The 51,977-nt window shown below is 33.1% G+C and overlaps 4 protein-coding genes across 4 annotated transcripts; 3 read left to right on the top strand and 1 right to left on the bottom strand.

Moving 5' to 3' along the window:
• Positions 1 to 4,914: 4,914 nt before the first annotated feature.
• Positions 4,915 to 9,355, top strand: LOC107936830 (uncharacterized). The gene is made up of 3 exons (XM_041109234.1): positions 4,915 to 5,375; positions 5,662 to 7,593; positions 8,685 to 9,355. Exons 2-3 carry the CDS (start codon positions 6,559 to 6,561, stop codon positions 9,069 to 9,071), a joined length of 1,422 nt encoding a protein of 473 aa, XP_040965168.1. The 5' UTR covers positions 4,915 to 5,375; positions 5,662 to 6,558; the 3' UTR covers positions 9,072 to 9,355.
• A 502-nt stretch (positions 9,356 to 9,857) lies between these two features.
• On the bottom strand, positions 9,858 to 12,812 carry LOC107922350 (uncharacterized). The gene is made up of 4 exons (XM_016852348.1): positions 12,330 to 12,812; positions 11,697 to 11,795; positions 10,518 to 11,459; positions 9,858 to 9,998 (listed from the first exon to the last, which is right to left on the bottom strand). Exons 1-4 carry the CDS (start codon positions 12,810 to 12,812, stop codon positions 9,858 to 9,860), a joined length of 1,665 nt encoding a protein of 554 aa, XP_016707837.1.
• A 14,209-nt stretch (positions 12,813 to 27,021) lies between these two features.
• Positions 27,022 to 29,948, top strand: LOC107936840 (uncharacterized). Its single transcript, XM_016869611.2, has 2 exons — positions 27,022 to 27,460; positions 27,925 to 29,948. The coding sequence occupies exons 1-2, from the start codon at positions 27,343 to 27,345 to the stop codon at positions 29,514 to 29,516; spliced, it is 1,710 nt and encodes a 569-aa protein (XP_016725100.1). The 5' UTR covers positions 27,022 to 27,342; the 3' UTR covers positions 29,517 to 29,948.
• Positions 29,949 to 30,604: 656 nt separating this feature from the next.
• Positions 30,605 to 34,109, top strand: LOC107936849 (inositol phosphorylceramide glucuronosyltransferase 1). The gene is made up of 9 exons (XM_016869621.2): positions 30,605 to 31,017; positions 31,241 to 31,361; positions 31,685 to 32,034; positions 32,440 to 32,547; positions 32,654 to 32,791; positions 32,881 to 33,009; positions 33,120 to 33,396; positions 33,512 to 33,632; positions 33,752 to 34,109. The coding sequence occupies exons 1-9, from the start codon at positions 30,775 to 30,777 to the stop codon at positions 33,891 to 33,893; spliced, it is 1,629 nt and encodes a 542-aa protein (XP_016725110.1). The 5' UTR covers positions 30,605 to 30,774; the 3' UTR covers positions 33,894 to 34,109.
• The last annotated feature ends 17,868 nt before the right edge of the window (positions 34,110 to 51,977 follow it).

The following is a 51,977-nucleotide window of genomic DNA, read 5'->3' as shown; positions in this document are numbered from 1 at the left end:
TGGATGAAATAATACCTTTTTAACATGGGAATTTCTTTTCCTTTTTTCAATATAAGAACTAAAGTGGAAGGTGTTTATCACTTCCTCTCAAATAAATTAGTAAGGTTTCAGTTTGCATATGTTTCGCGTTGGGTTAATTATTTATTTTTAAATAGAGTAAAAATTTAAAGGTTATAATATCCTCAAAGTTTTTGTAGTTTTCGTATATTTGAATTTAATCTCCATATTTTTTATTTTCAGGAATTTAATCTCTTTACTTTTTGAATTTATAAATTTAGGTCATTTGTTAACATTGTTATAATTCTTTTGTTAAATTGACTAACATAACATTTTGAAATTAAAAGGATACTCACTTGTTATCTATATAATAATAAAAAAAAGACACTGCAATAGACTTGAATTTAATGGAGAATTTTAACGGTGTTAACAATCCCTAAAAATTCACATTAGTATTTTAATCAAAATAAAGTATTTAGACTAACTAATGACATTATAAGAATTGAAGTCCCAAGTTATGTCAAAATTAAAGTATAAATTTTCATTTTTAAATTTGAATGAAATATAGAGATTAAAATTAAAGTTTAACTATTCTTATATATCTCAAAAAAGTAAAAGGATTAAAGATAAATTTGACCATAACCTTTTTAGGTAAAAGAAAAAATAAAGATAGTTGTGGCCAGTTTAGTTAAGATTTTAGTTTATTTTAAAAATGTTTTGTAGTATTAAAATTTTTAAAATGAAAATTTCAAAAGTAAAAGTAGAATCCAAGCATATTTCTTGTGATGCAATTGCAATAGAATCACATACAATTTTAAATTTAGAAATGTTTTACATTAAAATACTATTACATATTGATTTGTTTATAATGTGCTCAAATTTAATTTATAAAATTTTGGGTAAATTACATAAATAGTCACTCGACTATAAAAAGTTATAAATTGATCATTCAAGTTATCATTTTTATTTTTTTAATTTAAAATTATTAAAACACTAATAGTTTGCTGACATGCTGTTAAGTTGAGTTTTCATAATTAAATTTGGTTAAGGTTAAAATTATTCTCCATCATCTTTTGGGATTTCTTTGTTGCTGCCGCCGCCATTGCCGGCCATCACCTAAGCTTCCTCCAGCAAATCCTCCAACAACCCATCGTCGTTGATTTGGTTCAAATGGAAATTCGTATTCAGCAGGTTAAAATAACCCAAAGTCCAGATGTGGATGATGATGAAGAAATGACGTCCTCAATGATGAAGCAAGATCAAGTGTGACTCGATTTGAATAGTGCTGCATTGGCGAAAACGGTAACGTAAAGCTCAAGCCGGTAGTATCAAGATGATTGTTATTGTAATTGTTGCTTTGAGTTCCATCATGCTAGAATTGCTTGTTGCTATGGAAGAGATCGTTGTCGGTGGCGGTGTTAATGATTGTGGTGATGTCGAGGTTGAATTCCAGCTTAGGAGAGGCGACGGCAGCGTTGTTACGGCCACTAATTTAAATAATGTATTTTTTAAATTCGAGATAAATTAAAATTATACGAGTAGACCTTACATTAAATATAATCTTGATCATTAAAATTAATATAAAAAATCAAATAAGTTAAATGTTAAATTTATATTAAATATTGTAATTATTTAAGTATTAATTATTTTATTACTTATCAAATTAAATTAAAAATATAATAAATTTTATAAAAAAAATTAAATTAAAAGAAACTTTGAAAAACTTTGAAGGGCCAAACACAAGTTTATTTTATTTTTAAGCATTAATTAAAAGATCAAAATTAAAACTTTTACAACTTAAAAAGGGGGCTGAAATAAAATTTTATAAAATTTAAGGGGGCCAGGCCCTGCCATCCCCCTTAAATTCTCAGTTTCGTGGTGGTGGCCTATGAGAGATGTGAAAAAAAAAATATTTAAACCTTCATTGTCCGTCCACTGTTTTTGCTTGCCTTCTTTTCTTCAACTTTTCCCCTTTCTCTACAATGGAAGAATAATGAAAGAATATCAAATTGAAGCTTCAACCTTTTAGGGTTTTAAAGCACCCAAAGCAGTAAGTTTTGGGTTTAAATTTTTTTTATAATTTATGTAGTCTAAAATGACATGGATATCATATGTAAAAAATTTAATAATAAAAATTACGTGTCATTGACTTAATAAATCGTTACTGTTTTAATGGTTTTGAACTAAAAAAAATAAAAATGATAACTTGAGTATTCATTTTGTAATATTTTAAAATTGGGTGACCTAACAAGAAATTTATTAATATTTAGATGACTTAACAAGAAACTTACTAATTGTCGAGTGATCATATACGTAATTTACTCTAATTTTTTTAAAATTTTATCTAAAAACTAATCTGTAAAAATTAGATTTGTTCATGGGCTGAACCATCCGCCCAGGTCCGAGGCCCGCCCAAAATTTGAGAGGGTTTGGATAAAAATATTAGACCCGGGAAATAGGTTTGAAAAAAAACTTATGCCCATTTAAAATATGGGTAGGGCTCAACATTCAAGGCCCACCTTGCCCCGGCCCGACCCGTTTTAAGTTTATAATACTTCATATTATGTTATTTTTATATATTATGTAATTTAGAACACATTAAAAAAATAAACTTATACTAAATATATAATATTACTCTAACGTAAACATTAAAATAATGTTAAAATGAATATATAAAAAATTTCAATAAATAAAAAATATATACAATTATTAAATATTAAAATAAAATAAATATATATTTTTTAAAAAATTAAAAACTAATATTGGCATGGCTAAGATAGGTTTGGGTTAGTTTTTTACAAAGATGGGCGAGTTTGGACAAAATCTTAAGTCTAAATTTCGAGTCGAGTCGGGTTAGGCTTCGACAAACATAAAATATAATAATATAATGCTTAAACTCGACCTAGATCTGATTCAACCCAACCCATGTGCACCCCTAATATGGAAGTAAATTACCATCCTACCCTCCAACAAGATTTTCACTTCATTGCCTTTTAAAACGAAGGATATTATCTCCTTCAAAATTCACTTTCCACTCAACATTTTAACAACTTTGGGTTGAATTGTATCATATAAAGCCTTTTATTAACTACTTTGGATTGAATTGTATCATTGGGTGTAATTTCAGCTACTAAAGTGAAAATAAAAAATTGAAGTACAAAAAGAAGTATAATTTTGTAGCTGAATGAATAAAAAGAATGAACAAATTGATCTTTTATATGTTAGATGAAAGAGTAAAATAGTCTCCTTCAAATGTTTATTTTTGGCCTTTTATATATAAGGCACAATAAAAATAATTAGCCTTGACCTTTGTACATTTATTCAATTTGACCCTTATTCTTATATGTAAACCAAATTGGCTCTCAATTTTTCATTATTGACATGAAAGTATTTCCAGCTATATAAGTTAACTTTTTCGAACAATCTTATTATAGTTTTTAACATATCTACTATTTTGACATAATATCTAGAATTACCCATAGTCTCTTCTCAACTCATATATAGAAGGATAATGCGCTTCAGCGCACTCAAATCTATGTCCTCCTACATTGGCAACAATGCCTATGCCAGTCGAGTTAAGACTCAATTGGAACATAAATTGACATTTTCAAACATAAATGGCCATTATTCATTTAAATCATTTAAATACTTAAAAATTCCCTTTCACTTAAGATTCTTATGGTGTTAAGCCCTTTACGCTATGATTTTGTACAATTAAAACTTGCTCCATTATTCATTTAAATACTTAAAATTTATTTAACATTGATATATCTCATAATGATAAAAATTTATCCAATAGAAACTAAAATTCATCTCTTATTAACTGAATTAGTTAATATGGCTAACTAACTTGAAAGATTAAAGAGTTTTGAATAATTGTTTCAATAATTGGTTTATTTTGTCCAAATCCTCCTATTTTTAGATAGATTTTTGAGCTTAGACAGATAATTCGACCCATGAGCAGGTATAGTGGCGACTAGCTTGTGAAGGAATATTAAGGGGTGGTTACACAATTGTCATTGGAAAGGGCCGGTGGTTTTAAGTGTTGCCGCTGCAGTTGCCACCATAGCTTCATCGCTTGCACAGCCTTTTTGAGGCTTTAATTAATTTTGTATATTATTAATTTTTTTGTGCTTTCAAGTTTGGTTAATATTGGTAGATTGCTTGAGATTTACTTTCAAAGCAATATTTGATGTCTAAAGACATTGCAACACTCACAAGAGTATATCATCAACATCATCATCGATCAACTCACGTAACTGTCCAAATCTGACCAATTATGAGGTCATGCAGGCAACCAACAACGAAGTCATGTGGATAATCCACGATGTGTAATTAATTTTAATCTTAATATTTTTTATAATTTTTTTAAAATTTTAAAATTCTTTTGCATTCCTAAAAAAAATAAAAAAATTCTTAAAACATTTTATTTCAAATTTGGAATTTTCTTATAATTCTTTTTGAATTTTTAGAAAACTTTTTATGTTTATTTTTTAAAAATTTTTGATGTGCATTTTCCATTGTTTTTGGAATTATAATTTTCTGAAATTTTAATTTTTTTTAGTTTTTTTTATAAAATTTAAATTATTTATTAATATGATATATAACATAAAATAGTGTCATATCAGTAACAAAAAATTAGGGTCAAATTACTTGAAATAGGAAAATTAGGGTCAATTTGAATAAAAATGTAAAGATTAAGAGCTAAGTTTATTATTATGTCTTATATCCATATGGTCAACATAAATACCAAAAGTCTATTTTGCTCATTTATCTAAGTATAAGAATTAATTTATTATTTTTCAATAGATAAATTAAAATGCAATCTGAAATATAATACAAGGACTGCTACGATAATTTTACCCAAAATGACAAGTTTCTTTTAATAGAATTACTGCTGTCGATGGTAGAGCTGGTAATTCCGCACCAAAATGAGGGGCATTTAACGTTTCAAAACAGCAAGTGGAAAAAAAAGGAAAAAATGAGAGGAGAAAATAGTTAAAGTCAGTCGACCTGAAAATTTGCAGAGATGAATGAAACAGATGGATAGATAGAAAACCAAACTGATTACATTTCTAGAGAGAGAAGATACTTCATTCAAAGAGAGAGAGGAGAGATCCGAGTCAAGTAACGAGTTGGGAGGAAGGTTGAGTCGACTCATGGTGTGGATGCGATTCACTGTTTCAAAGATTAAGATCGTGACCCGTCGGATCGGGTATCTTGAAATTGACGTTAACCGTTCGATTTACCCCCCCCTCTCGCTCTTTAAAGTTCCAACTTTTAACTGTCTTTTTAAGTGAAATTGAAAGAGAAAGAAAGACCTAATCGATCGGGTCGGCTTGCTTATCTTTGTTTGGATGCTGCTTCTGCTTCCTCAGGTTGGTTTTTGTGTTTCTTTTTGTTTTTTGTTTTAATTGTGTTTATTTTGTGGTTTGTCTGCTTAGAGAATGAACGAAAATAATTGGAGAAGAAAGGAAAAACGAATGAATATTGTCGTATTGTTTTGGAAAAAATTTGAAAAAAAAAATTTAAAATAGTGAAAACGTTGATTTCATTTTTTTAATTTAATAATTGTTTGTTGTTGGAAGGAAAGCGCAAACTTTTCATTGTTTGATGTAAAATTTTACTTATCGGAGATCATTATTCTGGGGATTACATTTACAGATTTCATCTCTGTGGAAGCTTTAACTCGTCCAAATGGAAATAAGGATAGCAAAATGGAAGGATTTTGGGCAATGGCTAAGACGTTAAAGATTGCCGATGTTGTCAGTAGCTTCGATTTGATTTCGCAGTAGTTAGTTTTGAAGTTGGATGGTGAAGCTTAAAAGCCCTAAACTTGGCAGTTTTTGAAACCTTGGGGGAGAAAAAGGAATCTCTTAAAAGATATTATTTTGGGAAATTTGAGATGGAGGTGTTTTGTTAGTTTTTATGTTTTTAGTATTAGGGTTATTAAAGATGGAGGTAATCATAGCTTAGGGATAGAAACTGAAAGAGTATAGTACAATGGAGGATTTTTCCAAGTATGCCCATAGTCCTGCCCATTTAGCTGTTGCCCGACGAGACCATGCTGGGCTTAGGCGCATTTTCTCGACTCTCCCTCGGCTTGCCAAGGCTGGCGAGGTTAATACTGAAGCTGAATCTCTTGAGGCTGAGCTCCAGGCTGATGCTGTCTCAGCTGTCATAGACCGTCGTGATGTCCCAGGTAGGGAAACTCCGCTGCATTTAGCAGTGCGGTTTCGAGATCCAATCTCGGCAGAGATTTTGATGGCAGCTGGAGCTGACTGGAGTCTTCAGAATGAGCATGGATGGAGTGCTTTGCAAGAAGCGGTATGCACAAGGGAAGAAGCAATTGCTATGATCATTGCACGACATTACCAGCCACTTGCCTGGGCAAAATGGTGTCGTAGGCTTCCCAGGATTGTTGCCTCAACATCTCGTATCCGTGACTTCTACATGGAGATTACTTTTCATTTTGAAAGTTCTGTCATTCCATTTATTGGTCGCATTGCGCCATCAGATACTTACCGCATTTGGAAGTGAGGTTCAAATCTCCGTGCTGATATGACACTTGCTGGATTTGATGGGTTCCGTATTCAAAGGTCAGACCAGACATTTCTGTTTCTAGGGGAAGGCTACACTTCTGAGGATGAGAATCTTTCTCTTCCTCCAGGCTCTTTGGTTGTTCTATCTCACAAGGAAAAAGAAGTTACAAATGCTCTGGAGGGGGCTGGTCAACAACCAACAGAATCAGAAGTTGCTCATGAAGTAGCATTGATGTCTCAAACTAACATGTATAGGCCTGGTATCGATGTTACTCAGGCTGAGCTTGTTCCTCATTTGAACTGGAGGCGACAAGAGAGAAGTGAGATGGTTGGGAACTGGAAGGCTAAAGTTTATGATATGCTTCATGTGACAGTGAGTGTGAAGTCAAGAAGTGTTCCTGGTGCAATGACTGATGAAGAGCTTTTTTCTGTGGATGATGAAGAAAGGATGGCAAAAGGTGGTGATAATGATGAGTATGATGATGTATTAACAGCTGAGGAACGGATGCAGCTGGATTCGGCACTTTGTTTGGGAAATTCAGATGGTCTTTGTGATGATGATGAGCATGGTGTCATTGAGTGCAAAGAAAATGGTTCGGGAGCTTCCTATGAAAATTGTGAATCAAATGGTGTTGCTAAGGATAAGAAGGGTTGGTTTGGCTGGAATAAGAAAGGTTCAAAGAATAGTGATGATCCTGAGGATTCAAAGATTTTGAAGAAGTTCTCAAAATTGGCCCCTGAAGGTAGCAATCAGAGACATGCTGATAGCCACAAATCATCTTCTGAAATTTCAAAGGAAGATGCTGTGGATGGCAAGAAGAGTAAAGATAAAGGCAGCAAAAAGAAGAAGAAGAAGGGGGCCCCTAGTGATGCTAAACATGAGAGTGAGTACAAAAAGGGCTTAAGACCTGTTTTGTGGTTAACACCTGATTTCCCTTTAAAGACAGAGGAACTCTTGCCTTTACTTGACATATTAGCCAACAAGGTCAAGGCTATAAGAAGACTAAGAGAGCTTTTGACAACTAAACTGCCATTGGGTACATTTCCAGTCAAGGTAATTTAAGATATATACTTTAAGTAATTAAAAATCCAGTTTAGTTTTTAATTGTATGCATAAAGCATTCTATTATTATTATTATTATTATGTCAAAACAATATTTTGCTTCTTAAAAGAAATTATTTGGGCTTTTCATGGTTGGAACAGAAAGTGATAATAAAGAATACTAAAGTTGAATTGAGGTTTCATAGTTGACTAAGAGTCCTAGTCATGTCTTAAAATGGAAAAGAAATAATAATGGTTTGATATGTCTATCTGGTTGGAAATCTTATGAGTAGTGTGGCTGTTGCCCTCCTGAATCTGTGTTGTTAGTGACTTTATTCCTTTTTTCATGATGATAGAAGCTGAGATGGTTTTTTTGCTTGGGTGGTGAAGAAATTAATGTTTACTTGTGAGGGGAACATGCACTATGACCCTCTTTATTTCTGTTGGATTTACAACATTCCTGCCACCATCGAAATGCATTAGTGCTGATGTTTGCAGACCCTAGCACAAGTTACTAGGTGAAGCTTTGGGTTTAAAATAGGGTATTTAAGAGAGTCTCTTTGTGTTTTGTATTTGAGGATGACTGGATGCTTGGAAGTTGGAACTATAAACTAACCTTGAATGTGAAGGTGAATAATGTTTAAGCTTTGGAAGTTTAAGTTATGTTGGACATATGACTATCTGAAGGGTAACCCGCTTTTTAAATCTATACTTAGGTTTGCCGTGTTGCTAGAATCTGCCTTGAAAATTTATGGTAAATTACATATATATGATGTGGACGTGACAAAGCATGGGGTTTTGGGTACTATTTGCATGTCTTTTTTTGTATTTCTAGTTTAGGAGGCCACCGTGTTGGATGGTAAGGCAGCAAAAATACTTCTCATTTTCTTCTTGTCAGTTTCTGTTTGTCTCACTTTCAGCACTGGCATAAGATCTTCATTTGAATGTTCAAGTACTACAGAAATTAGTGATTTTATGAGCGATAATATTAATACCATAAAACATTCCTCCACCTCTGATTCATGCTTTCTGAACATTTTTTTTATCAGCCAATTTGCTGCAAAATATCTTTATCAACATTGATCTCATTTTTCCTGTTTCAGGTTGCCATCCCGATTGTCCCAACTATTCGGGTCCTTGTCACTTTCACGAAATTTGAGGAGCTTCAACCTGTGGAGGAATTCTCAACACCTCTTTCCAGCCCAGCCCATTTCCAGGATTCCAAGTCAAAAGAGCCAGAGGGATCAACATCATGGATTTCATGGATGAGAGGGACACGTGGAGGCCAGCCAAGTGATGGCGAGAGTCATCGGTATAAGGATGAGGTTGATCCTTTCCACATACCCTCCCACTATACTTGGGTCGATGCCAATGAGAAAAAACGTCGTATAAAAGCCAAAAAAGCAAAAAGCAAGAAGCACAAAAGGCAGACAACAGCGACCAAAGGTGGGGACGGAGGCCAGCAGGTGAATGAAGAGGTGGAAGAGTAATTTTACACGGTCCATTTTATTTCACCCCTTCAATGGCATCTGATGGAGAAAAAGGTAAGGCACCTCCCTGTACCCATTCCTGAATTGCATTTTGGGAATTTGATGTGCAGAATGATTATGAAGAGCTTTGTCTTCTTGTGTTGTTGTATTTTTATGTGATGTGGAATTGGAGAGGGGCAAGATCTGCCCATTTGATTTCTTTAAATAGCTTGTTTCAAATTCTAAATTTTCTTGGACATAAAAAATCTTTGTATCTAAGTCATTGATCATCAAGTTTTCATTTACTTTTCCTTTTGTTATGTGATTTTTATTATTTTTCATGTCATTGTTAGTTCTTCACAATTCAAGTTTCCCTTTGCTTCGTTTCCCCCCAGATTTGTGGTGTAGGCAATGGCCAATGTAACGAGATTAGAGTAGAGGTGAGGAAATTTTATTTGCATATTTATTTAATTTTAATATGATGAATAACCAAAAAGATGATCTATTATAGATAGGTCAGATTGAAATGGTTTCCCCACATTAGTGCTTGAATCTCTGCATTCTACCCAAAACGTTGAAGTAAACCAAGATTAATTAATGTTTCAACAATGGTTGGATTCCCATCCTGGAAACTAAATTCTCTGCTTTTACTGCACTGACTCAATTTCATCAAATAACTGCATCAAGGGTAAAATGAGTTGATGGCCAATTCGCAATAGCTATTCAAGCTTGCACTAAATGTAATATGCACGTATATAAAGTATGCAATTTCATTCAAGTGATAACAGCTTCCTCGATGAAATTATTCTACTCTGAATATTCATCAATGCTAATTTGATCATCTTCCTCCGATTCATCAATGGACACACACTCTCTCTCAGCCCAGCCTGAGGTGCTTGGAAAGTCCAATGCCATATTTGAGGATCCTTCTGCTGTAATTTCTTCTTCCTGGTAAAGCATTTGGTGTTAGATTTCATTAAACTTATTACTTTCACAGAAAATAAATTGCAAATTTTAAAGTAATGGTCTTCAATATATTCACTCATTCCCAGATTTTTATTATTATCCTTTTCTAGTGATTGTTTTTTTATTTTTTTCATTAATTAGAGTGTAGTTAAAGAATTAAAACAAATCAGCTTAATGGAGTAAAATGTTTTAAATAAAATAATTTAATAATTTTTTTTAATAAAGTATTTAACTATCTGTGATCCATCATAGTGATTACTAGGATTTTGTATGTCAAAAGTAACAAAAAGAAAAAGAGAATGCTACTAAATTAAAATAATAAGTGAGTAGAATACTATTTTTTTCAATAAAATTTGAAATTATGATTGTGTGAAATTTTGTATATATTTACATGTTTATTTAAGAAATAATAACAATCTCGTAGTGACATTGTTCTCGGTTCAAGAGAACGGGAGTTCGAGCGCGTTAAAACGCATTTATACATTCTGTGCAATAATAGACATGATCTTCTGGATCTCTTTCTTCTTCACAAATGTCACAGTAATTTTGTCCTGAATCTAAAACCAGGCTTAAGAGTGCAAGGATGGAGGTTGGATTTGAGTGAAGGTGGCAAAGCACATTCAACATGCAACTTGGTATCATATTCCATACAGAAACAGAGAGGATTGGAACGTAACATTTTTCTGGATTTTCCACATTTTTGCATCTCGTATTTAAAGCCCTCGGCCTCAATATTTGGTCCAAAATAATAAAATTATGAATGTGAGACGTGGATTTCAGAACCCGCTTCAAGGATTTAGCACAAGAAGCATGAAGGTGGAGATCACATTGCACACAACTATAGCAGATATCATACCAGATCTCTCTTTTGCAGAGATGACAAATTTTGCTACTGTTGTCGAGAAGCGAGTGAAATGGGTGTAGTGGATGAAACTGGAGTTTCATCTCTCGTGGAAACCCAAGACAACTTTCATGAAGAAAAACATCACAATCGCTGCAACTATAGGCCGGACCCTTCACATATCTTTGGCAAAAACTGCAACATTCGTCGAAGATTGCTTTGATATTGAAGAAGGATAATTGATAAGCTTTGTTAAAAAGGCATGACTTGGGTCGTCTCTCCTCCATCTCTTTTAGCCTTTGAGTCTCAATTTTAGGCACCCGTAAAAGAGCACATTTCACATCAAGCATGAAACCGCACATAGAGCAAGCGTAAGCAAACCCTGCAGTAACGTCTCTACATCCATCGCATGAGAAAACCTTTCCTCTAACTTCAGACAAGAGCTTGAGAGAATGGTGGGGGTGAAGAGGATGTAGCACCTCCCAGGGCAAATTGGTGCATGTTTTGTGCATGTAGTATTTACAACTTTTACAAGCATAGGCTTCATCTGAGATTTCCAGAAAACAAGCTTTGCAAATAGCACTTCCATTTTGTTCAGCAACCTTCTTAAAGCATAGGGGATGTTCATGATCAAAATATTCAATCAGCATTGAAAGAGTAATAACAAGTTATGAATAAATTTTACCACCAAGTGGCATAACATAAATCATAGTCAATCTAATCATTTATTGTAATCCAAAACCCTAAGAACTGGGAAACAATTGAAGCTTGATAGCAGCCTCTATTAATAAATTTCATTTATTTTACCTCTATTAATGAATTAATAGATTGAAACCAACCTTGGATTCTGCATTTCTCTCATCTTGCTCCATTAGTTTCCCTATTGAAGTACCTTTGCCACCCACCAAGCTAGAAGCTGAACCGTGATAATCTTTAATCTGGGATATGGGAAATATTACATCAAAATTTATTCACACAAATTAAAAAGAGTTAAGGTTTTATCTACTACTTACCTCGGTGAGTGCGCATCCAATATGAGCAACAAATCTAGATTTTTTACAACAATAAACAGGATGTTGTGGTACTCTTTCTTGTTCACAAATATCACAATAATATTGGTCAGAAAAGTCTTCGACAAAGAAATCAGTCAGAATAAGTTCATGTCGATGATATTCGTGTTTAGCACTAGACTCATGTATTAAACAACGAAAATGAAAACTGGAATCACATTCTAAACATCGATAGAAAAGCTTAATTTCATCAAGTGGGTTAAGATAAATCGAGATGTCGCATTTCTTACATGGTTCGTTGATGCGATGAGATTTTATTATTGGAAAAAGAGTAAGATGATGCTGATGCAACTCATGTTTTAGACTAGGTTTGAGATTAGTACAATGAACACAAAAGTGGAATCTGCACTTTTTACAAGAATATATCATCGTGTGATAAGAAGTACAAGCAAAGCATCTAACAGATTCGGAAGAAGCGATTATGTACAGCGGGTGGGATGGATGGAAAGGATGTTCTGTGATCACGGTGGGCATATTAATCAAACAGCTTTCATGAATGCAGAGCCTTAATGAGTCACATTGTAAACAAACATAGCAGATTCCTGACAAAAGCTTCACACACCAAAAACAACTAGGGTGATATTTGCTCACTTTACGATAGTTGAATTGGGTCAATGTATGATGATGGCAGAAATGGTTAATCTCTTTATCTATCGGAGTTGGAATAGTAGTTGAAGAAGCACAACTGAGATCAAGGTTGAAATCACAACGTTGACACCGATATAACCAGTTTCGACTAAGACCAGAACATCCATTACAACAGCAATGCTTATCTTCGTAGATCAGTTGAAGAGGGTGTTGAGAATGAGAAGGATGTGAAATCAGAGCACACTCAGGATGTAGCCAAAACTTGCAGATTTCACAAGTAAAGGCCCGATCATACATGTGCTTATTGCATTTATCACAAAGTGCCTCTTGTTCTTACTCTCAGATATTATTATGTTGGAAAAAAAGGCTTACGTGATTCTAGTTGGGCATTCCATTATTATTGAAACCTCTTTGGTAATAAGTGGTACCATTTGTCGATAATCATTTTTTCTTCCTCAAATTTATATATATTTTTTAGCTCCAACAATAATGTAGGTTGTTACAGTTGGAATTTGTGTATTCTGTACGAACAAGAGATAATAAAAGTCCAAAGCAAAACATGCATAAATACAACCTTTTGCTGGTTTCATTAATTACGAACTTTTTGTAGATGTGATCAGTCATTGATGCAACACCCAATGGAGTTTGGCGAATCTAGTAAGATGTCATTTATTTGTTCTCATAATTTCTGCACACAAAACATTCTTACGCTGAAAAAAAAAAGCTTACATGATTCTAGTTGGACATTACGCTATTATTGAAACCTCTTTGGTAAGAGGTAGTGCCATTTGTCGATAATCATTTTTTCTTTCTTAAATTTGTATATCCTTTTTTAGTTCCAACAATAATGCAGGTTGTTACCGTTGGAACTTATGTATTCTGTACGAATAAGAGATAATAAAAGTCCAAAGCGAAACATGCATAAATACATAGAATAATAATCATCAACTATGACCAATTGAATGGTATTGTAGATCTTAGTGCACTTTATGCTATTATTGAGATATCTTTGACAAGGGTTGCGATTGGTCAGTTAATATCACTTCAATATTTTGTGACATTCTGTGGACGTCATTAATTACGAACTTTTTTGTGGATGTCACAAATCACTAATGCAACGCCCAATAAAGTTTGGTGAAGCTGGTAGGTTGACTTTTTCTCATTTGTTCCCGTAGTCCCGACATCCAGAGCACGTGAGTTATTGTTCTGTTTGAATTAAACAATAAACAAAATTATGTGTTTCCAACTTAGAAAACAGGGTAAATTACAAATTTAGCCACTTATTTATGGTTTAACATGGAGGGAAGGTGCAAGGTTCATACTCTCAGATACAAAAGGAAAGATGGACAAATACAGATTAGAGAAATAGAGATAAAATGAGGAGGTCCGAATATATATACAATTAACACATAAAAAGAATATATGCATCTATTATTATGAATACGTTTAAGTAACCTAATCACATTGCAAATATTTTGTAATTAGTTTTGAAGAAAAACATTTTATCAAAAGTAAATAGCGAAATCAAATTATTATTGATATAATGCTTAGAATTTTTCATAGTCTCTCCCCAACCCATAAATAGGAGGATAATTTGTTTCAACGCACTTGAATCCACATCCTACGATATTAACAACAATACTCATGCAAATCGAACTAAGACTCAACTAACAACTACCATATTTAATATTTGTCTATATTGAACAAAATAAATCCTTTAATGTTGAACATAAATTTAACAATAAAAACAACTTTAAAATATGCTTGAAGTGTGTACTTTGACTATATTTGGAATTTATTCCATTATTTTTTAAGGATTTTAGTCTCCCTAATTTTCAGATTTAATAATTCAGATCTAATTATTAACATCATTAAAATTCTTTTATTAAATCATTGGCTTGACATTTTGAAATAAAAAATTAATTGTTAGGCATGTAATAAAAATAATGACATTATACTGTACTTAAATTTAACAGAAGATTTCTAATGGTGTTAGCAATTAAACTTGTACTTTTATATTTGAAAAATAAAATACTAAATTTTTAGAAATAAAAATAGGACTAATTTCTAAATTTTATAAAATGATAGGAATTTAGAGCATATTTTAGCCTAAAAACAAAAATTGATTATGCAATGATTAAAATCGGTGCTTAAGAGGTAAACATATAATTTTATTGGCCGGGATCCACATACACAAGTATAAAATTAGAATGGTTTTACATATTTTTGAAACTTTTTATACTATTAATATTGTAATGATCTAACTGTTGAATTTACCGATATAATTATACTTGTCATGTATAAAAAATCTTGAACCGATCTGATATTTCTATCATATCAATATTAAAAAGTGTATATGTTAATACTTGTCAAACGGTTGAAAGTTTTTTTTACCTAAAAAAATTGTTAGAAATTTTTAATTTACAGCAAACTTGGCATATATGATCTATACGAATGGAACATGAAATATAACAATTGAATTGTTAAAATATTAATTGTATAAAATATTACGAAATTATATAAAACCACTTTAATTTTACACATATGTAAGTGGATCATTTTCCTAATTTTATTGCTTTCAGATATTTTGAATTATTTTAAATGGGTGAATATACAGTATCACTCTTTGTAACTTGACAAAATTTCATATTTAGTCTTGATTTAAAAATCTCAGTTCAATCATTAAAATGGTAAGCATTTTTTTTATCAAAATTTGTCAATTTGGCATGTTGATTAGGTTTAGGGGTGAATCTAGGGGGCTGGCAGGGGCCCTAGCCCCCATGGAAAATTTTTCATTTTGTCCCTTTGAATTTTTTAAAATTTTAAATTAGTAAAGGTAAAATTGCACTTTGGCTCTCCCTAAAAATAATAAAATTTTGATTTAATCCTTTAAAAATTGTATTTTTACTATAGTAAAAATTACTATTATTATCCTTTTCTAGTGACGGTTTTTTATTTTTTACATTAATTAGAGTATAATTAAAGAATTAAAACAAATCAACTTAATGGAGTAAAATGTTTTAAATAAAATAATTTAATAAATTTTTTTAATAAAATTTTTAACTATCTGTGATCCATCATAGTGATTACTAGGATTTTGTATGTCAAAATTAACAAAAAGAAAAAGAAAAAGAGAATGCTACTAAATTAAAATAATTCTAAGTGGGTAGAATACTATTTTTTTCAATAAAATTTGAAATTATGATTGTGTGAAATTTTGTGTATATTTACATGTTTATTTAAGAAATAATAACATTTTGGTAGTGGCATTGTTCTCGGTTCAAGAGGACGTGAGTTCGGATGCGTTAAAACGCATTTATACCTTCTATGCAATAATAGATATGATCTTCTGAATCTCTTTCTTCTTCACAAATGTCACAGTAATTTTGTCCTGAATCATCTTCCAAAATTTGTCAATTTGGCATGTTGATTAGGTTTAGGGGTGAATCTAGGGGGCTAGCAGGGGCCCTAGCCCCTATGGAAAATTTCCCATTTTGTCCCTTTGAATTTTTTAAAATATTAAATTAGTAAAGGTAAAATTGCACTTTGACTCCCCCTAATAATAATAAAATTTTGATTTAATCTTTTAAAAATTGTATTTTTACTATAGGAAAAATTACTATTATTATCCTTTTCTAGTGACGGTTTTTTATTTTTTTCATTAATTAGAGTATAGTTAAAGAATTAAAACAAATCAACTTAATGGAGTAAAATGTTTTAAATAAAATAATTTAATAAATTTTTTTAATAAAATTTTTAACTATCTGTGATCCATCATAGTGATTACTAGGATTTTGTATGTCAAAAGTAATAAAAAGAAAAAGAAAATGCTACTAAATTAAAATAATTCTAAGTGGGTAGAATACTATTTTTTTCAATAAAATTTGAAATTATGATTGTGTGAAATTTTGTGTATATTTACATGTTTATTTAAGAAATAATAACATTTTGGTAGTGGCATTGTTCTCGGTTCAAGAGGACGTGAGTTCGGATGCGTTAAAACGCATTTATACCTTCTATGCAATAATAGATATGATCTTCTGAATCTCTTTCTTCTTCACAAATGTCACAGTAATTTTGTCCTGAATCATCTTCCAAAATTTGTCAATTTGGCATGTTGATTAGGTTTAGGGGTGAATCTAGGGGGCTAGCAGGGGTCCTAGCCCCCATGGAAAATTTCCCATTTTGTCCCTTTGAATTTTTTAAAATATTAAATTAGTAAAGGTAAAATTGCACTTTGGCTCCCCCTAATAATAATAAAATTTTGATTTAATCTTTTAAAAATTGTATTTTTACTATAGTAAAAATTACTATTATTATCCTTTTCTAGTGACGGTTTTTTATTTTTTCATTAATTAGAGTATATTTAAAGAATTAAAACAAATCAGCGTAATGGAGTAAAATGTTTTAAATAAAATAATTTAATAAATTTTTTTAATAAAGTATTTAACTAGCTGTGATCCATCATAGTGATTACTAGGATTTTGTATGTCAAAAGTAACAAAAAGAAAAAGAAAAAGAGAATGCTACTAAATTAAAATAATTCTAAGTGGGTAGAATACTATTTTTTTCAATAAAATTTGAAATTATGATTGTGTGAAATTTTGTGTATATTTACATGTTTATTTAAGAAATAATAACAATTTGGTAGTGGCATTGTTCTCGGTTCAAGAGGACATGATTTCGGATGCGTTAAAACGCATTTATACCTTCTATGCAATAATAGATATGATCTTCTGAATCTCTTTCTTCTTCACAAATGTAACAGTAATTTTGTCCTGAATCATCTTCCAAAATTTATCAATTTGGCATGTTGATTAGGTTTAGGGATGAATCTAGGGGGCTGGTAGGGGCCCTAGCCCCCATGGAAAATTTCCCATTTTGTCCCTTTGAATTTTTTAAAATATTAAATTAGTAAAGGTAAAATTGCACTTTGACTCCCCCTAAAAATGATAAAATTTTGATTTAATCCTTTAAAAATTGTATTTTGACTATAGTAAAAATTACAATTTAATTTGGGCCCCTTAATAAAATTTTCTGGCTTCGCCTGTAATGCCCCAAAAATTTGAGTATTTAAGTGTTGGGTTCTAGTGTAATTAAATCTCTGTATCTATGGTTTTATGCCCTGGTTATGTTTTTTAGGTCGGGAGTTCGAGTCGCAACTTTAGAAGTTTTGTTAATTCAATTTTTAACTAATCTCTGCTCTTGAATCGTTGACTTAAATCTAATTTTGTGTAAATCTATGATAAAAATAAGCTTATTGGTTCATTGGTTAAGTTCTTGTATTTTGTTTGGTCCTGTGTTTGAGTCCCGGAGTATGCGATAGGAATATGATTGGTAAATTAAGATTTAATGGTAGTCATCTCTTCTATTTTTCCTCTATTGTGTAATTTTCTGATAATTAGTCGTTTGGTTTCCCTATTAGGTGCAGATATCAAGAGTAGTGGACCTCAAAACGTCAATTAAAGTAATCGTTGTTAATTTTCTGTAAGTGTTGGTTTTGTTGAAGGTTTCATGTTATCGATATAATTTGTTGATTGAGTTATTGGGTGATCGTTTTAGGCTTCGGAAGTCTTCTACATTGCTCTGACTTTCGAAATTACTTCAGGTGCATACCGAAAACCCAAGTTTGTGTGAATTTTAGACGCCGAAAAACATGATTGTCGACGCCACACGGCTGTGTGACAGGCTATGTAACACACTATTTACCAAATACAAGCCACACGGACAAGGGACATGGGCGTACGTCCAGGCCATGTATGGGCATGTTAGTGCAAGGTTCACATGGGCGTGTGTCTAGGTCATGTGACCCATTGTAGCTATTAGAGACTACACGGGCCAAAAATACGTGCATGTGTCCAGGTCGTGTGACTCACTGTTTGTGATTTGGAACCGCACTGGCAAACAACACGGGCGTGTGTCAGGCCGTGTGAGACACACAGTTGGGCACATAGGCATGTGCTAAGTCATGTTGAGCCACATGGGCGTATGGGTCAGATTTGGAATTCATCTCTAAGGGCGTAAGCGTTGTTTAACGCGAACGAAGTCCACCCATGATGTACTTATGATCTGAATTAGACCGTTTGAATGCTATCTGATAATATGAAACTGAGATATTGAATGTACAAGTGTATACTGATTGTGATGACTGTAGATGATGTTGATCTATACTACCTAACTATGAACTAAATCTAAATAATTGTGTGTACATTTTTGACATCTGAAATCTACATTTGCATGGGGCAGGAATTGTGTAAAGAAGAAAGTAATCTATTCTGATTCAATAGCTAAGTCACGACTTATATGTGAATCTGGCGTTTTATCACAATTTGATCTGGCAACTAGTCTACATCTCATTGAACGTGTCGGACTGACATTATATGATGTGTAGCGATGGATGGGTATTAAATTCCCTTAATGGTGTGTTGGGATGGTCAGAGATGGTGTGTAGCGGATGGGGGTAGGAATGATTACATCTGTTTCTGGTCTGTTCTATCTCTGAGCTAAAATTGTTCTGCCATATAATTGATACGTTAAATTTATATTGGATATTCTCTGATTCTGTTGGGAGCTTGAGATTTAAGAATTCATTATTATAATTGTGCTTCTAGTTGAATCTATTCCGGTTATATACGTTAAGCATCTGTCTGTATTCTGTCTAGTTCTAAGTTCGAATCTCATCGTATACGTTAGGAAATATATTTTTTTGCAAATGCCGGAATGGGTGGTGGTGAATTTAAAACCTTCAAAGGAAATGTTATTGTTCTTTTCTTTTCTTAAAAACTTTTAAGTTCTTTGTTTTTGTTGTTGTTCTTTTTATTTTCTTCTTTTTTACAATTGATTTTATGGAATTGGGAAGACTTGTTACCTGTAAGGTCAATATTGTGTAAGTTCTGTTGTGATTTTCTTTCGTTTGTGATTTTCGTTGTGTTAGCACTTTTCTGTCGAAACGGGATTTTGCTCGTTTACTTGACGTTCTGTTAAACACCCGATTCGTTACTTTGTTTAGGCGAAGATATAGTAAGAGATGTTAATCCATCGTGTTAGTCTAATTTCTCCTGTTTCTTTTGAGGTGAGTGTACGAATTGAGTTGGAATTACGTCGAATCTTTCGACATAATCTTAGCGGTGGGTTGATTTTGCTAAATACTGAAATTGATGGTGTGATTGGTTGTTGAATGATTAATTAGGTTTCGAGTAGTCTCCGTGTTGTTTTCCCGTCAAAATAAAATCAGGTGCGTATCGAAACCTTTAATTTTACAAGTTTCAAATTGCTGGAAATGGTGGCTGTCGACGCCACACGGCCAGGTACACAGGCGTGTGACTAGGCTGTGTGGGCCATACGAGTGTGTGACATGCTGTGTGAACGACCGTGTAACTCACTGTTTAATGAATTGGGGTCATACAGGCAACCACACGGGCGTGTGTCTAGGCCGTGTGTGGCCATGGTAATGCAGGGTTCACACAGGCAACGAACACGAGCGTGTGTCTGGGCCATATAACTCATTGTTTGTGACACAAAAGCCACACGGGCAGGCGAACGGGCGTGTACCCAGGCCGTGTGTGTCACACGGATAAGGACACGAGCATGTGTCTAGGCCGTGTAACTCACTGTTTATGCTTAAAAACCACACGACCAAGGCATATAGGCGTGTGACTAGGCCATGTGGCAAGTTATCGGGCCTGAAAACTGTCTTTTGAGGCTGAGAATGTTACTTAACCTTGATATTGGTTTCCTCAACGTACGAATAATTGAATTTGATTATGTGAGAACTGTCTGATACACTTGGACTGATCCGTGAGTAACAATATTATATGTGCACTGTGATATCTACTCTATTTTGGAACTATCTTAGTTAACTGTATAATGAGTTAGAATGACTGATCATATGTTACGGGTATTTGTGTTCTGCATTGGCATGTGTTGAGAGGTTATGAAGAATGAAGGAGTCTGTATTGAAAGTGTAGCTATGCTATAATGAGTATTACTCTGATTTTGGCGCTTGTCGCATATTAATCTAGCAGCTAAGCAACATTTCTGTGAAAGTATCATTGAACACTCTAAAGGTGTGCAGGGATGGATGGGCATTAATTGTCCATAGTGGTGTGTTAGGATGGTCGAAGATGGTGTGTAGCGGACGGAAATAGGAATATTGCATCTGAATCAGATCTGAACCATATTTGAACAGAATCTTTGCTCTGAATCTGGAATGAACATACTTCTATGTCAAACTGAATCTCTGAACTGGAATTTCTTTATAACCAATCATTGTTTAATTACATTTCTTTTATGTATTAAGTTCACAACTCACTCTTTTATTGATTGGATTTCAGGTGGTTCCCAATCTTGATGGGGTCAGTGTCGCGGAAGCTCGGTCAAACTATTATCTTTTCTTTTAAGCATTACTATTAGGGACTTATGTTCTATGATGTTATGGAATTTATGAAGGTTATATGTTTTAAATTATTGTCGTGATGAATTTACGTAATGAATCGTTCAATTCGGCTGTGTTATGATAGTATGAATTTTAGTACGGATGACGTGCCTCTCCAAACTTGGTCTGGACGTCTATACTGGGTTTAGGGTGTTACAAACGGGTTCAAATTGGTTATGTAAGTCTTTCTATTAGTTGTGGTATGGCGATAATGGATTCAAATTGGTTATGCAACCAACGGGTGGTATTATCTATGATTCTCTGGGTTAGGGAAATGTTTAAAGGTCTCGATAGAATCCCAATTGAATACAACGAGTGAAATTATCTTGGTCAGTAGCGTTCGAGCTACAGATATTAGTATTGAGGAACTTGCTCGTGTTACCATTAAACATGAGCTTTTTCAAATATTAGTATGGTGATGCCCTATAAAATGAGGCGGATGATGATGACAGTGATGGAGATGAAGGCAATGATGATAATGACGATGATGACAGAGATGGAGCCAATGAAGGTGATAATGATGATAATGAGCCAGAACCTCTACCACAACGAAATCCTCCTCGCACTTGATGCCCCCCGAGTTGCGGCATGCATTCAACCCGACAATAGAGATGATTTTACTTTGTGAATTTTGTTTTAAGTAAATCACCTATTAGTTTATTGAATTTTTTATTTTTAATATCTATTGAATGTACTTAATTATATTAGTGCTAAATTTGTTATCCAAATGTTGGTGTCACTCACATTCCTTCAATATTGGCCTTTTTTTAACAATTAACAAGTTATTAACATCTCTATGACGCTCATCTCAACATTTCTGCCAAATGTGGACATTTTTTCTTGCTATGTTCTAGGTTCTTACAAAAACCACATTGCTTAGGTTGGTCCATCTTCTTTCAAGTATCCATGTCGTTGTGTATTCGACTAGACTTTGGCCGACCTTTTAGCATGCAATACAACTCAAATTTTGATAGCAATTCGAATGAAGTGCTCAAACAGGCGACCATCTACCTTTATTTGGGTTCAGTGGGAATTTAGTCTTTCATACTTTAAAAATTTGTTTTAGTTTGTACACTTCATCATCATACTTCATGAATCCAGATGACCAAAAACACATGTCGCAATTGCATGTGAGTATATATAATGAAGTGTCTGAAATCTACCACATTCGCAGGTTCTTTCTTGCAAGTTGACACAATACGATTCCCCGATAATACCCTCATCCATTTAATGGAATTCCATAACCCAATATATTGTATTTGTACGTGAGTTTAACTATACTATCATATGGTTCAATTCTGACATTTCCTTGATACGAGCTTTGTAAGAACATCATGAAACCATCACAAAACCGCGTTGTTGGACCTTCTACTTCCTATTCCTTACCAAAATTGGGAACCAAAGTAACAAGAAATGTTAATGAACTCAGTCCACCTTCCTCTACATCGTCAAACTGGGCATTTAACTCTACCACAACATTCCCAATTAAGCAATGAGCACCAATCATTAACTCGACATCCGTGTCGCCATGTAGCTCAAATGTATCATATTTTACAAGGTTCATTAATGTTAGTTATCTACATCTCAAGCTAGGAATTCTCCTCTGGCTTGAACTTGGGACTTTTCTACTGATTTGTTAACAGAAGTTGGATGGATAAAAAAATGATCCTGAGTTCAGTGTCATGAATTTTACCTTGGTAATAAATAATGGCTCTAATTATTTTACTCATATTTGGAAACGAAACCTATTTAACATATAATATAAAAAAATAGATATGATAATATTATACAAAAATAAATATTTATTATTATTCTGATATTTTGTTACAACATAAATTACTAACACATAAACATGTGATATCAAATTTTTGAACCAAATTTTATAAACAAAGTGACAATGACATGTAATTATTCAATTACTTGAACTAAAATAGTCTACTAGGGCAAGTTTCCAAATTATGTTGCAGCAACTACGAACTTTGTTCAAGCAAATGAATAAAACAACTTCAAATTTTAAACATCAACGCTCTTTCCCCTTAGCATGTATATTTTCTTCTCAAAATCTATCTTAACTTTGAAAAGCCTCTCCATTTTATAGGAAGACTCTATCATTAAATATGAAACATATTTCTAAGTGTTTTAAAAAATTGAATATGACTACACAAGTTAGAAAACACTTCTTATTAGAAGCGCTTCTTTTGAAAAATTATGTCTGAAATTCTCGACATCCATTTTACAAGAAAGCTTTGCTATTCGATTTCTGATATGGAAAAGTCTACTTGAATTTAAAAAAAAAACACTTCTAACAAGAAGCGTTTTACTGAAAAGTTATCTTGAAATTTTCAAGATAAAAAACATCATATTTATCTTTTTTTTTTTCATATTTTGATCCAATGACTGTATTTTCTTTTTTTTTTTCATCTAACGGCTGAATTTTAAAAGATTTGCTGGGCCGTTGACATGGTGTCCTACAGGGCAAAAGCGTGCCCTGTAGGACATGTTTTCAATGAAAGCACATCCTACAGGTCACGGTTTTGATCTATAAGATGCCACATCGGCTAAAAGCGTTTCCATGCGCTTTTGCCACGTACCACCCACCTTGACCAAGAATGACCTATTTACCTAATTAATAAAATTATCCACCTAAAACCCGGAATTTGTTTTTATTTTTGACATTTTTGCCTTAATTTGCAATAAGCTAAAACATGAGCACATCAAATGCTTTTTGACTCATTTATTTTATTATTTTATATAATTTATTTACATGTTCTTTTAGCATTTTTGATGATATTAAATATTTAAAATAGAGAAATTCAAAGAAAATACTCATTATTTTTTATTTTTCATGTCTGTTTTACAGCACATGTTCAGGATCCGTGGTTACCTCTCCTAGTAATGTCGTCTCTTAGGTTTGGCCTTATATTATTCTCACGAGTGCAATATGCCTTACTACTGCACCCAACACTTAATGATGAAAGATTCTCATCATAGCTATAAAATTTAATAGGTTTATATTTGATGATCTATCCATGTTTAATAATTTTTTTTTATCATTTATGTTTGTTTTATGATTCATGTTTGAAGTTTGTGATTGCCCCTCATAACAATTATCTTTAAGATTCGAACCTGCGTTCTCTTTTTGAGAGTGCAATGTGCCTTACATGAATAATTAAATTAATGGTTTTAGTAATGAAAGGGGACCTTATTAATATAATATTAATAGTTTGAGAATGTAATTATAATGTTTTAAAGTTTAAGGACCAATTTAAAATAAGAGTTATAATTAAGCTTTAATAATTTTTTTATCTGAAAAATTTCAGATCCTAAAACCTCGTACTTATTATTAAGCCAAAAACTTGGTAGCTTATAAATCCAAATTTAATTAGGTTTTTTCTTTTTTCTTTTTATAAATCCAAACTTATTAGCTTGGTATTTTTTATGTCTGTTTTATGATCTATGTTTAGGATTCGTAGCTGTCTCTTCCAACAAAATCTTTTTCAAAATTCAAACCTAAATTCTTCCTTTAAAAGTACAATATATATTACCATTACACCTAATCACATACATGTGTATAGTGTATTACACAAAACACTCGTATGTAAATAATTTATTAAGCTATAAATATGAATCTGTTGAATGAAGGCCCATTTTAGGAAAGAGCAAAAAGACTTGACAAAAGAAGCCCCTTATAAGAAAAGCCCATGCTTGGGCATGATAGTCCACAAAACATTCGACATACCAGATAGAGAGGAATACTAATAATATTAATATTCTCCAATTTGAGGCGGCTTCTATGTTCTTTTTTTTTTTTTTGGGTTCAACTTGTAACATGAAGATATTGAATATTGAATTCCAATTGGGCGGCTATCGACCTTTTCAACCAACCCCACAACATATCATAATTTGGGGGTGTGTGTGAAATGCTTGGAGCAGTGTTCAATAGTATGATATATTTTTAAATTATTATGTTTTTTTACAATTTGGACCTTTCTATCACGTTTTTCCTAGGCCCTTTTACTAATACATAATAATTTCAACGTCAATCCATATTCGGTGTTTTTTAATAATTTAAAAATATATATTTTTTAAAAATCATGGATCCCAAAACGAAAATCCAAAGAAGGTCCAAATTGTAAAAAAACAAAAATGAGTGGCTTTTCGTAGAACGAACCTAAAAGCAAAACATATCGGCAATGTTTTCAAAATGGTTGTTTTAAATTGGACCATCCTCTGTCGGTCATTACACTTTAAAAAAAAATTATTTTATTAATTTTTTTAAGTAGATAAAAAAATTTATTTTATTAAATTTTATTAATTTAACAATCAAATTTATTTAAATTTGGTTTTTTTTTTATGAAGAAATTTTTATTGATCGGAAATGCAGCTTTGAAAGTTAAGCACACGTGATGTAGGGCAGCATCACAAATATTATAATAGATAGCTGTGTCATGTCGAATCCACGTCTTCATAATTGAGAAAGAAGATATTAATATTTCTTGGGGCCTAATAATTGAGAGAGGAGTTTTATTAGAAAAGCAAGCTTGTATAAATCATGTTTTTTTTTTGTGTATTGTATTTATCTAAAATGGTCAATTTTATTTTATTTTTTTAATATGAAATTATAAATTAATATAATAATAAAATTATATTTTGATTGCCACATGATTTTAAAAATTCTGAAATAATGAAGTTATATTTTAATATAGCATAAATAATTTGAATTTTAGTAAAAATTTTAATATGGTACTTATATTTTAAAAATATTAATTTAATATTTAGAGTTATTTTTTCTAGTAAGATGAAATGTGGCATTTTTCCCACATAATTATCAGCATCAACATCCTGTTCAGCCGCGTTAATATAATTGCAGTTCTATCCTTTTATTATCCAAAAATTACAATTTAGTATAATTTGATGATCCACTTTGGGGGAAAAGGTCTCTCGTGATATAATGTTGATGAGGCGCGACTTTAAATGGAGGAGCGTATAGATATTCGGTAAGGAAGCCGTAGCTAATAATATTTTCCTGAAGACAGCTTTGGCCAAAAAAAAAAAACACTTCGAAGAAAATATTAAGCAGAGCCTTTACGCGATTTTAGGAGCGTGAATTTTACATTTTAATGTCTTTTTCGGTAAATTACTTTATAGTCTTTAATCTTTTCTTAAGTGGGAAAAAAAAAGCTAAAAGCTCTATAACAACACAAAAGCTAAAGCTAATCTTAATAGTCCTCTTACGTCTCCCACCATGATTCTAATCATTTAGAATTTCGTTGGTGTGAATTGACAATGATTTCTTTGATCATTCTTATAATGCTACTAAGAACACAACTTTACTTTATCTCTAAAGATAAGAGGTTCAACCCAAACATTTATCTATAAAATATCTCCTATTGTAAAAACGAATAAGAGAAGACATATTACAGAAACTCTACCCAAGTATAGCTTCAACGCTCTCAAACTACTATTTCTAGCGGTTTTCTACATTTCTTACCATATGAATTTCCCCTATTATATTATTCAATATATTATATGACTTAGCGTTATAATAATATTAAATTTTTTTTGCATACCTATATCATAATTGTCTTTTTTTTTGTACATTTAAAATTAACTTAACACACTCTTAGAAAGAGTAAATCATTGACGATTCACACTTCACAAATAAAATTATTTTTGTGATTCAAATCCATAAAGTGAATTACTTTTATGATTTAAACTCGTAAAATTAATTTTTAAATGAACACTCAATACAACTAGATCTAAGTATTAGATTATATCAAAAACTACTAATTACTTTTTATAGCCCTATCATTGAAGCATGGCTTTTCCACAAAAAGAGAACAATTATCAAAGCTTCAAATAGGGGGAATAAATGATCACACAAAGACTTCAACAACAAGTGAACAAAGAGAAAGGTGGTTGTATATAGAAAGACAAATCAAAATTATTAAAACAGAGAGGGAAACAGAGTGTGAAATACACTCACTTAACTGAAAGTAGGAATATTTTTCATCTAAAAAATAAAGGTTGGGGGTTGTGACTTGTGATGAATAGTCTAAAGCGACGGCAAACTGACCCATTCCCCAAAACAGAAAGAACAAAGAAAATCTATATATAAATTACATAAATATCAACATCATCATCTTCTTACTTTTCCAACAAAAACAAACACAAGTTGAAACTTCTCTCATTAATTGCCTCCTTCATTTGATCCTTTGAGAAAGAGGAAGAGAGAGGGGATTGTTTTAAACTTTCTTTCTTTTAATTGCCTCCTCTTTCTCTTCGAGGGTTTGTTTTTATTATTTTTCCTGTAAAAAGAAAGTTTAAAAAAGGGGTTGGGAAAGAGAAAGTTTGTTGAAGATAAATTCTGGATTTTAGTGGGTTTTTGAAGATATGTTGGGGTGTGAATGTTTTTGTTGGCATGATAAACACAGTGATTATGATGAGTTCACCCCTTTGCCTCAACCTCAGCCTTTTTCTTTGCCTTCTCCAATCCCAGATTGGCCTCCAGGTAATTTATCCTTTGATTTTCCTACACAAGTCAAAATTTTCCTTTTTGGTTGATTTATAGAGGAATTAAAATGAATTTCTGTTTTCTGTTTTCCTTTCAAAACATTATTATGATTTACCTGAGATATTTTTTTTCTTTTCTATTTTTGGAAATTGTCTTTCTTTTAACTATTTATTTAACTATGGAGTATGACGATTATGATTCATGAAGATTTTTTAGCTAGATTTTTTGGATAACAATACACCCTTTAGGGAGTAAGAAAAAAGAATTTTAGGTTATCCAAAATGGAAAAAAAAAGAATAATTTCTAATGGATAAAGATATTACTATTATATATAGTAACTTTAAGAATGCTGTAAATGACATTCAGACTCGAATCCGAGTAGCATGGATGATAGTGTCCTTACAAGCCACATGACATAGATTTGTTGACTCGATTTCTGTAATGAACTACCATTTTTTCAGGTCAAGGATTTGCCACTGGAAAAATTAACCTAGGAGAACTAGAAGTGGTTAAAATCACCAAGTTTGAGGGTGTTTGGAGCTGCGATTCGTTGCACGGTAAAGCTAAAGGTCCCACATTTTACAAACCTGTTGGCATTCCGGATGGATTTTTCTGTCTCGGTTATTACTGTCAGCCAAATGACCAGCCCCTTCGAGGCTATGTTCTTGTGGCTCGTGAAAGGGAAGGTTCGACTCCAGAAGTTTATCGTGACTATGACTCGGATTCAGACTTTCCAGCTTTAAAGAAACCTGTTAATTACTCATTGATTTGGAGTTCAGAACTAGATCGCAATGGTTGTGGTTTCTTCTGGCTCCCGAACGCGCCGATGGGTTACAAAGCAATGGGAATTTTGGTTACCGACACGCCCGAGGAGCCTGATGACGATGAAGTAAGATGTGTTCGAGAAGATCTTACTGAGACTTGTGAAATTAAGGATACCATACATGTTGCCGGTGCACATCCATTTCAGGTTTGGAACACAAGACCATGCAAAAGGGGAATGTGTTGCAAGGGTGTTTCGGTTGGGACATTCTTTTGCAGTACCTACTTTGTTTCGGAAAATGAGGAATTGGAGATTGCGTGCTTGAAGAACCTGGATCCCACGCTACATGCAATGCCGGATTTAAGCCAGATTCATGCTCTCATCAACCACTATGGTGCAACGGTTTTCTTTCATCCTGATGAAGACTGTCTGCCCTCGTCGGTGCAATGGTTTTTCAAAAACGGTGCACTTCTATATGAAGATGGTGAGCTTAAAGGCAAATCTATTGATTATCGGGGCTCGAACCTGCCCAGCGGAGGGACAAATGATGGTGCATTTTGGATAGATTTGCCAGGAGATAATAATGGAAGAGATAATGTTAAGAAAGGAAACTTGGAGAGTGCAGAGCTATATGTTCATGTCAAACCAGCAGTGGGTGGAACATTTACGGATATTGTGATGTGGATATTTTGTCCCTTCAATGGACCGGCCAATCTCAAGATCGGGTTAATGAACATACAGATGAACAAACTTGGGCAACATGTAAGTGACTGGGAACACTTCACTCTCCGGATAAGCAACTTCACAGGGGAACTGTGGCAAGTTTACTTCTCACAGCATAGCGGTGGTGAGTGGGTTGATGCTTTCGACCTGGAATATATTGAAGGTAATAAGCCAATTGTTTACTCATCCAGACATGGACATGCTAGTTTTCCGCATCCCGGGACTTACCTTCAAGGGTCAGTGAAACTCGGGATAGGGATTAGGAACGATGCTGCACGAAGCAAGTATTTTGTCGACTCAAGCACTAGGTACAAGATTATTGCAGCAGAGTATCTTGGAGATGGAGTCGTTACAGAACCATGTTGGTTGAATTACATGAGAGAATGGGGTCCAACCATAGTATACGATTCACGATCTGAACTGGATAGGATAATTAATATGCTCCCCTTTTTTGTTCGATTTTCAGTGGAGAACATCTTTGACCTGTTTCCTACGGAACTTTATGGCGAGGAAGGACCAACCGGGCCGAAAGAAAAGGATAATTGGGAAGGAGATGAAAGATGTTAGTTTCAACATATATACATTTGCACGCTTGTACGCTTGTATAGTCATACTAAAGCACGGTTTTGGTATATTGGAGGACCTCCAAGAGGCAGTATGTAATTTGGTTTCGGAACAGCAACAGACACATTCATGTTGCGGAGTATCTATGCATGTTGAAAGTAGTTTCCGATGCGCCCAGAGCGCTCGATCTCGTTCAGCACATAGATAAAGAAGTCTGAAGTAGTATAAGAACTCTGCAGTTCCCCATGCATCCTGGTTGTGCATATATAGCTCCTGTTGTAATGCTTGTGCTTGTTAAGGGACTTGCGGATTTGCCATGAAACCTTGCAAAATTTGGAAAAGAAAAAGAGTTGAAAGCTCTCAAATTGTCTGTAAAATCTGGTGTGTTTGATCAGTTCATGTCTTATTCATCAATATAATGAATGGTTTAGATGACTTTGCTGTATATACTCATTACTGGCCATGAATGCTAAAACCTTAATCAAATTAATACCTTCAAATGGTTTATTCATAGGATTGCACTAGATAGTGAAAGGACCTTCGATTCGTATCATCTGATTTGTTTTTTCGGATTCTTATATTAAATTCTTTAGCATCATAAATCGGGTTTATGTAATTATATGTATAGGTCCGACTCTCATTATGTTTACAAATTTTAGTTTAATTTATTGGGTTTAATCTGAATTATATTAGTAATCAGTTATTTGTATTATAATGATTTGATTTTATTTAATAATTACTTGATAGTCTGATTATAATAATTTAATACTTTAAAAGAAAATTATCATATATTTATAGATAACCCATGCTAAGAATATTTTTTAGTGACAATTTAATTAATTTTCTTTTTTCCATAACCTTAAAATAAATTTTTTTTATATAACTCTATTGTATATTAATTTCAAAAATTTTAATAATTAGAAAATTACAGAAGTAATTAAATTAAGAAATAGAGGAAATTAAATTAAATTTCGAACAAAATAAAAGTAATTAATTTTTTCTTTAGGTTGAATATTCCTCCATTATCTTTTTTGTAAAATTCAAAAAGAGTTGGCAACTAAAACGATAAAAAAAAAGTCTATGGTCAAAAACGACATCGCAAATTGAATAAAACGAAGAATCTTCTTCTTCTTCTTCTTCTTCAAAGCTCCTCGTGTTTATCAACCTTTAATTCAATCCTGAAGGGAAAAAAAATTCAAATAAACAAAGTAATTTTATCCTCGAGGAAATCCGGATCATTTTCTCGAGAAAATCGAATACTATGAAACTACCAAAACTCTCGATCCTGTTTCTGCTCCTTTTGATTATTATACAAACAAAGGCGGCGTTGGGGGCTAAAGCTCAATCTTCATCGAAAGAAGCTTATGTGACGCTGCTGTACGGAGATGAGTTCCTCTTAGGGGTTAGGGTTTTAGGGAAATCGATAAGGGACACTGGATCAACTAGAGACATGGTCGTTTTGGTCTCTGATGGCGTCTCTGATTATGCTAAAAAGCTTCTAAAGGTAAAATTAGGCAATCCTTTTACTTTTCTGTTTGTTTCCCAAATTACTAGCCTCAAAGTTAGTTACTTTGGTTTCCTAATCCTATCTATGGTAAGTTATAAGCTTTACAATTAATGATCTATTAGTTTACTAAGGAAGATTAGGCAAGTTTGTCAGTGAGAAGTCGTAAGACATAGCTTTTAATTCTGTTTCCATTTTTCTGATTTGGTGGATAATTGGGCAGGCTGATGGATGGATGGTGGAGATGATAAGCTTATTGGCAAATCCGAATCAAGTTCGGCCGAAGAGATTTTGGGGTGTTTACACCAAATTGAAAATTTTTAATATGACTAACTACAAGAAAGGTAAACCCTTTTCTGTTTGTTTATGGTTCATCTTTGTTGGATATAGAAAATGCATGGTTTAGCTTAAGGATGGATGTAGTTGGTTTAGCTTCAATTTGATGTACCCTCAGTGCAAAACTTATACACTGTCAATGACCATATCATAATGAAAATATTTAAAATTATGAAGTTTATGAAACTAAGTATGGTTAAGTTTTTATGCCTGTTTAAAAGTTTGCTTGTAATTAGGTTACAGCTTGGAGTTTACCAATCCGTTGTTCTTTCTATCTCAATGTTTCTTCTGGTGGATTGCATTGTTTCACACTTGGAATTTGCTTTTGTAGTTGTGTATCTTGATGCGGATACTATAGTAGTCAAGAGCATTGAAGATCTCTTTAAATGTCAGAAATTTTGTGCAAATTTGAAGCATTCTGAGAGGTTGAATTCAGGAGTCATGGTAGTGGAACCATCTGAAGCTGTTTTCAATGACATGATGAGCAAAGTCAATACTTTGCCTTCTTATACTGGAGGAGATCAGGGTTTTCTGAATTCTTACTACTCTGATTTCTCAAATGCACATGTTTTTGACCCTAATATACCCGAGGAGGTGCTGAAATCCCGTCCTGCTCCTGAGATGGAACGACTTTCTACTCTATACAATGCAGATGTTGGTCTTTACATGCTTGCCAACAAGGTATTACTACATACATTGACATTAACATTAACATATTGTTTTAAACTTTATCTCATGCTGTTTTACCATTGTCAGTCTTGTTTCACATGCTATATTGTTGTATTCTTAACATAGCAAGAATAAAGTATAGTTTCATTAGTAAAATTGGTTTTGGAAATTGCTTTTCATTCTTTTGAATCCTCATTTTATGCATGCTGTTAACAGACTTTTGTATGCTTTCTCTTGTTTTTAGATCATGAGGGTTTGTTTCAATTCTTTTCTTTGTTTACCAGGAATTCCTTTTTCTCCTATACCATGATGAAACTTATGCTAAAGCCAAAATAAGAGACAAATTTCTGGTTTTGCATATTATATTCTTATTTCCTGGTTAAGTATCCTTAATTTTTTTGCATTATTTCTTTGCAGTGGATGGTAGATGAGAGTGAACTTCGTGTAATTCACTATACACTTGGCCCCCTTAAACCTTGGGATTGGTGGACATCTTGGCTCTTGAAACCAGTCGATGTCTGGCAGGTATTACTGAACTCTTTGCAAAAATTTATATGAAATCTGTGATATATTTCCGAAATCTTCTGTAGATAGGACGAATGTCAATATAATCTGTTTGCTGTTGCTGCAGAATGTTAGGGAACAGCTTAAAGAGTCCCTTCCTGGAACTGGGGGAGGCAAAAATCCAAATGATGAGCTTCTAATCAAATTCCTTTTCCTCTTACCTTTCTGTGCTTTACTTTTTTGTTTCTATCGTTCTTTCGTTCAGGTTAGTAGCTATCGATTATTATGCTTTCCTGAAATTAGTGCCTAGATGATTGTTTTCCGGTACTGAAACCATATTACTTTTTGGTGCAGACAGGGGGTTCAGTTTGCAGAACTTCATTATGCAATCAGGTCAGACACTTCTACCACATAATTAGGTCGAGTGGGACAGTTGCTTACACTAGTGTTTCTTCATCTTCTACCATTAACGCAAACAGTCAGGTTCGTTTCCTCTATTCATCATTTACACTGATCTCTTTCTGGTTTGTCTAATGAAATTGTTGTAAACTAGTTAATTTCTCACTTCTATTAGTTGGTGTGATTCTATCCAGTTTCCTAACAGTGCACAGAACAAGGTGCCTGCATACTTGGGTGCAATTTCAGTTTTCGTATGCTTTATGGCTGCTGTGGTGTCCCTTGGAATTTCTATTTCAATTGTGCCTCGACAAGTGATGCCATGGACTGGTTTGCTCTTGATGTATGAGTGGACGTTTTCAATCTTCTTTCTTTCATTCGGAGCATTTCTTCATTTGATTTATCTGTGGGGAAAAAGAGAACCAGGGCCAGTTTCCTCTCGTATGGATCCTATTGATTCGGATTCTAGAAAAGGTTTGTTTACTTGGAGTAAATGCATAAATCATGCATGGTCATGATAAAATATGACGTCCGTTCCCTTTTTGTATAAATTTAGCATTGGTTGACGATTTTCTTATGATCTTTACAGGTTATCGACAGGCATCCTCTTGCGATATTGTTACTTGGTATTATGGATTGGGGATGGCTTTTTTGGCTATCGCAGCCCCATCCTTACCATGTATTTTTGGGATCACCGCTCTGTTCATGAGGTAATTTCTACTGAGATGATCTTGTTTTCTCCCGTATTTTTTTGAAATCCAGTTAGATGTTTGAAAGTCCTTGTTCATAGTTGTACTAATTTTCATGGTCCGTGAATTTTACGCACCAGGTTGGGTCTGATGGTCGTTGGAGGGCTTATATTAGCGGCATTCATGACATATGCTTCGGAACATCTAGCGATTAGGTCATTCTTGAAAGGTCTTGAAGACCGGAACACCACTCGGTCGAGGAGTGCATGTTTCTTATGTTGAAAGAAAACTTCCAAAATGATCATGACACTTACCAGCACTGCATTTTTCCTTCAAATTTGTGTTCTATTTAACATTTAATCACAACAGTTGATCTGTAAAATATTGCAGTCAATTTTGGCTAATTAGAAATGTATTTTTTTTTCCATTAGGCGTCTTTTTGCTACTTTGTTGTGAAAAATACTCAGTTTCCCATATAATACCACCATAATTCACATATTTCTGATCCCTATTTCAGAGGGAATGAAATTTCCCTTTTAAATTAATTCCTCCAAAATAATCGAAATAATTTTATTTTTGTCAATTTTGAAAACGAGAAATTAAAGAAATTTATCACGTCATTGTCTTATTAATATTTTATTTTAATATTCATTCAATTCTTTTCTTTCAAATCTCAACCCATTTTTTTAACACTAAATTTCTTCTTTTTTGATTCAATCAGAAATGGCTGAACATGATCTCACTTCATCGCTCCTTTCCACTCGATATTCCGATCAACCCAGATAAATTTTATTTTATTTTATCGAATATTTATATATTTATTTTTATTTAATATTAATATAAATATTAAAATAAATTGTATTTAATTATATTTTAATGAAACGATGATGTGGTAAAATTTAATTGGTTGAGATGTTTTTTTTAACCATACTAACAATAAATACCAACTTTAGTAGTGAAATCAAAATTTAAATACTTAAATTAAAAATAATAAATTTAAGTACCTAATTCAAATAAATTTAATAATTTAGGTAAAATTAAAATATATTTTTTAAAAATAAGAAAGTTGCTAAATAGAATCTCATCTCCGCATTTTGTCATCCACCAATATAAAAAGCACTTTTCAGAAAAGTAAGACCAAAAAAATTATAATTTAAGGCTGCAAAACTGTTTAATTTTCAAATATTATTTTTTAAAAGTAATAGAAAAAAAACATGACAACTAGGCAGTCCACCCAATTGAAAGGCAATTCATCATATATCATTCATTTTTGCCACTATCCACTTCAAAAGTATGAAGTGGGAACTAAGCTTAAAAAAAAAAGGTAATAAAATGTAAATATGATCATTTGTACTTTTATTTTATTTTTTAACATAAATAATTAAGTATATATTAGTTTAATTTTTTTATTTCAATAATTTTTTTTTATCGATTGAAGACAAATGGTATGCATACCAATCGATACAGTCAATATTGATGTGATACCGATTAAATAATTTATATCAATTTGGTACATAAATTTTTTCGGTGTTTATTTAATTATTTTTATATGTATTGTATATTTTACATTATATAATTTAATTTAAAATAACCAAATTTAATAAAAATGTTATGGGGGTCCTAATATTCTAGAATTGTAATGGACTGTAGTTGAGCTAATCCACCATTAATTGTTATAATTAAAAAGGAAATATGATTATATTAACTTTTTGGCTGTGAGCCTTTGATGAGTCATTAACGATTAGAAAATTGTTAATTAATGGATGATTCATTGTTTTCCTTTGCAATTATGTGTCACTTCCAATTAATTAAGACACGTGTCAGCTAAACCTAATTTTAATTATGAAATTAAGTGGAGTTTCATCATACTTATCCTCAAGTACTATATTTCCCTGACCTAAATTACGACTTTACTCGACATTTAAATATAAAGATAAACACATCTCAACACGTTTAAACCGGTATTCTGTTAATTGAATTAGGTATAAAAAAAATTGAATATATTTGTATTAATTATAATAATTAAAACCTGATGTACAGATTAATTAACTGAACACATGGATGGAATCCGAATCATTAGATTAATTTAATCAGCATTTCCAGAGATGGTTCATGTAATTAATTCTGTAAAAATTAAATTAAAAAGAGTGGGTCTTGAATCAGAATTTGAGTAATGTTATCTGTCAACACTTGAATTTTCTCAGAATAGAAAACTTTAATTTTCCCGAGAAACAATGGAGCTGGAATATTCATTCACCAACTAATTCAAACATCCTTAGACTTTTATAATGTTAATGAAAGATGATTTATATAATGTAAACAAGGAAGAACAATGAATTAAAAGTAATTTAATGTCTTCACAATTCACAAAGCTTTCTCTTACAGTGTCGGAGCATCCAAGAACTCCAAATCAAGAAAAAGAAGAAGAGCTGTTTGGTTACTGAAAGACATACATAGCCTTCAAATCTTATTCATATAGTATCTATCCTCCATTTTCTCAGCAACCAAACATGATAAAAACCCCAAAAAAGAAAAAGAAAATAAAAAAAAGGAGGATAAAAAGCCAAGCATTAGACTTGCCTAGGAGGTTAATAATTCCTCGAAGTCGTCATCAGCATCATCACCTTTGCTGCAAATTTTTTATATAGGCCATGACTCGAATGTAAATTTAAAATCTTTCTTCAAAACTTGGCCTTCAAATGATTTTCCAAGTGATTCCATTCTCATCATCTCTCCTTCTCCTTTGAGTAATAATTAAACCCACCCCCCAAGAAAAGAGTTTGAGAAGAAGATTTCAGAAGGTAATTAGAGAAGAAGGTGAGAATATTCAAGAATGAAGGATGATTCATGTGTGTCTATAAATATACACATATTTATCATAAAAAATATGGGGGATCCACTTCTATTAAAGTAAAATTCAATTAGTGTTGCATACTTTTTTTAACTTTATATGCAAATTTACATATTTTTATATTTTATTCATTTAATTTATGTACGTTAAAATATTTAATTATTTGTTTGATATAAAAAAATTTTAAGGGTAAAAATAAGGCAATTTACTTACATAGTCATCCAACTATAAAAAATTTTCATTTTAGGCACCCATGATAAAAAGTTTACAATTTAAACACTCACATTATATAATTTGGTCATTTTGATCACTACTGTTAAAATCACAAACAAATAATGGCAGTTAAAAAAATCAGTATTATAATAAATTTAACCCTTAATTTTTATATATTATATTGATTTAGTTATAATTTTAAAATATTAACTCTTAGAATTTACAAATATTTTCAATTTAACTTGAATTTTTTAAAATTCAAAGAAATATATAAAAATACATAAATATTTTCAAAAAATATAATAATAAATTTAAATTCATATTAATATTAAATAAAAAAATCCTCTCCACTCCGTCCCTCTCCCCCTTCCCCACCACCAATGAAATCTAGAATGGCAACAAGTTAAACCAGTAATTAGATAACGATGTGCGTAACAGAGAAAATAAAACTGAGAAAGAAACAGTGGTAAAATGTAGTAGAGGGACTAAACGATGTTAAAATGGAAACCCAGCATATAGTAAGGCAAGAAGCAGGAGAAGAGGAAGATTTTTTACCAGACAAATTGCAATGGAAAGGTGTTACGGGAATTCTAAACAGAGAAAAGAAGGAAAATCTAGAAACTTTCCTTTGAGAGAAACTGTTAATATTATTTTCCAATGAGTATTAACTCGATTGATATGAGTATTGTTGTTAATGCAGGAGGGTGTAGGTTCGAGTGCATTGGAACGCATTATCTTCCTATTTATTGGTTGAGAGGAGGCTATAAATAATTTTAGACATTATATTAAAAAGAACAGAAAAATATTATAATTGTTAGGATTTTGTTTATAAATTTATTTATTTCCGTATGATGAAGCGTTTTATTATTAATAGGATGTATTTTCTTCTAAATGCATGTTATATATATATATTTTTTAAATAGCTAAGAAAAGAAAAGAAAAAATGGTGGGTCACATACATTTGACCATAAAGAAAATTCAACAGAATGAAATCTAACAATCTAAAATATCAGATAAACCAAACTTTTTCAACTTAGAAAACCCTTTTATTTGGGTTTGTTAGATAATTCCTTCAAAGAAATAATAGTTTTTTATTTTCACATGAAGATCATTATTTTATATATGTATTAAAAAAACTTATAAATTAGTTAATTGAGTCTTAACTTAATTGGTATAGGTATTATTGTCAATACAGGAGGACGTAGATTCGATTGCATTGAAGCGCGCTATCCTTCTATTTATAAATTAGGGAAAGAATTATTATATGTTAAGTTTATTAACTATACCAAAATCCATTACAATAATAATCTTTAATGCACTAATAATCACCCCTAAAATTCAAAAGCTAGTGTTAATCCTACTCAATTAAATATTGAATTAAAGTTTAATTTTAAGAGAAAAATCAGGATTTTCATACAAGTAGACATTGGTCCCTACAAGATCATGATATCCACCAAATAAGATTTTTATTCACACCTAACTTTTACATTAATTTATTTATTTATTTATTTTACTTTCTCGCACCTTTACAAAACCACAAACACAAAGGGGTTATTATAAATAAAATGATATTTCAAAAAAAAAAGAAGAAGCAAATTATTATTCTAATCTTTACTTTTGTCTTAAATTAGAAAAGGAAAATGACAGAATAAGTGGGACATATGAAGGAATAAAATACTAATGTCTTATTGAAACCAAAGATAGCCATGGTAAACATGTTTTTCTTGTGTTTAGCTTTTTAAAAATTTTCTTTTACAAAATGTAAAAATGGAGAAAGAAGTAAGGTTATTTAGGGATAAAAAAAACTAATAAAGACAGTTATACTTAAATTTTGAAATATGAAAAGTAAAAAGACTAAATTCTTAAAAAAATACATGAATTTATGGCATAATATTGGGCTTAACTTATCATGAAATTGATTGGAGGTCTCTGATTGGTATACTCTGTTGGAGGATTTGGAAACAGAGATGTTGGTATGTGTTCCAACATGTTCCATTCAGTAAGGAGTCTATCCTTAACTCTTCATGGAACTTGGTTGGAGCTCTTAAATGCACAACTAGAAGACTAGTTGTCTGCAATAGAAGACCAGCTAGGTGTAGCCGTTGGCTCCCACCTTCGACGGGCATCATTAAAATGAATACTGACGGGGGCTCATGATCCAATATTGGGTTTGGCAGCTTCGACAGCGGTGGCGAGAGATGATTTTGGTAATCGGGTTTGTGGGATAGTTAAAAATATTGGTAGAAGTGGTGTGGAGCAAGTGGAGCTCTGGGCGATCTATGACGGACTTATTATAGCATGAGATGCTCAATGGCGAGATATCTTTGTGGAAACAGATTGTGCTTTTGCTTTTAAAGATATCACTGACGACTTGTGAGGGGGTGTTCAGAGAGATTTGGTCATTAGAATTCGGGAGCTAATAAGTCGTGATTGAAATGTTGTCTTTAAGCAGATCCCACAAGAGGTAAACTTTGTCACACATTCGTTGGTTGGTATGATGAAGGAAGCGTCGATTGGTACTCAATGTTTCATAGTGCCCCTCTTTGGTCAGTCATCTTGTCAGGGTGGATAGCATATTTGGGTGTTCAAACCTATTATTTCTTGGTAGTTTTTTTAACTCTTTCCTTGTTACAAAAAAAAAACTATATATCATATCTATTTAAAAAAGAGAGAGTAATTTCTACTCCTATTGATCTCAATGTAAATCATATCTTTTATAAATGACTCCATTTATCATAAACTATCATGGAAATAAATATAATAAATAAGAGAAAATGAAGGCATTAATGTAATCCTAACTAGAGGTAATAAAGAATTCCTGATTGCCCTCTTTCAAGGAGTTTCATTCACCATTATCCAACCCTTAAAAAGTTTTTTTTATACATTATTTCTTTTTAACAAAATTTGCATTTATTTTATTAAACTCATTATAGGTTTGGATTATTTTTGCTTTTTTTAACACAATGTCTAGAAGTACCATAGTCCCTCTCGAACCCATAAATAGGAGGATAATATGCTTTAGCGCACTCAAACCTATGTCCTCCTGTATTGACAACAATACTCATACCAATCGAGTTAAGACTCAATTGGCATCTGTAATATTATAATAGATTAGACACAAAATTATATAACGTAAATACACTAACTTATTGGAAAAAAAAACATGAAAAAATAATAATGTTGAAAAGTTTTCTTTTTCCTATACAAAATATTTGATAAGTTATACAAATACGATACATGATAAATATAATTAAAACAAAAAATGTTACCCAAACATAAATGGAATGGATTTTGGTCTATTTAGTATTGCTTCTAAGAAGCACTTTTGTGACAAAAATATTTTTAAATAAGCTGCTTTTTGAGAGAAAAAGTGCTTCTCTCAATTCAAAAATTGGCCCAAAAACACTTTTTTTCAAAAGATAATAATTTTAGTTTCTCCCCATAAGTAAAAAGCACTTTTGAAAAATATTCCTAAATTAGGCCTTCGTGAGATAAGATATGAGAAGACCTTCGTGAGATAAGATATGAGAAACCCACTCTCCTTAGGCTAAAACTAAATGTAATCACAATAGCTATATCTGCTCTTGTTTAGCAAACAAAACAAATGGCCTACCTGATCACCTGTATTAACACACATTATATGTCTTGTAAGATATCATTGAACACTTGAGGGTAGGTAGGAGATTGTATTTTCCCAGTGTTGATCAAGATGAAGGAATCTTGAAAATTAACTTCATTTAGGTGATGGAGTTTCCATTTGTGTTAGCGTTTAGGGGATAAATGAGATGCGCCTACAACTGCTAGAGGGAATATGTAACTGAAGAGAAATCTCCTAGTAAGAAAAAACATGGGTTTTGCCTTAGGGTTTAGACTCATAAGTGCCCCAAAACTAGATTTTTTTCTTCTTCAAAGTTTACAAATACAAATAAAAAATAATCACAAATACAATATATATACGAGTATAAATGATCAAATTAATATAAAGTACAAATGATCGAGCAAGTAAAATATAATCAAACAAAACCCACACAAGGGTAGCATCAAGAGGTTGCCAGGGGCTTTGACCCCCTAAGATGTGAAATCTCATTTTTAACCTTTTAAAATTTATGAAATTTTAAGTTAGAACAAGGTAAAATTTCACTTTGACCTCCAAAATGATAAAATTTTGATTTAATCTTTGAAAAAAATTAAAAAAAACATAAGCTATTAAAATGATAAAATTATATTTTTAGCTCTTATTAAAAGATGCAATTTAATTCTGGCCCCCACAAAAATTTTCTAGCATCACTCGTGAACCCACATATGCCAACTGAGTGTGGTGGAACTAGAGACCCACGTATGTAAAGACGAATTGGGGGGGTGGCAGGGGCCTCGCCCCACTAATTTTGTAAAATTTCTTTTAAGCCCCTTTAAGTTTTAAAATATTTTATTTTGATATTATAATTACTGTCTAGAAAAAAGGAAAAATTTGTGTTTGGCCTCTAAAGTTTTTCAAAGATTTTTTAAATTTGACTTCTTTTATAGAATATATATTTTTTAATGATAAATTTGGTAACTTTTTGGTTTAATTTAATAAACTAATACAAAGTAGTTTCTAAATATTAATTAAGTAAAAATAAACTTAAATAATTATAATATCTAATAAAAATTGAGCATTTAACTTTTACTTTTCTTAAATTTTGATAATCAAGATTATCCTGAATTTAAAAATACATGGTTAAAAGTAGGTCCAACCCATCTTTGAACATGTTTATAAAAATATCCTAATTGCAGGTGATAATAGTCGATCCTTGTAGGATCACCCTCTTTCTTATTTGCCCTTTTCTCAAAAGCAGAGTTTTTCTACTTCTAGTGCTTTCTCTGCATATTGTTTCGTACTCTTCTGTGTATTGATGAACTCCTTGGACGACATCCGAACATTCCGGTTGGTTCAGATCGGATTTTGGGGCTGTTCCAGTCGATACCTCTTATGAAATGGCAATTGAATCAGCAAAATAGCATAAGACAATCAGAGGAACAGTAGTAGGCTAAGCATAGAAGTAGACTAATACATATCAAGTTTCACAAGGACCAAAAATTTCATAACCTAGCACACTATATGATCGGACAGAAAGAAAAAGGGTAACCTATCTATCAATAGATGTGATTAAAGAATTCAATAGATAACAAGTAAATGGAAGACATGATGAAGACTGATTCCTTTGCATCATCATTTGCACTGTGTGATGAAGAGGGTCCTAAGCATTTGATCATTAATTAGTAAGTGAATTCAAAAAAAAAATGGGATTTCGTCTTTTTCTTTCTTTCCACCGTCCATCATAGTTGAGAGCTTGGAAAACCTTCAAAAATTCTCCTAAGCATTTGATCATTAATTAGTAAGTGAATTCAAGTCCTTTTATTGTAATTTTTATAAATTTGAGGTCATGAGAACTTTGATTTAGCTAGCTTATGTACCAATTTATAAAACTGTTAAAGTTTTAAAAAATTATCATTATTGATTCTTTGAAATATTTAATTCGGATCAACACGGCCTTAATCTAAAGCATGAATCCACTGTATATACTTAAACAATACAAGTTTTGTTAACCAACTCAATCTACCCAAGCTCATCAAGGATAATTGTTGCAACCACAAAGATTATACAGTTTGTATGCACTCGCTCTCAACCCAAACTTTTTTATCGAAAGCTAGTAAGCACACTCAAAGATATGTACAATAAATTTTCACAAAAGACAAAAAAAAGTCTCTCGAAGTAAATATATTAGTGCTCACAAAATACTAATTCTATTTCAAGTATATGGAAAACTATTCTTTTATAGGTGTGTAGCATGATTGTAGAGAATTGATAATATTTTAGTAAATTTTCAGAATAATCCTCCATAATTTCTTTCTAAATAAACTCAAAATATCTCTTCATTAAAGTCAAAGAATGGTCATAAAAGAAGAGAGATAAAATATCTTAAGGACTCCCATATCCCATAATTATTCTAGTTTTCTCTTACAAAAACTTCTATTATTTTGCATAAAATCGTGATAAATATCACTTAATAAACATCTTCTTACAAGTTAAAAATAATCAACACATAATATAAAAACTATTTAAGCGTAAAAATTAAACAGAAAGTGTAACACCCCCATACTTGACCCGGTTATCGAGTTAAGGCATCAAGATGTCACATTCGTTGCCGAAGCAACTACTAAAAATTTCAGATCAATGTATCATATTATTTAATTAATATAGATTATTAAAACATTCACAATAGATCATTAAAATTTTAGTAATAATTGAATTTACGATAGAACTAATTATGAGTTAAAGGAGCTCATTAAAACATTCACAATTGATCAAAGGCCAAATTGTATAGTGCTAACACCATTTTTTTGACAAAACGGGGTCAACTTGGATTTTGAAAATGAAAACAAAAATGGGAGTCGCCACCAATCTTTTTTGATGAGGTGTGATCGGGTCACCTCGTAAAACAGTTGTTTTTAATAAACGATTTAGATTTATTAAAACAATGCATTTGGTCTGCGAAAATCAAAGAAATAGGTTCGGGAGTCGGTTACGTACGAGGAAGGATTAGCACCCTTGTAACGCCCAAAATTGGTACCTAGTTGATTACTTAATGTCTTGATGTCGAAAATTAAAAACTCGAAAAGAATTTAAAAATACGATCCCTCTTTATATTGTGTTATTTTTAAAATTACTTGAATAAATCAAAATGGAAAATGCCTCCTAATCTCGAAGTAACAAGATGTAACATCCAGTAAGTTAGGACATGACACCTCGTATTTTTGAGAGTAAGCTTGCATTTTATTTTCTTTAAACCTCATTTATTTCAATTTTAAAAGGATATTCGATTATTTAGATTCAATGCGAGAAAAATCGAAACCCAGTAAGTTAGGGCACGACTTTCCCGAATTTCCAAATACGGAATATTGCCTTTATTATTTTGAAAGTTTAAAAGGATATTTGGCCATTTGGTCGAACGAGAAATCGAAACCCAGCACGTTAGGGCACGTTTTCTCGATTTTCCAAACGAAAAATATTGCCTTATTTTAAAATTATCCCTTTGAAGAATGGGTGAAAGTCGATGAAATATCTAAAAATAATACGCATGTTTTTTTATCATTCCTTAAAAGAAATCGTTGGAAAACTTTAAAAGGATCATACGTGGCTAACGATGATATAAAACATGAATAATAATTTATGAGCAAAATGTTATGTTAATGATTGGAAATAATACGAAAGCAAATAAACAAATTATAACGTACCACACCATATTTTAATAAACAAATAAACGAAACAAAATAATTGAATAAACAAACAAACAAACAAATAAACGAATAAATCGATCACATCACATGCATCATTTTAATACATCAATGTTAATAATCCAAGTTAACGAAACGAAATAATAGAAGACAACTTTATAACTAAAGTCTAAAACAAGTAATTCATGAGATCAATTCGAAATGAATGATAAAAATACTCCAAACAAATAATATATGAAACCAAGAATGAATAATACTAACATAGTTTAAAATGAATAAATAAACAAAAAACACAAAAACAGTATCTTTTTCTTTATTAAAAATAAAAGATAAAAAAGGTGAAAGGACAATATATATATGGTAGTTTAAAAAACAAATAATATAAATAAAAAGTTTAAATAAATATTAGGTGGAACATTTAAAATAAATAATATATGTAAAACGTGAAATACATAATAGTAAAAGAAGGGCCCTTAAAAAAATAAAAACTAAAGGACAATACACTGATTAAATGGAATAGGAAAAAACTGAGATCGAGACCAAAATTCGGGGTTTAAATTCGCAAATAAGTAAAAGAGGCGATTTGGGGCTGAAATGGAATGCGCTGTGGACATGGGGGACTAACTACGCAATATTCCCGGTCCCCTGCGCGCATCGTTTAACATGGACCAGATTGGAACAAGCGAAAAATATACGGCCAAAATTAAAAGAAATAAAAGGCAGCATTGAATGTGCCGCAGGATTGGAGGGACCAAAGGCGCAAATTACCCATCAGGGCAAGCATGCACAGGTCTCCCCTCCTTCAAACGGCGCCGTTTCAATTACTATAAAAACTAAAAAATTGTCCTGTTGTTTCATTTGCTGTCAAAGAACACAAAAATAAAAATAAAATGGAGGTCCCATTTCTCTGCTAAGGTTCCAGGCCTAGCCTTGGAACCCCACTGCCGTCACGCCTCCCCTGCCCGGTGGCCGGAGCCATGCAAGGGCGCCTTCAAGCCGCGCATTGAAGCGCATTTTGAGATCGGGGCCATGGAGCAGGGAAACGAGGGGAAGAAGAAAAGCTTTGGCCCCTCCCTATACCCGTGTCCGGCGACGGCAAAGGGCTGATGACGACGACAGACTCAGTGGGGCCGATTCAGGTGAGTTGATTCCCTTTTCCTTTTTTTATCTTCTTTGTTAATTTTTTAAAATGGATTTGGAAGAAAAAAAACAAGTAAATAGAAAAAATATCAAAAGAGAAACAGAGAGAAATAGTCTAAAATCAACCTTTGGAATTCGGTTTCTGAGTTTGGATTGACTTATGTGTGTAAAAAAAAAAACAAGGATTTGATCTAGGCTTTTATAGCCGATTTGAACAACTCTCTATTCTACTGTTTTTGTTGTCTGCTTGTGCTTATTAGCTTCTTAGTTGTTGCGTGTTCACCTTTCCTTACAGGTAGCAGTGGTAGAGGCGGCTGAGGTGTCAGACGCAGTGGCAGAGGCGTGCGTTGGAGGTGTGGCAGAGTGCAGGCTAAGCATTGAAGCTTGCGGCTGCTAGCTTGGGGAAGCAAACCAGGGTTTGCTGAAAATTTTTAGTTTTAGGCTGTAGGCTACATTGGGCCTGTTATTTTTTCTTTGTAATTGGACTGTTATTTATCTTGTTTTAATATTTGGGCCCGGGCAGAAATTGGGTCTTACAGCTGCCCCTCTTTGCTCATTATTGTGTAACGAGAATAGAGCAAAGACCAAGAAAAACCAATTTTGCCTGGTCTCGTCGATTCTTGACTTGTTCTAGCTTCTCTTCTTCAAGTAGCTCCATTTTAGTCCACCATGTCTTATTGCTTCGATCCATTTCACAGCATCTTCAGAGAGACATGACTTCAATCTATTCTGCTGCAACTTCATGGGAATGAGATTTGTGGTTTTAATCCACTCCACTGCAACTTCAGGGAGATAGGATTGGTTTCTTCTGTCTGCTCCACTACTGCTTAGGGAGATAAGACTTGATACGATCTGTTCCACTACTGCTTAGGGAGATAAGATCTGTGGTTTTAATCCGCTCCACTGTAACTTCAGGGAGATATGATTGATTTTTTTGTCTGCTCCACTACTGCTTAGGGAGATAAGACTTGATGCGATCTGCTCCACTACTGCTTAGGGAGATAAGATCTGTGGTTTTAATCCGCTCCACGGCAACTTCAGGGAGATAGGATTGGTTTCTTTCGTCTGCTCCACTACTGCTTAGGGAGATAAGATCTGCAATCTTCAACCTACTTCACTGCTACTCAGGGAGATGAGGCCACTGGCTTTAATGTACTCCACTATAATCTCAGGGAGGTAAAATCCGCCATCTTCGATCTGCTCCACTACTGCTTAGGGAGATAAGATCTGTAATCTTTAATCTATTCCACTGCTGCCCAGGGAGATAGAATTACTGGCTTCAATGTACTCCACTGTAATCTCAGTGAGGTAAAATCTGCCATCTTCGATCTGCTCCACTACTGTTTAGGGAGATAAGATCTGTAATCTTCAATCTATTCCACTGCTGCCCAGGGAGATAGAACTTCTGGCTTCAATGTACTCCACTGTAACAACAGGGAGGTAAAATCTGCCATCTTTAATCTGCTCCACTACTGCTTAGGGGGATAAGATCTGTAATCTTTAATCTATTCCACTACTGCCCAGGGAGATAGAACTTCTAGCTTCAATGTACTCCACTGTAACAATAAGGAGGTAAAATCCGCCATCTTCAATCTGCTCCACTACTGCTTAGGGAGATAAGATCTAAAATCTTCAATCTATTCCACTGCTGCCCAGGGAGATAGAACTTCTGGCTTCAATGTACTCCACTGTAACAACAGGGAGGTAAAATCTGCCATCTTTAATCTGCTTCACTACTGCTTAGGGAGATAAGATCTGTAATCTTCAATCTATTCCACTGCTGCCCAGGGAGATAGAACTTCTGGCTTCAATGTACTCCACTGTAACAATAAGGAGGTAAAATTCGCCATCTTCGATCTGCTCCACTACTGCTTAGGGAGATAAGATCTAAAATCTTCAATCTATTCCACTGTTGTCTAGGGAAGTAGAATTTTTGGCTTCAATGTACTCCACTGTAACAACAGGGAGGTAAAATCGGCCATCTTCGATCTGCTCCACTACTGCTTAGGGAGAAAAGATCTGAAATCTTCAATCTATTCCACTGTTGCCCAGGGAAGTAGAATTTATGGCTTCAATGTACTCCGCTGAGGTAAAATCCGCCATCTTCGATCTGCTCCACTACTGCTTAGGGAGATAAGATCGGTGGTTTTAATCCTTTTAATTGTAATGTCGGGGAACACGATTCGCCATTGTAGCTTCAATCAGTTCCACTGCACCACTAGGAAAGTAAGATTCACCGTTGCGGCTTCAATCTTTTTAATTGCAATGTCGGGGAAACAAGATTCGCCGTCATAGCTTTATCTGCCCCACTGCATCGCTAGAGAGATAAGGTTTGATAAGATCTTCTCTACTGCAACTTCAGAGAGATAAGATCTATTTTCTTCGATCTACTTCGCCACCAGTATGGGAAGACAAGATCTGCATCTTCGATCCACTTCCTACTAATATAGGAAGACATGACCTACTATCTTCGATCTACTTCACGCCAATACATGAAGACAATATCTACTTTTTTTATCTATTTCGCCACCAGTATGGGAAGACAAGATCCGCATCTTCAATCCACTTCCTACCAATATGGGAAGACAAGACCTGCTATCTTCGATCTACTTCACGCCAATACATGAAGACAAGATCTGCTTTAATGACTTCAATCCATCCCACTGCAACTTCAGGGGTATAGGATCTGTTTATTTGATCTGTTCTCTGGGGAACATGACCTGTAAAATCTATTTTATGAACCTATTTATGCCTAGTGTTTAGGATGACATGATCAGAATAAATCAAATGCTCCTAACTAGATGTGTATGAATGATATTTGCATGAATGTAGAATGTCATGAGAATGATCCCTTTTTAATGTTTGGGTTGTCGTTCCTCGTTGTTCATCAAGGTTCTATCACTGATGTTTTCTCGTTCAGCAAGTATCTTTGACAGAAGATTCAAAGAAATAGTCTCAATTTAGACTATCATTTTTCAAATGTTTTCAACCCTCAGGTTTGGTCAGTTCTAAACAATAGTCCTGTTTCAGGTCATCGTATTATTTAGAAACTTTCAAGGTAATATGCAGAACTCCTTTTGCATGAGTATTGTCAGTCCATTAATCGTTATTTCAATGAAAAATGCTTGAAAAAGATTATCAAAATTGACAAAATGAAATTTTGTTGAGAGCAAAGCTCTAAACAAACAAATCAATCAAGATAGCAAATTTTGCTGAGATACGAGATGTATAAGATGAAAAAGATTATCACAATAGATAAGATGAAAATTTGTTGAGAGCAAAGCTCTAAATGAACAAATTAATCAAGATAGCAAATTTTGCTAGAATACAAAATGAGAATACATTAATCAAGATGGCGTATTTTTTCAAAATACAAAAGATGAATAAAATGGAAATAGGTGCCCCCAATATCGTAGTATGAGCTTCTCTGTTCTAAACTTCTTGAGGACCCTTTTTGAACTTGACATTTGTTTAGAAGTCCCAAAAGACTTTGTTGATGCCCCAAGATGTAGCATCTCTCCTTTTTATTAATTTAGAGAGGGCAAGACTACCGCATGCCTCGCATTTGATCGAAATTTGAACTGCCTATTTTTGGGTTTTCAATTCAAAACTCCTTTTGGTCTTAAGGTGCCCTTTGCGGGTTTTCACCTTGGCCTCTCCTTTTTCTTTTTCATTTTTCTTCTTTTATTTTTGTGTTTCTTTTTTTCAAGTGAAGTATTTATTGCTCGAACCAGAATTCTCAAGATTAGGCAGGTTCTTGCCATCCATCTTGGTCAATATCAATGCTTCTTCAGATAAGGCCTTCCACATAATGTCCTTTCTAGTTTGGCATCCACTTTCTTCTGTAGTCCTTTTGTATGGGAAGGATCTTCTTCGATATCAGGTCCCCCTCATGGAATTCTCTAGAGCAAACCTTTTTTGGTGAACTCGTATTATTCGCTTTTGGTACATTTAACCATGACGGATAGCTTTCAACCCTTACTCTTCGATCAAATTTAACTGATTATATCGGGCTTGGATCCATTCTGCTTCATCCAACTTTAACTCTGACAAGACTCGAAAGGAAGAAATATCACCTTCGATGGGTAAAACTTCCTCTATTCTATATACCAATGAGAAATGAGGTGCCCCAGTAGAGGTTTTTTTATTTTTTTTGTCTCTTTTGTTTTTTTGTTTTTGGTTTTTTTTCCACTGAATCGTTCATTTTGGGGCGACATGGTGTTAATCTTGAGCAGACTGCAAACTTCTGATGTCATGCAGTTGTTCAAATTCAATGCATTGTCTAATATGATCCTTTTTGGCATTCCATATTGACATATGATTCTTCAAGAAATTTGTTGATTGTCAGCTTTGCGATATTGGCATATGAAACAACCTCTACCCACTTTATAAAGTAATCGACGACCACAAAGATGAATCGATAACCGCCAGAAGCTTTTGGCGAGGTCGGCCCAATGACATCCATGCCCCTCATAGAAAAAGTCAATAGAAAAGTCATAATCATGAAGAGATAAAGGAAGCACATCAATCTTGTCTCCGTAAATTTGGCCCTTGTGGCGTTTTTGGTATAACTGATGCAATCCCCTTCCATGGTGGACCAGCGGTACCTAAATCTCACGATTTACTTGGCCATTGCAAAATTAATGCATGTGTTCCTTAGACACCCTTATGGACATTTTCTAATACTTTCTTAGCCTCAATAGCATCCACACGTCTTGGTAGCTCAGGCATATCTTGATCATGCGAAAACATCTTTGAATTCTCAGAGTAACTCAATGACGTCCCGCTTTGTCTCTGCGGTGATACAGGCTCTGATTTTCACCTTTTTCTCTTCTCCTAAGCTCACAATTTCCAATTTTTTTTTTGTAAGGTAGGATCTGTTTTTCGACTTACTCTACCATCCTTAACAAATAGGAGATAAGCTACAGTCTCGATCATCTTCGAAGTTTTGAGGTTCCTCTAGACGCATATCTTGCTCAAAAGAAAGTTCTGAGTCAATAGCAGTGTCGCTCATATCATTGATATCTAGAGACCTGTTCTAGGGACGAAGGAAGATTTAAAGAGCTAATAAATCAAAGGGTAATTACCTGTGTGGTATGAATATGAATGATAATGGAAAGAACAAAAGAATGTTTGCCAAAACAAGACAAAAAGATGCATTTCGTTAAAATAAATAATAGTGGACATGTGCCTTTTTCACAAAAGGATTTTCTATTGCTCCCAGGCTTAGAGCAATAAAAATGTTCTGAATATTACTCTGAACTGGTCTTTAAAAAACAAGAATCTCCTCCACAGTCCCGTTGTCCAGAACGCCTTTAGGGATGTAGAAACAAATTTCTGATAGGTTTTTTAGTACATTCTTTAAAGGCACAAACACCTTTACCTCCTGAACCATCGATACGTTCGAAGAATTATAATTCTCTATCATTCATCTGGCTCTGTACTAGAGTTATGAACTCAATACACTTTTGGATTTTAGGGAATTTATTGTATGAAATGAAATGTAATGTTAATGAATGGAGAAGATGCATGCAATAAAATGTAATGCAAATATATGAATGCAAAAAGAGACGTTGATTTTGGTCCAATTCCATTAGAACAACTTTACTAGAAAACAAATCTCTTTACATAAAGCAGATATATATACGGCTTTGCCCTCATAGACAGAAACATTCGATCCTCTTCTTCATTCGAGCGTTAAGATAAATCTCACGAACTCTTCAAGAGGAACATCTCTTCTATCTCATTTTTACTTGATCCGGGCCGTGACTCGTTGCTCACTCAACCTCGTGATACTCGTTGGCTTATCTTTTAAGAAAGTTCAGCGGCTCTCGAATAATCCTTGTCACCTTGAATTCTCGGGCAACGGAGCAATGGTTGTATAGTCCTCCATTAAACTATCATCCTTCTCTTATCACGTTTTCTCGGACCATATTCGGACAACCGTATTATTATCCACTTTATCAAGAAACTCATTTCCTTATGACAAGCTCCCTATTTAACAACTGAACGTGAATCAACACCTCTTTTTTTATGATGAAAATGCAATGCAATCATAACCAAAACAAAAGAAAACAGGTTAGTACAAAGCAAAAGCAAGTAAGAATAAATGGAACACCTATTCGGGTGACCACTAGGGGTTTGAAGTGGTTCTATCTAGGGTAGGCTCTTAGGTTCACTACATGTGGTTCGGCTCTAAAGCGAAGGTACCCGAACCAGCAGATTCCTCGATCCTTACCCATTATAGGCTCGTACGGACTGAGTTCGGTTCAGAGGAATACATTTCCCTATGGCTGCACGGAGATGAAAATCTCACGAAGACATAGGTACGGATGTATCCCGAAAGCGATTCGCTATCCTGCACGGAGGTGAAGACCTCACGAAGGAAATAGCTTCTCACTCCCACTTAAAAGGTATGACCAACGGTCATGCAATGCAATGCAAAAATATATCAAGACTTAAACCAACACAACAACTATAAAAGCACAATGATGAAGATCGTAATAAAGACGAATCAAATGCAATGAACGGATCGTAAATTTAAATTAAATTCACAATTTTCGACAAAAAGACAAAAAGTAATTAACGCGTGGCTTGACTCACAAATTTCATCCCCAGCGGAGTCGCCAAGCTGTTGACACCATTTTTTTGACAAAACGGGGTCAACTTGGATTTTGAAAATAAAAACAAAAATGGGAGTCGCCACCAATCTGTTTTGATGAGGTGTGATCGGGTCACCTCGTAAAACGATTGTTTTTAATAAACGATTTAGATTTATTAAAACAATGCATTTGGTTTGCGAAAATCAAAGAAATAGGTTCGGGAGTCGGTTACGTACGAGGAAGGATTAGCACCCTCGTAACGCCCAAAATTGGTACCTAGTTGAT

Source organism: Gossypium hirsutum, chromosome D13, assembly GCF_007990345.1.
Source record: "Gossypium hirsutum isolate 1008001.06 chromosome D13, Gossypium_hirsutum_v2.1, whole genome shotgun sequence".
In the NCBI taxonomy this organism is placed as follows: domain Eukaryota; kingdom Viridiplantae; phylum Streptophyta; class Magnoliopsida; order Malvales; family Malvaceae; genus Gossypium; species Gossypium hirsutum.
This window is presented reverse-complemented; position numbering and strand designations above follow the sequence as displayed.

Coding starts and splice junctions, on each gene's coding strand:
- LOC107936830 (XM_041109234.1), top strand. CDS start 6,559: ATGACACTTGCTGGATTTGATGGGTTCCGTATTCAAAGGTCAGACCAG. Junction 7,594..8,684: donor TGGGTACATTTCCAGTCAAG/GTAATTTAAGAT, acceptor TTCCTGTTTCAG/GTTGCCATCCCGATTGTCCC.
- LOC107922350 (XM_016852348.1), bottom strand. CDS start 12,812: ATGTATGATCGGGCCTTTACTTGTGAAATCTGCAAGTTTTGGCTACAT. Junction 11,796..12,329: donor TAATCGCTTCTTCCGAATCT/GTTAGATGCTTT, acceptor CCCATATCCCAG/ATTAAAGATTATCACGGTTC. Junction 9,999..10,517: donor AAAGAGATCCAGAAGATCAT/GTCTATTATTGC, acceptor ATGCTTTACCAG/GAAGAAGAAATTACAGCAGA.
- LOC107936840 (XM_016869611.2), top strand. CDS start 27,343: ATGTTGGGGTGTGAATGTTTTTGTTGGCATGATAAACACAGTGATTAT. Junction 27,461..27,924: donor AATCCCAGATTGGCCTCCAG/GTAATTTATCCT, acceptor CCATTTTTTCAG/GTCAAGGATTTGCCACTGGA.
- LOC107936849 (XM_016869621.2), top strand. CDS start 30,775: ATGAAACTACCAAAACTCTCGATCCTGTTTCTGCTCCTTTTGATTATT. Junction 31,362..31,684: donor TATGACTAACTACAAGAAAG/GTAAACCCTTTT, acceptor TTGCTTTTGTAG/TTGTGTATCTTGATGCGGAT. Junction 33,397..33,511: donor TGATTCGGATTCTAGAAAAG/GTTTGTTTACTT, acceptor TGATCTTTACAG/GTTATCGACAGGCATCCTCT.